Source organism: Dipodomys spectabilis, unplaced genomic scaffold (assembly GCF_019054845.1).
Source record: "Dipodomys spectabilis isolate Male_0828 unplaced genomic scaffold, ASM1905484v1 ptg000583l, whole genome shotgun sequence".
Taxonomy (NCBI): Eukaryota; Metazoa; Chordata; class Mammalia; order Rodentia; family Heteromyidae; genus Dipodomys; species Dipodomys spectabilis.
Window position 1 is genome coordinate 1,816 of NW_024871260.1, and position 72,089 is coordinate 73,904.

Here is a 72,089-nt window from a genome sequence, read left to right on the forward strand (position 1 = left end):
GGAACAGATTAGAAAGGAAATTCAAAATGTTCATGATATTCAACAAAAATGAGCACACAAATTACCAGCTCTTCTGGGACAGAGCAAAGGCAGTACTCAGAGGCGAGTTTATAGCTTTGAGTTCCTACATGAAACTAATTGGAGAGATCTAAAAACCAACAATTTAATGAGACATCTGAACCTCCAGGAAAAAGAGCAGCAAGATAAACCCTAGTCCAGGAGATGGAAAGAAATAATTAAAATTAACTCAGAATTAAACGAATTAGGATCCAAGAAAACCATAGAAATAATCAACAAAAGAAAGAGTTGGTTCTTCGAAAAAATTAACAAAATTGACAGACCCTTAGCAAATCTTATCTGAAAAAGAAGAAAACTCACCCAAATAAACTTAGAGATGAGAATGGAAACATCACCACAGAAACAACTAAGATTCAGAACATTATAAGGAATACTTCTCAAAACTATGCTAATAAGTTTGAGAACTTGGCAGAAATGGACCTTTTCATAGCAAATATTGACATGCTGAAACTAAACCAAGATGAATTAAAACATTTCAGCATGCCCATATCAAACATTGAGATAGAAACAGTAATAAGAGAAGTCCCATCTAAGAAAATCCCAGGACCAGAAAGATGTGCAGCAGAAATCTAGAAGGCCTTCAAAGCAGAACTCACACCAATAGCCCCTCAATGAAATTAACAGAGAAAGTGCACTACAGAAACTCACTCTATGAAGACATCATAACCCTCATCCCAAAACCAGTCAGGGCTCATCAAAAAAAAGAGACGTTATAGACCCATTTCTTTGATGAACATTGATGCAAAAATTTTTGAACAAAATTTTTGGCCAATCGACTTCAACAATTCATCCAAAAAATCATTAATCACGATCAAAACAGGATTCATTTCAGGAATGCAAAGCTGGGTCAATATATGCAAATTGTTTAATATAATTCATCACATCAACAAGAGCAAGGCTAAGAACCACATGGTTATCTCAATAGATGCAGAAAAGGCATTTGAAAAGATTCAACACCCATTGATAATGAAAACTCTAGAAAAACTAGGAATCCACCGAACATTCCTCAATACAATAAAGGCTGTATATGACAAACCTATAGCCAGCATTATACTTAATAGTGAAAAACTAAAGCCATATCCTCTTAAATCAGGAACGAGACAAGGATGTCCATTCTGGACACTCATCGTCAATCAAGTAAGAATGCATAGCTACAGCAATAAGACAAGATGCAAACATGAAATGTATCTAAATAGGGAAAGATGATGTAAAGCACTCCCTCTTTTCAGATGCTATGATCTTGCATTTAAAGAATTCCATTGATTCCACTCCCAAATTATTCAAGCTTATTCAAAACATGGGCAAAGTAACAGGGTATAAATTTAACCCTCAAAAATTAATGGCTTTTCTGTATGCAAAGAATGAGAAAAGTGTGGCTCAAATCAGGATAGCAACTCCATTCTTAATAGCGCCAGAAAAAAATAAGATACCTAAGAATTAACCAAGAAGTGAAAGACCTCTATGATGAAAAGTTTAAAAGCCTGAAAAAGGAAATCAAAACAGAACATAGTGGCAAAAACTCCCATGCTCCTGGATTGGAAGGATCAATATCATGAAAAGGGCAATATTTCCCAAGCTATGTACAAATTTAATGCAATATCTAACAATATCCCAAATTCATTGTTCAAGGAATAGAAGAGACAATCCAAAAATTCATATAGAACAATAAAAGTCCCTGTATAGCATAAAAGATCATTAACAGAAAGAAAAGTGCTGGAGGAATAGCAATACTAAATTTCGAACTCTACTACAACACTATAGCGATGACAGCGCCCAGGCCCAGAGTTCAGGCCACATGACCGGGCCCAAAAAAAAAAAAAAACAAAAAACAAAAAAACAAAAAACACTTGGTAATGGCACAAGAACAGAACTCAGGACCAATGGAATAGAATTGAACCTACAGATATATAGCCATCTAATCTTCGATAAGGAAGCTAAATAATTAGAATGGAAAAAAGACAGCCTCTTCAGTAAATGGTGCTGGCAAAATTGGTTAATCACTTGTAGAAAACTGAAGCTAGATCCTTATATATCACCCTGCAAAAGAATCAACTCCAAATTGATCAAAGACCTCCGAGTCAAAGCAGACACTTTGAAAACATTACAAGATGGAATAGGAGAAAGCCTAGGTCTCCTTGATGCAGGCCGAAATTTTCTTAATAGAGACCCGGAAACACAAGAAATCACAGAAAGGTTGGACAAATGGGATTGCATGAAGTTGCAGAGCTTCTGTATGGCAAAGGACATAGTTTGCAAGATCAATAGAAAACCCACGGATTGGGAGAAGATCTTCACTAGCCATACAACGGACAAAGGTCTCATATCTGAAATATACTTGGAACTCAAAAAATTAAATCCCCCAACAACAAATCCTCAAACAACTGCCCAATAAATAAGTGGGTTAAAGACTTAAAGAGAAACTTCTCTGAAGAAGAAAGAAGGAAGGCCAATAGACACATGAAGAAATGCTCTCTAGCCATAAAAGAAATGCAAATCAAAACAACATTGAGATACCAGCTAACCCCAATTAGAATGGCAAAAATCAAGAAGTCTAATAACAACAGGTGCTGGAGGGGATGTGGACAGAAGTGAACCTTACTTCATTGTTGGTGGGAGTGTAAACTTGTTCAACCACGTTGGACAGCAGTATGGAGGTTCCTCAAAAGACTTCACATAGAGCTCCCCTATGACCCAGCAATCCCACTTTTGGGCATTTACCCAAATGTTTACAAAGAAGACCACACTAAAGCTACCAGCACAACTATGTTTATTGCAGTATTATTTACCATAGCTAACATATGGAACCAACCCAGATGCCCCTCAGTAGATGAATGGATCAAGAAAATGTGATATATATACACAATGGAATTCTATGCCTCCATCAGAAAGAATGACATTGCCCCATTTGTTAGGAAATGGAAAGGCTTGAAAAAAATTATATTAAGTGAAGTTAGCCAAGCCCAAAGAACCATAGGTCCCATGGTTTCCCTTATTTGCAATATCTAGTATATGTATGAGTCAAGCAGAAATGGTCAGACAATGTGATGTTAGGAAAATGAACCCTTAGATATGTATTTTAATGTTTTTTCTTTCATGCATTTGTTTCTAATGCATTTATAAGATTAGTTCTTTGTTGCTTTGTATGTCCCTCCCCCACAATATAACCCCTGCTTTCACTATATTTGATGTCGGTACAATTTGTGGAGGAGAAGGGGAAAAACAAGTCGTTTAAGGATAACTGTGGACCCGTTACAACAATGAGAAGTATAAGTTGTCATGTCGAAAACGAACTTTACAACTTTGGGGAGGATGGGATGGGGGGGGTGGGGAGAGGCTGGGAAGGGATGTGAAGGGTAAACAAAGGAAGATGCCCCAATGCTTGATAAGAAATGTACTCATTACCTTGCCCATGTAATTGTAACCCCTCTGTACAGTATGTTCACAATAAAAAATAAAAATTAAAAAAAAATACACAATACATCAATGAATAAGACACAAAATAAAGAGAATGACTACACCAAACGCAAGATGTCGCCCACCCATGTTTGGAAATATAGATACTTTGTTTAATTTTGAATTTGTGACTCTTTTGACCCCACCAGGACTCCATCTCAGGTCCCAGACATGACCTACCTCTTTGGTCTCTCATAGGCTGGTGTGCTCACCATGACCCATTAACCAAATGGGCCTGCTAGGCCTTGGGTCTCATTGAGGATGGAAAATGCTATATAAGCAACTCAATAGCCATGGGAATAGGTTGTCATCCATGTAAGCACAGTTATATCTGTCAACATATTCAATAAAATGCACAATACATCCATGAATAAGATAAATAAAAATTAATAAAAAGTATAACTACACTGAAAGAAAGATGCATACCACACCTGTAGGTAGAGGGAGATCCTATGTTTAAAAAATGTGGGCTTACTATTTTGTTCAGTGTTGGGGCTTCAAATCAGGCCCTGGACCAGGCCTGACATTCTAGTCTTCAAGGATGGTGAGCTTCCCCTTCCCCTTCAGTGCAACAGAGCTATCCAAACCTGAGTTCAAATCCCAGCACTCACAAAAGATTCATCCTGATGTCAGAAGCCAGTTGTTGTAAATGTTTTCCTCTCCTGTGTAAGTCCTGAGTCTCAACTAGGAAGGGGAATTCATAGGCAACCCTATAACCATGGGAACAGGTTGTTATCCATGTCAACACAGTTAAACCTGTCACCTTACTTAGTCAAATACACAATACCCCCATGAAGTAGAGACAAAATAAGGAGAAGTTCACCGAACACAAGATGCTATACACACATGTATGTCAATATAGATCCTATGTTTAAATTATGAATTCATGACTATAGTGGACCACCCTGGCGATCAATGTCAGGTCTTGGGAATGGCCTAGCTCTTTAGTTGCTCACAGGTTAGTGTGTTCACCTTGACTTATTGGCCAATTGGTCCTACTAGGCCCTGAGTTAAGATCCCAGCACTACCAACAAGTGAATTGTGGAGTAAGAAGCCAAGTGTGAAATTTGTTTTCCTTTTCTCTGAATATCCTTGGTGATCCTGAGAATCCTGGCAAGATGGAGAACATTTCTATAAATCTAGATGCTCTGTGAAAGGATGTCATCAATGTAATACATGGAAGGGGTTTCATCATAGTACAATCAATGGTAAATAAATGAATAAAACAAAAAATACAAGAACAACCACACCAAACATGTATGGACTGAATATCTATAGGTAAGTATAAATCCTATCTTTACAATGTTTATAAATATTATGTTTCCAGGGCTGGGGCTTGAATTCAGGACTAGTGAACAGGCCTGACTTTCTTATCTTCATCCCCATTGCTGCAGGTTTACCCAGATCCTGAGTTCAAATCCAAAGCCTGGAAGAATAAACAGCGTGAATTGCAAGCCAGGGAGCTAAATTTTTTTATTTTACTTTTCTCAATACGGCGCTTGAACTCAGGTCGTGGAAACTCTGCCTCAGCTTTGATCACCGTAGGCTGGGGTACAGCCACTAGATCTACAGCTCCTCCTGGGATCCTAGACCCCCAGGCCTTGCAGGGAAAGCAATGCACAGAAAAAATACGGTCTTTTTATATTTTCTTCCTTTTCATGGTGACCCTCATGGGTCTGAATGACACTGTTGCAAAGGGTACTTCACCTTGCATTGCTGAAGGCTGCCAGACTATCAGGATTAACAATGGAATGTTGTCAAGGTCATGGTTGAATGAATTGATCATGGATGATGCTCTATAAAATTAGACAGCATCATTTCAGGAGGCTGATTGATTTGATTCAATATTTATGAAGCATTGAAAGAATATTATTACTTAAAGGAACACAATAATTTCAGGACACTGATTTCATTAATAGTTTAAAGATGAAAACAATTAATTAATTACATTACATTAATTACATTGAGGCATATTTAATACCCAAGAATTGGTAAGAATGTAGTCTATATAACTGAATAATGTATAGACATCTTTGACACTCTATAAAGATATATATTTATTAGCATACTGCCATCTGTATGTCAATTTTTTCTTATTTTGGTAACCCCTGGGGCTTGATCTGAGGTCCTGGGAACACTCTGTCAGCTCAATTTGCCCCAGGATGGCATGCTAACACTCACCCATTCATGAATTGGGTCTTGTAGGCTTGTAGGCCTTGAGTTCAGATGCCAGCACTACCAACAATGAATCGTGGAATAAGAAGATGATGGTGAAACATGTTTTCCTTTTCTGTGAAAGTCGTGGGTGTCAGGAATGAAGTGGAATACATATGCAGACCTATATCCTGTGTAATCAATGTAATCAATGTTTTATGTTCCATAATAGTCAATAAAATAAATGGTCAACACATGAATAAAACAAAAAAAATAAAATAACTATACTGAATGCCATATGGAGTCAACCTATGTATATAAATATAAATCATATATGTAAATTGTACATGAATAGGATGTTTTCTAGTGGTGGGGATCTATTTTAGGCATAAGGAACAGACCTGAATTTCTTGACTTCAAGGAGGCCAGCTTCCCATTCCTACACAGTGCAACAGAGTTACCAAGACCATGAGTTTCAATCCCAGTCCTGGCAGAAAAATGGCACCTTTGCAGTATGTGAGGACCAATTCTTATGTATTTTATTATGCCTAAATTTTATGAATGTGATTGTCTAATTGTTTAATAATTAACTAAAATTTATCAGTGTCCTATAATTGTGTATAATTTTATCCTAGAATCATTCAAGAACTGCCATTCAGTCATAACATACATCACATTCCATTGGTATTCATATAGATAAGAATGAGTTCCTTAGGATCTCCTGCCATTTGGAGGTGGCAGGACCAGGATTCCAACTGTGGGCTCCAGCTCCCACCACTTCAACCTGGGGATAGGGTACTCACCGGTCTGTCCAAGAATATCAGCAAGACCAATGATAAGCCAGGCACCAGTGGCTCTCAGCAGTCCTCCTTGATACTTACAAGGCTGTGATGGGAGGATCATGGTCAAAGTCATCCTAGGCAGGAAAATCCTTGAGACCTCTGTCCAAATTCATTTCCAACAAAGCCAGAAGCCCTGGGCTCCAGTGTGGAAGGCGAGCCTTGAGCAAAAGCAGCTCACAGACTGTTCCCAGATCCTGAGGTCAAGGTCCAGGTCTGGTAAAAAACAGACATACACAACAATCTTTGCAGCCATCCAGCTAAAGCAGGTCACCCTCTTGTCTCCAACTGAATTGGTCCCTGGGAAAAGGGCTGGGGGAGCTGCTGTCTTCTAGACTCCACCCATGCTGCTTGCATCACAGAATTCCAGCCACACCCCCATTATTTCATGGTTCTTTCTGACCAATGGGATACAAGAATGGTGGCCACGCCGACATTCCATGCTGCCCAGTAGCACCTGGATTCCCTAGGTTAGGTTAGTTTACAACACTACCAGCACTTGAGGAAGGTAGAGGTGGCTGAGTGGTGAGGAAGAGACTCAAGCCACTTTGGATTATAGTAGGAAATTGAGATGCCTGCCCACACCACGGCTCCCTCCCACCTTCCCAAGGTGCAGGATTTCAAACCTCAGGTAATGGTGCTTTGCCAGCCCGCCTAAAGGCCTGACCTGGTCCCTGGCCCTTGTTCTCTGCTCTTGGCCCATCTGTTTTCAATGCCGCTGCCATTGATGCTTGCCCCACCTGGAGCAGCCTTTCCCAGCAGCACAGGTGAGTGGCTGCCCCCAAATCACCACTACCTGTGGTCAGACACCCCTCTGGGGGGCACCATGACCCCCTGCTTATTTCCTCACCCTGGCTCTGAGGAGTCACCTTTCTGTCTTGGGCATTTCTGAAACAGAGACTCAATATATGCTCTGGTTGGACTGGATTGAGGTCCTCCTATCTGGGACAGGTATGTTCCACCAGACCTGGTCCTCTGTAGTTGGGATGGTTGACATGTGGTGCCATGCTCAGTCATGGATTTAGATGGATTATCCCAAACTTTTAGTCCACAGCAGCCAATTCTTGACCACAGGTGAAGCTCTAGGTAGGGCCACAACCATCAGACCTCATTCTCCTCACAGGACAGTTTTGAGGAAACAAGGGATTTATACAGAGGAAATCTCTGGAGCATGGCTTGGCATGGAGGGAGTGGCCTTTAGAGAAGGTTCTCGGCAGTTCTGTGAGCAAATGACAGGAAGATACCTGCAAAGGGCTCAGGTGGGGTCAGTTATTAATCATGCAACAGGTGGGGATTTTGAAACAAAACATGACTCTCTTTCATCATTACCCTCTCCCCATGAGGAAGGGGATCCTTCACTGTGTTGAGTTTTGCATCTGGGGAAACTGAGGCACAGAGAAGTCAGGTGATCTCCTTATGACTTCAACTTCACAGGAAGCTCGGCCTGACTTCACTACCATGCTCCCAAGGACAATGGGTGCTATTCAATCCACTTCTTGTGGTAGGAAGTCCACTTCTTGTCAGTTGTGGGGCTTGAACCCTAGGCATGGGCGCTGTTCCTGAGCTCCTCAGCAACAGACTAGTGCTCTACCACTTGTGCCCACAGCACCACTTCTGGTTTTCTGGTAGTTCTTTGGAAATAAGAGTCTCAGAGTCATTCCTGCTGGGGATGGCTATGAACCATGATCCTCATATCTCAGCCTCTTGTGTACTTAGGATTAGAGTTCTGAGCTACTGGCACCTGAGTTAATTGTAATTCTGACTTTTCTCTCTCTCTTTCACAAAAACTGGTTGAATGGGTGCTGGAGGAGGGGGCCAGCATCCCCATGTGGCTGGAATCCAAGGTGACCCTCTCATTCTGGAGATGGGCTATGGGTCAGGAGCTGTCTCGCTTAGCCTGTTGAAACAGCTCCCAGAGGTAAGACCCACTGTGCCCTGACTAGACTGTGAAATTCATTGTCCATCCAGCCTTACTGGACTTATTGTATTGTATTGCTTTCTACATCATTTTCTAGCACCTGGACAAACTTATGATACAGTTACTGAATGAAAATGTAATGCCTTCTTAGAAAGTCATTTAGGGCTCTGGGAATGTGGCTTCATGGTATGGTGATTGCCTAGCATGGATGAAACCCTGGGTTCAATTCCTCAGTAACACATAAAAAAGAAAAACACTGGAACAAATGCTGTGCCTCAAGTGGTAGAGTGCCAGCCTCGAGCAAAAAAAAAAAAAAGCTCAGGAATAATTCCCTACCCCTGAGTTTAAGCCCCTCGACTGGCAAAAAAATAGTAAATGGAAAATAAAGAACCCATACTTGAAATATATAATTGTTCCTTCCATACTGACACCTGACAATGGCCCTTAATTCATGTACTTTACTTATGTTAGGGTATTATGTTGAAAAGTTTTGTTCATTAAGGCACAGCAATTAATGCCATGAATGTGCTTAGATGTTAGGTGAAGATTTATTCTGGAAATTCAACGATTACAGGATTTTGTGTCATCACTGCTAATCACAAAGTGAAAATAGTCTGTGTGATTTTGAAATCTTTTTGGTCAGTTTTGGCACCAAAAAGGCAGAGGCTAATTAATAGTTGTGACAGAAAATAAGGAATAACTCCAGATGGAAGAAAAAATGATAGTAACTAAGTTTACCAGAAACTTGTCTAGAGAATCATTTCTGTTTATTGAAGAACTAGTTGTCAAGTAGGCTTTTCCTCATTGCCTTTAGCATTCTAAATCTCTAGTTCTTAATCTCTGGGTGATAAATGTATCTCCTTCTATGCTGTTCTTTCATACCTTATCTCCTTTGTTTTCTAAAAATCTCATTCTTTCTATATTTCTTTATGAATATTTCCTGATACTAAATACACCTATTCAGATGTCAAAGGATGCTAATGTAAGGGTCCCATAGCTCATAAGTCATTAATGTAACAAAATGGAAAAGGAGGACATATTTACTGCTACTTCAATTTTTCTGAAAAGCTGCTATGTTATCATTTGGTTAAAAATTCCATTCTTTGTCTATAAGTGTCATTCAGTGTACATATGTGCAAATATGAGCTGGGTGTTGGTGGTTTACACCTGTAATCCTAGCTACTCAGGAGGTTTAGACTAGAGGATTGTGGTTCAAAGCCAGCCTTGTCAGGAAAGTCCATGAGACCCTAATCTTCAATTAACCACCAGAAACCCGGAAGTGGTGCTGTAGCTAAAGTGGAAGTGCACTCAACTTGAACTGAAGAGCTGAGGGACAGTGCCCAGGATCAGAATTCAAGCCGCACAACCAACAAAAAAGTGAAATATGACTTTAAGTTTCCCCAAAAGGAATGACAAGATCAATAATCTTCCCAAGCAAAAAAATCAATTCCAAAATTATTCAGTGCACCTACTTTTGCTGAGTTATGTTATGGATTCTTTGCTGGACATATCTAAAAACAAATTGTTTAGGGATCCAGGTGGACCCATTGCAACAATGAGATGTACAAGTCGTTATGTCAAAAAACGAACTTTACAACTTTGGTGTGGGGAGGATGGGGTAGAGGGAGAGGGGGAGTGTGGGAAGGGATGGGAAGGAGAAACAAAGAAGAGGCAACAATGCTTGATAAGAAATGTGCTCGTTATAATGCCCGTGTAATTGTAACTCCTCTGTATGGTATTCTCACAATAAAAAAAAAAAGAAAAAAATATCAAATATTAGCTTTACAATAAACATCTAATATTTCTTCTTTGAAAAGAGACATCTATACTGTTGATGTCATTTAGCTTTACTCCTACGTGGAACACGAAGTATGAGGCCACTCCCTTTCTAAATCATGCTTGCAACTTTGTAGACAGTACAATGGAAGCATAATACTGTTTCCAATGCAAATCAGATAAAAGAGCATGGACTTAATTGGAAAAAAGTCCATCCTGAGAGAGCAGGGATTATACTAGCCATGAACTGGTGGATAAGATCACATTTATTTTCTTTCCTTTACTTATATATTTTTTGTTGGTGGTGGTCTTGGCACTTGAACACTGGGCCTGGGAGCTGTCCCTCTGCTATTCAGCTCAAGGCTAATGCTCTATACTTGAGCCACAGTGCCACTTTCAGTTTTCTTGTAGTTAATTGGAAAAAGAATCTCTGGGACTTTCCTGCCTGGGCTGGATTTGAACCCTATCCGAAGATCTCACCACCACCCAGCTTAGGATCACATATCTTTTTTTTATTTTAATTTTTATTTTTTTTGAACATACTGTACAGAGGGGTTACAATTACATGGGCAAGATAATGCTTACATGTCTTATCAAGCATTACAGCCTCCTCCTTGTTTACCCTTCACATCCCTTCCCAGCCTGCCCCCCATCACCTCCCCACCCAATCCTCCCCCCCCCCCCCCCCGCACCAACGTTGTAAAGTTCGTTTTCGACATGAAAACTTGTACTTCTCATTGTTGCAACCTTTATCCTTAAAAGACCAGATTTTCCCCATCTCCTCCACAAATTATACCGGCATGAAATAGAGTGAAAGCAGGGGTTATATTGTGGGGGAGGGACATACAAAGCAACAAAGAAATAATCTTATAAATGCATTAGAAACAAATGCATGAAAGAAAAAAACGTTAAAATATATATCTAAGGGTGCATTTTCATAACATCACATTATCTGACCATTTCTGCTTGACTCATACATATACTAGATGTTGCAAAAAAGGGAAACCATGGGACCTATGTTTCATTGGGCTTGGCTTACTTCACTTAATATAAATTTTTCCAAGTCTTTCCATTTCCTGACAAATGGGGCAATGTCATTCTTTCTGATGGAGGCATAGAATTCCATTGTGTATATATACAACTTTTTCTTGATACATTCATCTACTGAGGGGCATCTGGGTTGGTTCCATATCTTAGCTATGGTAAATATTGCTGCAATAAACATAGTTGTGCTGGTAGCTTTAGTGTGGTCTTCTTTGTAAACATTTGGGTAAATGCCCAAAAGTGGAATTGCTGGGTCATAGGGGAGCTCTATGTGAAGTCTTTTGAGGAACTTCCATACTGCTTTCTAAAATGGTTGAACAAGTTTACACTCCCACCAACAATGAAGTAAGGTTCCCTTCTGTCCACATCCCCTCCAGCATTTGTTGTTGTTAGAGTTCTTGATTTTTCCCATTCTAACTGGATTGAGGTGGTATCTCAATGTTGTTTTGATTTGCATTTCTTATATGGCTAGAGAGGTTGAGCATTTCTTCATGTGTCTATTGGCCATCCTTCTTTCTTCTTCAGAGATGTTTTGCTTTAAGTCTTTCACCCACTTATTTATTGGGCAGTTGTTTCTTTGAGGATTTGTTGTTGGGGGATTTAATTTTTTGAGTTCCAAGTATATTTTAGATATGAGACCCTTGTCCGTTGTATGGCTAGTGAAGATCTTCTCCCAATCCGTGGGCTTTCTATTAATCTTGCCAGCTATGTCCTTTGCCATGCAGAAGCTCTGAAACTACATGCAATCCCATTTGTCCAACCTTTCTTTGATTTGTTGTGTTTCCGGGTCTCTATTAAGAAAATTTCGCCCTGTGCCAAGGAGACCTAGGGTTTCTCCTATTCCATCCTGTAATGTTTTCAGAGTGTCAGCTTTGACTCCGAGGTCTTTGATCCATTTGGAGTTGCTTCTTGTGCAGGTTGATCTATAAGGATCTAGCTTTACTTTTCTACAAGTAGTTAACCAATTTTGCCAGCACCATTTACTGGAGAGGCTGTCTATCTTCCATTCTATTTTTTTAGTTCCCTTACCGAAGATTAGATGGCTATATGTCTGTAGGTTCATTTCTGTGTTTTCAATTCTATTCCATTAGTCCTGAGGTCTGTTCTTATTCCAGTACCAAGCTGTTTTGATTACTATGGCTTTATAGTAGAGTTTGAAATTTGGTATTGATATTCCTCCCGCAGTGTTTTTTCCATTGAGGAGCCTTTTTGTTATTTGGGGTCTTTTATTGTTCCATATGAATTTTTGGATTGCCTCTTCTATTTCCTTGAAGAATGAGGTTGGAATTTTGATAGGTATCGTGTTGAATTTGTAGATAGCCTTTGGAAGTATTGCCATTTTCACGATGTTAATCTTTCCAATCCAGGAGCATGGGAAGTTTTGCTATTTTCCAAGTTCTGTTTTGATTTCCTTTTTCAAGATTTTAAAGTTTTCATCATAGAGGTCCTTCACTTCTTTGGTTAAGTTAATTCCTAAGTATTTTATTATTTGTGGGGCTATTACAAATGGCGTTGCTTTAGGACCACATTTCTAACAGTGTACACTCAACATATGTAATGTGCATGTTCATCTATCTTTATATGAATTCTTGAGTTAAAAATCTAGGCTACAGCTTAGCCTTTACACTCACAAAATGTTTGTAATTTAAAAGTTGATACTACTGGAGAAATAAAACCTAAGGATGTAAAGGAGTCTGGGAAGTTCAGTTTGCATCCAACCTGGGCAGAACAGTCTTTGAGAAACTATATATAATTAACCAGCCAAAAGCTGGATTGGAAGAATGGCTCAAGTATTGGAATACCAGTCATGAGCAAGATTGCTGAATAAGATGTTGAGGCTTTTGCATACATACATGCAATCATACAAATATATACAGAAGCACTTATATGTGCACAAATACACATATGAAGCAACTCTCAGAATATGTGGAAAAGTTAGAAAACAGTAGAAAATATGTCCTGAGTAAGACTAGAATCAAGTGATAATTTTTAATTTTAGAAAGTCCTCAAGTGAACTTTCTTCAAAAAAGTTTGACTATTACATAAATAGGGACCAGAGATAATAAGAGAGTCAAATAATCATTATTAAAGGGATCAGATCCATGGAGGAATGAATCAGAGACTCCTGCAGGTGCATCTGATAATGTTCATATCCTGTGTCAAATGTTAGAACATCTTTGAAAAGAGTATATGAACACTCTGAGCACTGCAGTGGATAATATTACTGAGAAGTTCAGAATTGCTAGTCTGTATCTAGATTAAATTAATAAGAAACTATGGAGGGGCAATGTGAAACAAGGCTAGAATTCTAGAACTCAGACTAAGATAGGAGATCAGATAGTGGAATTACACAGTGATACCTTCGCTGGACCAGGTAGTATAATTTTGTCTTAATAAAACAAACCAAACAAGAAAGGAATACAAAGTTGGACATTTGGGCTAATTTTGTCATTATGTTTTGAGAAGTCAAGTTTCCTATTGAAATGCAACTCATATATAATTCTCAGTTGCGTTTTAAATGCTCTCTTCATTACAGAACATTCTTAGATGCAAAATGGTTCGTGATTCCCATCCAAAATTTGAAAAAGTAAGTAATCATCACTCTGTTAGATTCCAAGGAAAGGATGAAGGATTACAAAATCTTAAGCCTGGAGAAATAGCAAAGTTAATCTAATGAAGGACTATGTAGATCTTGCTAAATTAGAGTTTAAGTTTAAAATAAATATTTCGGTTTTGATTGTAATTTCATATTCTATAGGATACTTACAAAATTCTTTTTAAGTACAGTGTTTAATTGACAAATTTACAAATGTTTCTTGCATTCTATTTGCCTAGAATATTCTTTCATGAGAGTTATAGTTAGAACTCAGTTAATAGATAATTCCAACACTTCATGTATAAAATGATAATGTGAATAATGTAGACAGAGTTGCCAACAAATGGATGATATTAATTTATAAATTTAGAAAAAGGGCAATTTTTTAAGCTTTGGTATAACATGGTATGAAGAGAATAATTGTGTGACATCTTTCTTCTACCTGTATGTAAGACAGGAAGCAAATTCCTTAATTGCGTGCCTCTGTATACAGTGAGAAAAATGCTAGGTTTGGGTTTTGTTTTTATTTTTGTTTTTGTTTTATTGATTTGTCCTATGGCTTGAACTCTGGGACTGGACACTGTCTCTGAGCCTGTTTATGCTCAATGCTCGTGCCCTACCACTTCAACCTCAGCTCACTTGTGTCTGTCTTTTGCTGAGAAGTTTATTGGAGATAAGAATCTAGGGATCCTTCCTGCCTGGGTGGGCTTTTGTCAACATCTACTGCATTGGGGTCCCTGGATAATGGTAACGAAATCACCAGGACATAGGGGATGCAGAGTGCAAACAGCAATTGCCACTGCATGCTGTGCTTTATTTAAGTGGTATTTAAAGACAAGCAAGCATGATCTTTGCCAAGATTTGGTCAGAAGACATTCACACAAAAATTTCAACAGATACATTTTTACTTGACCTATGAGACAATGTCTTGGTATATTATTATCTAAACTATTTTAGAGCAAGCTCAAACCACTTCTTCAATATCAGGAAAATGCTTGACCAGCTGCTCATCTATGCTTAAGCAAGTAGAAGAGCTACTTCCTCAGCTCCGAGGAGTCTGTGACATGTGTTTTGAGACAGGGAGAAAGAACATTTTCCCTCTCCAGCCCGGCATGCCAAGAGCTTTCCTAATACTCAAACACAGTCCTCAGATAATCCTGAGGCCGGAGCCTGCATCATTCTGCCCCTTTAACATAGACCCTGAGTCTTCACAATTTCCTTCTTTTTTCTTTTGTTTTAAAAGTAAAGCTTTCCACAGGGTTATCATAGACGCTTGCATTGTTTTCATAAAAATGAAATATAACAGTACAAGTGCAAACAAAATAATAACAATCATATAGTGGCCATAGTTTCAGCAAACACCTGCATACGCCTGGATTCAGATGTAAAGTCTTTGCAGGACCTTAAATATGCATTCACATATCCAGATTCTTTAATAGGCAATAGGGCTCGTCTACAGTCCTCATTAGCATTCTCATGAGCCAACATGTGCAGCAGTTGTTGCCGTGAAGCCTCTCCCACAACACTACGTTCCAAGGTCACTTTCAATCGTGATAAAAATTCAACATAGGGTTTATCAGGTTTTTGAATTACTTTAGTCCAAGAGCCATAATGCTCTCCTACCGGTGGAATCATTTCTCATGCTTCAATACCTATGTCTCTTAACTGCTCATGGATCTCTTCAGGAGAGTTTACTTTTATATGAGCATCCGCATATTGTTCTGTTCCACTTAACATGGGAAACGTTATGATCTGCAGGTGTGGATTACTGCTCTGTGCATTTTGTCTAGCCCTTTTTGTACATAACTCAGTAAACCACATTTGCCATTGTAGGTATTTAGGTGTCTTAAGCAAGGCTCTACATAGGATCTTCCAATCCATGGGAGCAAAATTATTGTAATGTCGGGCAAGCCCATTAAGCAATTCCTTAACCTAATGAGACTGAGGACCATACAACTGCCTTCTTAAGTTTACCAATATCATCAAAAACAACACCTTCATATCTGGCTGGTTGAGCTATACCATTCATAAGGGGTGGTCGAATTACAGGATAAGAAAAAATAGGCATTTCATCATCAAACTCACTGTATTTCTTTCGGATCCAACCCTTCCAATTGTTTAATAAATGCATCATCAATATTAGAAGCACCATCATTTGTAAATTGTTTACCAAAAATATCATGTACATTAAATTGTAACTGAGCAATCAATTGAGGAGCTGTAGAATTTCCAGATAAATACTGCTGTATTAAATTCTAATCATGTATTTATTACATTTTACATTAGTAATGCAAAAGGTAGTAAAATTCCAATCACTTTTTAACAATAACTGTTTTTCCACAACCAATAACTTTTTTCCTAACCATCCCACTGTCTAAGAATAATAATCTGTGTTTATAATAGAGCATAAATTTCTACCTGTGAGACCCACAATTAATGTGAATCCTGGTGCTATTCTTCCACAAAGTGCTTAGTTTGTAAGGCAGTGTGTAGGGCAATTCCAGACACCGCAGCAACAATGGTAATAGAAATTAAGTTTAAGATCACAGATACAATGGCCAATCATACGCTTTGTACGTTTTAGTAGTTTGGTAAAAAAAAATTCAATAACAGTATCCAAAGGATTTTGGGACCATTTTCTTCCTAATTTAACAGGTAGCCAAATATGAGTTCTTTGTTGTAATATCATAGTACTATCACTGTCATTAAAATTAAGAGAGGAATTAACACAAGAATAAGGAGACAATTAAAACAAGAAATGGTAGGAGAAAATGTAAAATTTCCCACTAAAAATACATAAGACAGAGGTACACAAGCAGTTACATCATAAGATTTGTACAAAGTAAAATTATAAGTGGACGCAGAGTTCGACGTCCCTGAAAATGATTCATTTGATAGCATCACGGGTTTCAGCACCGCTCTGACCTTCCAAAGATGAGTCTGAACAGCAGTGGGTGCAGCCATGAAAGCCCATCGAGCATCTGCAATGCCTCCATCTCCCCAGGCCATCAGTTGATCTCCAGTAAGTGATTCATTAATGGTTTCCAGCATCCTAGTAACATTTGATAAATCACATCTGGTAATATTCCATTCTGAACATGTATTAATAAACTGTCCAAAAGGTCCTCAATTAATAAAATTATTGAACACTTTTCCAAATTTTCCTCTACACTCTTGCCACACAAAAGGCTGATATTTTAAATCAATATAAGTAAAATCGGGACACATAGGTAAGGATAACTTGCCATCAAAGGTGACACTTTCCCAGCTACTATTAATGGACCAAGTAGTTAATCGCTGCAGCTGTGTTCTAGAATTGGAAGTGCATTTCCCAGGTAAAACCCAATGTTGCCAATTCATAACTAAACATGGAGGAGGCCCCAGACAAACAGGCAAGGGATGAGTATAGTAAGTAAAATTTAAAAAGCTACCATCATCTTTATTGTAAAATGTCAAATTATTCCAAGGAGGAGACAAAACAGCAGGAACATTATAGACGGTTATATCCATGTCTCCCCAAACAACAGGTTCCAATAAAGGAGGGTTAGGAACAAAGGCCCAATAAGTTAAATTAGCATTAGCATGGACAGAGTTTACAGTAAGCAGGGCACACATGGCCAAGAACAAGTTCTCAGTCGTGACAGGTTTACCATTGCCTTGTAACATCTTTTGTCCTTCTCCAGTCAACTTTTTAACCTGCCCCCAGATGGGCAGTGGGGATTTCTTTTTCCTCAACTGGTGGCCGATTCCTTGCAGGATACGGGGCTGTCCTCACTGGGCCTCATCTGTATCCATCAGGCAGGAAGCTAGTATTGTTTCCATCCTGTGTAGACACAAAACCCTATCCTCGCCCCTTATGAAATAATGTTCCTAGTTGCTATTCTGCATCCAATGCAATCTTAATCCATATGGGAGCATTTAAATAAGGTTTTTCTGATACTTGTTCAAAATGGCACTCAGCTCTAGTTAAAATATCTCCTTGTGGTAAGTTTAAAATATTAAGAACAAAAAGAGCTTGATGTAAAATTATTTTAGGATTTTGCATGGAAAACCACAAAATATTCATACCTTCATCCAAACTTTTTCTCCTTTTAAATTTTTTGATTTGTTGTTTTAGTGTTCAACTATGCTTCAGCAAGCAGAAGAGATACTTCCTCAGCTCCCAGGAGTCTGTGACATTTGTTTTCAGATAGGGAGAGAGAACATTTTCCCTCTCTAGCCTGACATGCCAAGAGCTTTCCTAATACTCAAACACAGTCCTCAGATAATCCTGAGGCCAGAGCCTGCATCATTCTGCCCCTTCAACATAGACCCTTAGTCTTCACAATCTTTGAACTGTAATCTTCCAATTTTCACCTCCTGATTATCTATGATAGTTAAAACAGTATAAACATAAATAATATTTTCAAGAATACCAGTGGAGGAAAAATGATGCAACCCTGTTTATAGTGGTGTTCTTTCCAGAATATGGAGGGCATCACATTAGCAGAGGTGCAGTGTATTTTCACAATGGACATAAGCTATTCTTGATATGAATTAAGGGAATTTTGAGGTGCACCCTACAAGTTGGAAACTGGTGGGCTAGGATGACTTTATGGCATGAACCCTGTGATTGATGGTCATAGAAATAATAGCTTAATCTGATAAACAACTGCTTACTCTTGAAGAATTAATTATCACATGCTTCATAGTTTTATCCCATATCAGAATGTGGCTCTTTTTCTGTTCACTTCTCAGTCTGTAACACCCCATTGGAAAATGCATCTACTACAGAATTACATAACATACAAACAGGTATATTTTGAATCTCTCAGGTATGGAATGTTCAGAATTTGAAAATGAGTAGTTATTAGTCATAGGAATTTTGAAGAACATATACATTCTGTCCTATTAACAACTTATTTACTTTTAAAAGTTATGGGTTTCCATAGAATGAAACTGTTTTCTGTTTTAGTATAACAAAGTATTAATTTATTCTATTTTCAAAATATTGGCAAGTATATTGTGAAAAAATTGTCTAGCTGGATATCATTCAAGTTGATGACCCTCTGATAAAGAAGAGGTAATTAATTCAAATTAGATGCCATATAATACTGATTTTTTAAAAAGTTACTACATAAAGAATAATATTTACTCTACCAAAACAGTGAAATTTTAATTCATCAGCTTATTTTTTAAATTTAATTTTAATGTGAAAGTGATGTGCACTGTGGTTACAGCCATTGTAAGGTAGTGAATACATAACTTTTCAAACTTGTTATCCCCTCTCTCATTTTTCTCAGTTTTTCCTTCACCCTAATACCCCTCCCAAGTTGTAATGTACATTTCCAAATTATTGTGTTGTGAGAATTGCTATTGCATTGGTTTGCTGTTTGTCCTTTGTCTCACCATTTTTTTTTGTTCCTGTTCCCTTCCCTAATTAAGGTAAATGTATACACAATACACAGGGTACCAAAAATCAAACACAGCAGGGGATAAACCATAGGGGAAAATCTCAAAGAAAATAGAGATCACATAGTACATCAAAAAAAGCAACCGCAAATAAATATCTGTTTCCATATCTTGGAGTTCATTTTGCTCAGCATCAGCTTATATGGTCAAATATATACATAACAAAGCCCTTGGAAAATAGTAGTTTCATGGACACTATATCATGAAAACAACATGTCAACTGTTTTTGATGGTAAAGGTGGGATTAAGATTGGTGAATTCACGATTTTGATAAAGGAATTTCAAAATATTTAAAAATTTATGACAGGTAAATTTTAATTGTTCAAACTTTTTAACAACTTAGCTTATTAAGAAAATTTAACATTTTCTGGGAAAATAAGCTTTCATGCAAAGAAATCCAAGGAGACTTAGCTGAGAGGGAGCAATGTGGGTGAATATGGCTCATTTTCACACTAAACAAACAAACCTCACAAACCTTGCTGTGAATCCTGTAGGTTCCTTTGAGAATTGTCCTTACACAGGAAATATACTCTCACTGTGTAAAACAAAGTTGTAGTGGAATTTAAATTCAAAATTCTTTTTTAAAAAGACATCAAAATTTGTGAATTGACATTTAATTACCAAACAGTAATTCTCTGAAAAAGAAGGAAATATAATTCAAAATCACTTGACTTTATTAAAAGTAAGAGAAAAGAGTAATGAAGAGAGATGAGAGAAACCATAGAGGACTGTTTTCTCTCCGGTGGTATAATGGGTTCTTGATCTTGATTCTTCCATTCTATCTTCATAAGCTATGAAGCCACGGCTCAGGACTGGAGTAACCAGTTCAGACAAAGAAATACTCACAGAATGGGGGCTGGGAAAGTGGCTCAGTGGTAGAATGCTTGCCTTGCATGCCTGAGGCCCTAGGTTCAATTCCTCAGCACCACATAAGCAAAAAGAAAAAAGCCGGAAGTGGAGCTGTGGCTCAAGTGGTAGAGCGCTAGCCTTAACCAGAAGAGCTAAGGGACAATGCCCAGGCCCAGAGTTCAGGCCCCACGACCGGACCAAAAAAAAAAAAAAAAAAACACACACACACACACACAGAGAAGAAAATATTTGCAGTAGATGTAGGTGATTTATAACCTTAGACAATCTATTTAAATCTCTTCAAAATTCTCCCCTAAACTGCCCTCTTTGAACAGCTTTGTTTACTTTTCCCAAGACTACCCTTCATTAACTGCTTAAAATTTTGTGAGGTCATATACATACTTTCTAGAGATTGCAGTTTGTTTGTGATTTTTGTGTGTTTTTGTTTGTAGATGTGTTTTTAACTGAATTTCAAAAGGTTGTGCAAGTGTGTTACAATTAAATATGTCCATCTAATTGTCCAATGCTCTTGGATCAGAGTCACTCTTATCATTCTCAACCAACCCTTTCTCCAAGATTTATTTCAGATTTACCACTTCCTTTATTACATGTGTAATTGAGTATTCTAGCTGTACTTGCCCCTTGTTCCATTTTTCATTCATTCTATGTCTTTACTATTATTCCTTTCTGGTTTCAACTTCCTGATATTCATTCTATTAAACTGTCTGTTAATACTTTGAAAGGTTTATATACATTTCATGGAGTTTCAATCCTACATATACTTAAACTGATGTCAGCATATACTTCCATAATTCATTCATCTGTAATAACAATTTGCAAGACTGGAGACGTGAAGCACCTAAACATGATTTTATTCTCATCTTTTTGGAAGATTAATCTTTAGTCAACAAGAAAGTTTAAAAATCGCTTAGAATTTATAGCTAACTACCAGTTTTTATAAATGGCTTTGTGCAATGGTGTGTGATTATTTTATTTTATATAGGATATTTTCTACTACCTATAAGTTTTGGAAAAAGAAGAAAACTAAAATTTACTACTATAGAGGAATATGATAGAAATAGAAGATTGATTTTAGGTTTGTCACATCTCTGATCAGTACCCACATTCAAGACTTAAAGTCATATTTCTTACTATGTTAGACAGATAGGGAAAATATATGATAAGGCAACACATGCTAAGGCAACTATTAATGACTTTTTAAAATGTACCTTCTTATGTGATGAAATTTACTTTATTAGCTAATATTTGGGTTTGAATTATAGGAGGCTGATCTTTTTAACACATTTCTGGAAGGCACCTACTGAACAACGCAAATGGTGGGAGATACTATTTCTACACTTTAATGAATGGTTGAACTTATTTTGCATTAGTGCTGGGTAAATAAATGAACTCTATTGTAACTTGATTCCTACACTTGAAAAACTTTTAATGTCACTATCATCTACTTGTCAAGTGTTATTTTGTTGAATATGATTCTAGAAAGTTTATTTGAAAAGATATATACTTGAAGGAGATTAAATGTAGGTTATCATTGGTTTGAGAATTAAAACATTTTTATACTACAGAACCAAGTTTTACTGAAGTACCAGTGTTTTGAAGCACTAGGGTCTTCTCAATTTGTTTTTTTAAATTATATTTGATATCTAAGTCTAGTTTTCCTAGCCTTGGTAGAACAATTATGGATCTATCATTCCAGGAAATTTTTTGGCCTACTTATGCTGGACTGAAATCTTTCATTCATCATTAGGAGAGCGGTATTAAAAATAATCTTGTGACATTTGTGATTTTGTTTACTCGTATGGGCTTGTCATCTGTAAATTGAAAGTTTGAACTACAGTACTTTCACTCATATTTTGTGGTCTGCTCTTTCATTTGAAGTTGCCTTAAATTTCACAATTGCTTACTGCTAATTACTGCAAGGAATTGGGGCCCTGAAATATTATAGGAAATGAAAAATTGAGATGGGTCTTCAATTACTTTCTGTTAGCATGTTGGATGGGCCAAGGTGAGAAGACTTGCCATTGTTATCGGATGATGCAGATAACCTGGGACCTGGTATCCTCGGACCCGTGGGTACTGCAGAAGAATAATAGCTTTTAGGCATAATATGGAGAAAAACAATTTGGGACCAGCGAGTTAATACAATAAACACAGCAGCAGTGTAAAATCTCTTCTAGATTAGAGGAAAACAATACTGTTTTTTTTTTTTTTTTTTTTTTTTTTACTATGTGAATTCAGAAGACCAAGAACACTTAGAAGGTATCACAAGTTTATACCAAAGACATTGCATTGATACTTTTTATATTCGAATATATATTCTAAACCTAATTATTTATGTTCCAATCTATTTATGGGAATAAATTTCAATTTATTTGTCAAGTTATAAATTAATTCTAGTAAGATTCACTGTGTGAAACTTAAGATCAGCACATATAAATATAAAATATATAAGTATATATAATATAAGAAATTGTTATGCATTGTTCTGTTGTGGTTAGGGTATCAAAGGCAAATCTGTTTTAAAGTATTATTCCATTATCTCTACCTCAGTTTTTGGTAGAGTTAGACCTAAAGCTTTACCATTTGTAAATATAAAGCCTGGAGGCAAGAGGAAACACTTTGATTAAAACATTACCAATTTAAGGCCTAATATCGAGGAGAAATATATAGACTTCTCCAGGAGCTATGGAAATATTTGGTGATAGAAAGTAGTGTAAGTTCCTGCCTGGTTGTATGGTAGACAGGCCCAGGATATTAAGTAAACATGCATATGAACAACTTTTTCACCTTCTTGGCTTTAGCTACTTTTGAAATAATAGGTATAATAAACAATTATATATATATAGTTGTTGTTGTTTGGGTCTGGTTGTGGGGCCTGAACTCTGGGCCTGGGCCCTGTCCCTCAGCGCTTCAGCTCAAGGCTAGTGCTCTACCACTTGAGCCACAGCACCACTTCCGGCTTTTTTCTTTTTCCTTATGTGGTGCTGAGGAATCAATCCTAGGGCTTCAGGTATGCAAGGCATGCACTCTACCACTGAGCCAGCTTCCCAGCCCAAACAATTATATTTTGATAAAATACCTTCTATTCTGAACAGTTCGGTCTGAAGTGTTCATCTCTCTATGATCCCTTGTAACTAAGATTAGTTTTGTTCCAGTAAGACAATCTATGCTGTCAGTGTAAGATATTCTGGTTGGTCTGTTCCTACATGGAAGAAGGGTAAGGGTCAGGAAGATATTTGTGCCACTGAGACCTCATTTAGGAAATTTTAAGCTGCAGAAGTTTAGAAGTAGATCTTAACCAAGGCTTACTTTGAATCCATTAGCTCCACAAAGATAACTCAGTTGATAAATAAGTACTTGAAAAGCCATCACCTTTGGACTTAGCTGTAAACGCTTCAAAATATGATCAAATTTAAAATGAAAATGACAAAATAGTCATTGACAAAAAATTGCAAATGTGAATAATCGACCAAACAATATAATTTTTCCACTATAGACAGAAATTTAGAGAGATATGATCAATAGCATTTTTAGGAACAATAAGGGTTCCTTGTTACAAATAGGCAACCATGGATATGTGCCTGTATAAACATTGCATCAATAACTACTTAAATTTAGAGGATACTACATGCTTAGCAGCAGGTCTACCCAAATTACAACAATACAGAGATTAAAATGGTACTTGCCCAAGGATGGTATGAAAATTTGTGAAGTATTCCATATTTTTCATTCTTCAAATGCAAGAAATGAAAAACAGTTGTTAAAAAGTTGATTACAAAAATACAAGTGTAACAATACATGTAATTCATAGAATTAAAGGTTAGTTTGACATCAGTGTATTAAATCTTCACCTTAGAAAGGCCCTTACATAGCATAACCTTTATAAAACTTGAAATTAGATAACATTGTCATTTTATCCCAAAGAAATAAAATTTAAACCATGCTCATAGAGGGTTCCGGGAAGATGGTGGAGGAGAAGCTGAAGGTTAAACAAGTTCTTGCATAGAAAGCAGTTTTAGAGTTCCAGTGAACAGTCCTAAGCCAGAGAATCACACCAAGTGTGTCATCACAGTACACAGAGTTAGGCCAGAGAGGGAAAATCCAGGCAAGGAGACAGATCTGAGCATTTGCCAGCAGCTTAGGCAGCAGCGGCGGCCATAGTCACCATCCTGTAACACAGAGAGTCCAGGACAAAGGAGCCAGATGCGGTGGGTGAGCAGATTCTACTCAACACCAGCAAGAACTGACAAGGAGCAGACATCTTCATCCTGCAGTTCACAGACCAGAGACGACCCAGGAACCAAGACTCGGTGAAAGTAGAAGCCTAACGTCCTCACTCCTTCTCAGGGAGCAGAGGAGAGAAGGCCACCCCTCCCCCCAGATCCGGACATCTCCATCTTGGATACTGACAAAGCTCGGTGGAGCTGCTAGCTCCAACTAAGGCCTTGGAAGAAAACTCGAGTCATTTAGCAGGTCACAAGAACCTAAATTGACCTCCCAGACTCAGCTTCACCCAGAGAAATGTCACCCAGCTCAGGCGCAAGCCCTAGGAATGGCTTTCTTCACTGGGTAATCAGAGCCAGAGGCTGCCCCTCCCTTAAGCAGCCTTGCCAATCAATTGAAATTCAGTAAATATAAACCCAGAGAGTGGCTCCAGCCTGGGCTCGTGATTTTCTAACAAGCTAGCCCCCAGGAAAAGCTAATGTTTGCTGAAAAGTCTCAACTCTACCCAGAACCTAGCCTCATCAGAGCTTCTCCAAACGAGGAAAAAGCCATCTCCCTCTTTTGTGATAATCAAAGCAGATCCCCCTCCCATTGAACTAACCTGAGAGGAGGATCACAAAATCCTGGGTAAAGCAGCATTTTTTGGCCTGTTCAAACAAACTGACTTAAGAAACCAACCAAGCCACAGGAAAATCAAACACCACAAGCAGATCAGAGACTCCAACAAGAGGCTGGTTACAGACACAAGGGAGATACAGGATTTTTCCCACCACTCCCCAAACAATCAAAATATTTTTTCTTTTTTTTTGTACATTTTATAAAAAAATTTCTAAAACTTTTTAATTTTTACCATTTTTGAAAAAAAATGTTTCCTAGTAACTTTTTTTTCCCTCTTATACTTTTTATTTTAGGGGTATATTTGTGTGTGCGTTTTTCTTTCTTTTTTCTTCTTTAAAATTTTTTTGTGTGTTTTGTTTTGCTCTATTGAACTTCTGATCTTTTATTCTTTCTTTCTTATCCTTTTCACCTTTTTTTCTCTTTCGTTCTTTTTTATGTGACTTGTTTTTCTATACATCCTCAGATATACCCATAGTCGATTATTAGACCTTATCCTCCATTGTGTACACACTTAATCCACAAATTTATTACTCAGTTCAAAACCTCTTAGACTTAAATTCCTTGATAGCAGTACTACCTCTTTATACCTATATAATATTTTAAGTATTTTTGTTTTTAAATTTTTCACATCTCTTTATATCCCTCCCCTTCTGCATTATATGCATGTTCTTCTCTCAATATTTCGTTTTCGAGTCTACATAATATTTTTAATTTTTACTTTTCTATTTTTTCTGGTCTCTTTTTTCCCCCTTTCTCTTTCTTCTTTTTTTTCTCTCTCTACTTTCATCCTATTCAACCTATTTCCGGTTTTGAGATTAGGACTTAGTTAACTCTCCCTGTGCCTTCCCACATCTCTCTATTCCTATTTTTTACCCACATTTCTCCCTAAACCTAATAATTTCTGGTTTGCCAAATTCGCATTTGCGGTTTGTAGCCCATTAATATATAGTTGTTTGACATTGAATAGATGTATCCATTGAACGAGATTGTATCTGCAAACTATTGACTGTGCAAATACAGCCTTTGGTTGATGCTTGCCTTAAGTTAGTGTTCTAGCACAAAACTGGTGTTTCATTCATCCCAAATGGGCAGAACAAACCTGAAAAACACAAGAAAAATGGCAAGTCCGGGTATCTCAACTTCCACTCATGGTAATCGGGACAGAACAGATAATGAATAATCCAGAGGAGAGAAAAGATTAATCACCTATAAAGGGAAACCAATTAGAATCACCTCAGATTTCTCAGCAGAGACAATCAAAGCAAGAAGAGCCTGGAATGATGTATGCCATGCCCTAAAGACAAACAACTATCAACCAAGAATACTGTGCCCAGCTAAACTCTCCTTTATAACTGAAGGCCAAATAAAAACCTTCCATAGCCAAGAAAAATTGAAACAATACATCTCCATCAAACCAGCCCTACAAAAGATTCTTAAAGATGTCCTAAACATAGAAAACTAACAAGACCACAATAAATGCCAAGAAAATGCACCCAAACTGAGAATCCAAGAAGATAGGAAGAACCCAGTTTTCATAGACCCCAAGAAGGTAGATAACATGGCCAGAACTCCCAAATACCTCTCAGTCCTATCTCTCAACATTAACGGACTTAATTCTCCAATTAAGTGACATAGACTGTCTTGTAGGACTAAAAAGCAAGACCCTTCTATCTGTTGCCTTCAGGAGTCACATCTTGCTGTTAAACACAAAAACATTTTCAATGTTAAAAGCTGGAACAAAATCTACCAAGCAAATGGCCCCCATAAACAGGCAGGAGTTGCAATCCTAATATCAGATAAAATAAACTTCCAATTAAAATTAGTGAGAAGAGATAAAGAAGAGGTAAAGAATGTCGCTACATATTATTTTGAAATATCTATTCGAAAAACAATGGAGCACCCAAATTTAACCAAGAAACACTACTTTCACTCAAATCCCACAGAGATCCAAAGACAATAATTGTTGGGGATTTTAACACACCACTCTCCCCACTAGATAGATCAACTCTGAAAAACTCAACAGAGAAACCGCAGATATAAACAACTGCATAGATCAAGTATATTTAACAGACATCTATCGAATATTTCTCCCAGCAGCATCAGAATACAAGTTTTTCTCAGCAGCACATGGAACATTTTCTAAAATAGACCACATTTTAGGCCACAATGCAAAATTGTCCAAATTCAGAAACATTGAAATTATACCTTGCATTCTCTCTGACTACAAGGGAATAAAATTAGAATGCAACACCAAAAGCCACCAAAGAAAGGCTTGTAACACATGGAGGCTGAAGAACACACTGCTGAATCATGAGTGGGTCATGGAAGATATTAGAAAGGAAATCCAAATGTTCATGCTATTCAACAAAAATGAGCACACAAATTACCATCTCATCTGGGACACAGCAAAGGCAGTACTCTGAGGCAAATTTATACCTCTGAGCTCCTACATCAACAAATAGGAGAGATCTGAAAGCAACAATTTAATGAGATATCTGAACCACCTTGAAAAAGAGCACCAAGATATACACCAATATAATAGATGGAAAGAAATAATTATTTTAATTAATTAATTAATTTTAATTAAAATTAAATCAATATTAAATGAATTAGAATCCAATAAAACTATTTGAAAAAACCAAAAAAACAAAGAGTTCGTTGCTCGAAAATATTAACAAAATTGACAGGCCCTTCACAAATCTTATCAGAAAAAGAAGCGAACACACCCAAATAAATAAGCTCAGAAATGAGAATGGAAACATCACCACAGAAACAACCAAGATTCAGAACATTATAAGGGAATACTTCTCAAAACTTTATGCTAATAAGTTTGAGAATTTGGTAGAAATGGACCTTTTCCTAGCAAATATTGACATGCCAATACTAAAGCAAGATGAGTTAAACCATCTTAACAGGCTCATATCAAGCATTGAAATAGAAACAGCAATAAGAGACCTCCCATATAAGAAAAGTCCAGGTCCAGATGGTTTACAGCAGAATTCTACAAGACCATTAAAAGCAGAGCTCACAGCAATACTACTCCAACTCTTCAATGAAATAGAACGAGAAAGTTCACTACCATACACATTCTATTAAGTCATCAGAACTCTCATCCCAAAATCAGGCAGGGAATAATGAAAGAAAGAGAACTATAGACCCATTTCATTGAGGAACATTGATGCAAAACTTCTCAACAAAATTTTGGCCAATCGACTTCAATAATGTATCCAGAAAATCATACATCACAATCAAACAGGATTCATTTCAGGGATGCAAAGCTGGGTCAATATTCCCAAATCAATTAATGTAATTCATCACATCAACAGGAGCAAGGATAAGAACCACAAGGTTATCTCAATATATGCAGAAAAAGCATTTGACAAGATCCAACACCCCTTTATGTTGAAGGTTCTGGAAAAATTAGGAATTATGGAACATTCCTCAATAGAATAAGGGCTATATATGACAAACCTACAGCCAGCATTATACTTAATGGTGAAAAACTAAAGCCATTTCCTCTTAACTCAGGAACAAGACAAGGATGTCCACTATCACCACTTCTCTTCAATCTAGTATTAGAATTCCTATCTACAGCAATAAGACAAGATGCAAACATAAAGGTGATACAAATAGGGAAAAAAGAAATAAAACTCCCCCTCTTTGCAGATGACATGATCCTGTATTTAAAGAATCCCATAGACTCCACTCCCAAATACTCAAGTTGATTCAAAACTTTGGCAAAGTAGCGGGGTATAAAATTAACCCCCCAAAATCAATAGCTTTTCTGTATGCCAACAATGAGAAAAGTGTGGCTGAAATTAGGAAAACAACGCCATTTGTAATAGCCCCACAAAAAATAAAATACCTAGGAATTAACTTAACCAAAGAAGTGAAAGAACTTTATGATCAAAACTGTAAAAACTTGAAAAAGGAAATCAAAACAGAACTTAGAAAATGGGGAAAACTCCCATGCTCCTGAATTTGGAAAGATCAACATTGTTAAAATGGCAATACTTCCCAAGGCTATCTACAAATTCAATGCGATACCTATCAAAATTCCAACCTCATTCTTCAAGGAAATAGAAGAGGCAATCCAAAAATTCATATGGAACAATAAAAGACCCCAAATAACAAAAACGCTCCTGAACAGAAAGAACACTGCTGGAGGAATATCAATACTAAATTTCAAACTATACTATAAATCCATAGTAATCAAAACAGCATGGTAGTGGCACAAGAACAGACTTCAGGACCAATGGAATAGAATTGAACACCCAGAAATGAACCTACAGACCTGTAACCATCTAATCTTCGATAAGGGAACTAAAAAAATAAAATGGAAGAAAGACAGCCTTTTCAGTAAATAGTGCTAGCAAAATTGGTTAACTACTTGTAAAAAATTAAAGCTAGATCCTTATATATCACCGTGCACCAGAAGCAACTCCAAATGGATCAAAGATCTCGGAGACAAAGCAGACACTCTGAAAACATTACAGGATGGAATAGGAGAAACCCTAGGTCTCCTTGGCGCAGGCCGAAATTTTCTTAATAGAGACCCAGAAAGACCAAAGAAAGTTTGGACAAATGTGATTGCATGAAGTTGCAGAGCTTCTGCATCGCAAAGGACATAGCTAGCAAGATCAAAAGAAATCCCACAGATTGGGAGAAAATATTCACTAGCCAAACAATGGACAAAGGTCTCATATCTAACATATACTTGGAATTCAAAAAATCAAACCACCCAACAACAAATCGTCAAAGAAACAACTGCCCAATTAATAAGTAGGCTAAAGACTTAAAGAGAAACTTCTCTGAAGAAGAAAGAAAGATGCCCAATAGACACATGAAGAAATGCTAATCCTCCCTAGCCATAAAAGAAATGCAAATCAAAACAGCATTAAGATACCTCCTCACCCCAGTTAGAATGACAAAAATCAAGAACTCTAAAAACAACAGATGCTGGAGGGTATGTTGGTGGGAGTCTAAACTTGTTCAACCACTTTGGAAAGTAGTATGGAAGTTCCTCAAAAGACTCTTCATTGAGCTCCCCTATGACCCAGCAATCCCACTTTTGGGCGTTTACCCAAATGTTTACAAACAAGACCACACTAAAGCTACCAGCACAACCATGTTTATTGCAGCATTATTTACTATAACTAACTTATGGAACCAACCCAGATGCCCCTCAGTAAATGAATGGATCAAGAAAATGTGGTATATATACAAAATGAAATTCTATGCCACCATCAGAAAAAATGATATTGCCCCATTTGTTAGGAAATGGAAAGACTTGGAAAAAATTATATTAAGTGAAGTAAGCCAAGCCCAAAGAAACATAGGTCCCATGCTTTTCCTTATTTGCAATATCTAGTACATGTCTAAGTCAAGCAGAAAAGGACAGATAAAGTGATATTAGGGAAATGAACCCTAAGGTATGTATTCGATTGTTTTTTTTTTCTTTCATGAGATTGTTTCTAATGCATTTATAAGATTATTACTTTGTTGCTTTGTATGTCCCTCCCCCACAGTATAACCCCTGCTTTCACTGTATTTGATGTCGGTGTAATTTGTGGAGGGGAAGGTGAAAAACAAATCGTTTAAATAAGGATACAGGTAGACCCGTTGCAACAATGAGAAGTACAAGTTGTTATGTTGAAAACGAACTTTACAACTTTGGTGGCCGGGGTGGGCGGGGAGGGGAGGTTAGGAAGGGAAGGAGTGGGGAGGATGGGAAGGGATGGGATGGGGAATAAAAAAATGTTTTTTTTTCTTTCATGTGGTTGTTTCTATCACATTTATAAGATGATTTGTTTGTTGCTTTATATGTCCCTACCCCACGGTCTAACCCCTGCTTTCACTGTATTTGATGTTGGGATAATTTGTGGAAGGGAAGGGAAAAAATCAAATCATTTAAACAGGGATATAGGTGGACCCTTGCAACAACGATATGTACAAGTCATTATGTTGAAAAATGAACTTTACAACTTTGGCCTGGTAGAGGGTAGGCAAGGGTAGGTGGTAGGGGAAGAGTAGGTGGAGGTGAAGGGTTGGGGGTGCGATATAGAAAGGGATGGGAAGGAGAAACAAAGGAGGAGGCAACAATTCTTGACAAGAAATGTACTCAATATCTTGCCCAAGTAATTGTAACCCCTTTGTATGGTATTTTCACAATAAAAAAAATCGTAATTTTTTAAAAAATAAAAAAATAAAAATAAAAAAATTAAAAAAGAAATAAAAGAATATAAGGACCTTAGGAAAAGGAATCTTAAACTTTTTCTATATGGCTTGTAATCTGAAAGGACACATTTATTAATGAACCTATATATTATAAAACAATGTAGACTTCAAAGTACTATATCTAGAAGACAATGAAATTGATTATGGACTTTATACAAACATAGATACTTTTTGTAGACAAGCACCAGGAATATCTTTAGTTTCTATACTATTCATTTCAACCGATAAGTTAAAATTAAAAAAAACCACAAACTCTGCAGAAATCATTATAGATGCATACAAACAACTCTTGAATATATTTTGACATCAAAGTCAGGCAATTCACGTGGAAGAATACTATGCAATCCATCAATTTTTAAATTAAGATATTGCTGTTGCTTTGTATATGAAAATATTTTGTAGGGACACAAAGGATGGACTGGCACTTTTGAAATTTAAGAAACGTAACCAAACTATTTCTACGTAGGAGAACAATTTGTACAGCCATCCACAACTTCAAGGAGGTAGTGATACATACTTATCCTTTTGGTAATATCAAATGCAGTTTCTTCCAAGTTGTTCTTCAGGCCCCGTTTGATATTTTGGTTCAACAGAAGGAGATACAGAGTATCTTTGCTATTTCTATTTCCAGCAGCAAGATGCAAGGGTGTCAAGAGGCCTTTAGTTTGGGGATTGGTATCTGCATCATGATGGAGTAAGAAAGAATCCGTTCTGGTGTTATTCCACATATAAGCACTGTTCAGGGGTGCCAAGCCATTCAGAGTTATTGTATGAATATCTGCCTTGAGCTACCAACTCATGGACAATGTCTAAATGTCCACTCTAGGCTTCCCAATGAAGAGGGGTATACTTACCTCATCCCTAGTATACATATGAGTGGCCTTTTTGAAAAGTAGTCTCGGCACTGTAGTAAGCCAATTAATTTCGACATACCAAAGAAAAAATTTGCATGGATTCTTCTCCATTATTTTCTTGCAATTGATACCATTCCTCACGTTTTTATATTATTCCTTGTCTTCATCAGAATTGCCTAACCAGAGGCTTTGAGTACCAGTGGGAATGAGGTGTCCATGTATTTCCCCAGTAGTTCACATTGGTTGAACTGGTCAGAAAAATCCGGTGAATTTTCTGCATATGTTTTTTCACCATGATTTATTTTCTCTTTTTCCATTTTTATTATTCTAAATTATTCTAACTGGAGATTAGTGAATTGATAGAGAGCAGAAGAAAGATTTTCCTCCGTATTCAAATGCACAGACTGAAAATATGGACCAGTGGTGTCTTCATGTGCAGCTTATTCTAGGAAGGAGAAAATAGGAAACAATGCCTTCTACGTAAATGATTTGGGAAATACCATGATATAGTTTAAGAGATTTTACTATTCAATATATGAGCTTTAAGAGCTTTCTAATAGTTCCATTATTTATTGGTACCCAACATTAGAAAAAAAATGTATAATACAGTAGTAAAATAGAAGTCATTTGCATGACTATTTAAATTCCTTTTTTTTAAAGACACTTGGTTTCATCTAAAAAAGTAGGCCTATCTATTGTCCTCAAGTGTTTTTGGTGATTGAAGATGCTTAATAAGTCAAAATGTATTAGTAGTCCTTTGATATCAATTAAATTTCATTTTTCTTCTTGGAGAATATAATGATCAAAGCAATAGTTCAGAATCAGCAAGCAATAGTTCAGCATCATGCTGCCAGTGCAAGTGAATCACCAGTAAGTAATCTTCGATACCATTTTCCACAAAGGTTTTTCACAAATATAATCTGCCTGCTTTCTCTAGCTGCTTTCCTAGCCTGGACCTGTTCTTTCATTGTGCAGGAAAAGTGTGATTCAACTGATTTCAGTCATTTTTATTCTTATAATTATCAAGGATTTAGATTATTTTTAAAAAAATTAGTTGTGGAGCCTGAACTATGGGCTTCGGCACTGTTCTTGAGCTCTTCAAATCAAGGCAAGCGCTCTACGACTTGAGCCACAGAATCACTTCTGTGGTTCTGTTTATGTGTGCTGATTTGGGAAATGGTAGAGCAGAAAGTGAAATGATGCAACCAAAAATATAAAAGCAAAATAAATTAGGACAATTATGGAGCAACCATATTGTCTATGAGAATCATGAAAGAGAGAGAGGAAGAGAGATACAGATGTGCAATGACCTATCTAGACACAAAATCAATGCTTCTGATCTATTTACAAAGCAAACAATTTTATTTTTTATTTGTTAAAAGAGATGGAAATAGAATTTATGTATTTACTTGAAATTAGTACAAACATTTTTAGTCGCCTACATAAAGAGACATAGCTCTGACCAAATTACAGACAAAATCTTAATCCTTGGTCTGAGAAGTTGGCTAAGTGGTAGAGTGCTTTTCTTGTAGCTTAATACAGTGCGGATACTACTTGCCAAAAAGGCCACTCATATGAATACTAAGGATGAGGATGAGTATACCCCTCTTCATCGGGAAGCCTAGAGTGGACACTTAGACATTGTCCATGAGTTAGTATCTCAAGGCAGATATTCATGCAGTAAATCTGAATGGCTGGACACCCCTGCACAGTGCTTATATGTGAAACATACTGCAGCACAAACACACACACACACACACACACACACACACACAAATCATCAGATTTCTTCTTAAGGATTTTTTGTGTATGGTCTTAAGAAGAAATTTACATTACTAACTTGAATTTCTGACAGAACAATATAATCACTGTACATCTTGCTTCTATACTCTCAATATTAAATTGCTATCTAAGTATGTGCAATAGATAAGTATAGGAAAAAGTAGGAGCCACACTGGTGGCTCATGTCTTTATTCCTAGCTAATCAGAAAGACAAAATCTGATGATTGTGGTTTGAAACCAGACCAAGAAAAATAGTCCATTAGATTCTGGTTTGAAAGTAACCAGCAAAAGCTAGAAATGGAGCTGTCTTACAAGCAGTAAAATGCTAGCCTTGAGAAAACTAAAACAAAAAAAATAACAAATTCTGGGACAGAGTTAGGCCCTGAGTTCAAGCTCTAGTAGTAGTATTTAACTAATGAAGGAATGAATTAATTAATTACCTAAAATAAAATAAGTGGTCACATGTGGTGGGGCAGGTAAAATGTAACAACCCTGGTGACTGGAATATGTATTATTTTGTAATATGGCAAATTATCATTTGTCCTAATCACTACTACTTTATTTGAACTTTTTTGTACAATAAACCCTGAATTTGGCATGCGTGTATATGTGTACATGTGCACACATGTGTGTTTAAGTGTATGTGTGTGTGTGTGTGTGTGTGTGTGTGTGTGTGCTGTTGCAATGTTGCTTTCCAATATGAACAGGGTGAGACTGAAAAGAGCTGTGTTGAAATGTTTTTATTTATCAGTGTTCTGTCCTGTCATTTCAGTTGAACCATCCTTCTGTATATTTTATTTGTTAATAACATCATCATAAGCAAAGCATTTACAACATTAAGTTAGATAAAAGAGATCATATTCAGCGCTTAGTATATGTTAGGTAAAAAGATACAGATATAATTGGGTAGTAAGTTATTGGTGTAAGATGACTGTCAGTTCAAAATATGTATTTGACCTCTTAAATTGGTTATATTTTTAAGAAATACTCATGGAGTGATTTTGACCGACTTGAACAAATAGGTATTACTCTCTGGTTATTTCTGTGAAACTCAAGGTGGATAAACTCTTTCTGGATTTCTGTTGAAAATAACTTTATTTGTAAGATTGTATCTATTCACACTAAGATAATAAACCCCGTATTTTTTTAGGTTTGAATATCCCATCATATTGACTGAAAATCTGTATTGTGGCTATGCTTGTTAGATATATATTTCAAAAAAACAAACAAAAACATGTGTCACCTTCAGATTGTGGATGCATTTGAAGTTTGTACATACAAAGGTTTCTTCATTAATAGTTCTTTTGTGGGAGTAATAGCACAACTTTAACAAATAAGGCTTTTCGAATATGTTTTCCAATATAAATAACATCCCAGACCGAGTCTTGCAATTTCTGAAAACCGTTTAAATATTTTAGTATTATTTTAGTTCATTGACTATACAGCTAAAGACATTTCTGAAATAAATATTGTTAAGATCTGAAAATGTAAGTGGGTATGCAGGCTTTTTATACATCATTTTATGCAAAGCCAGTTTTTATGAAACTAAAAGAAATAGAATAAAGAATGTAAGTGAATTGGGTAACCCAATTATTAGTATAATTTTGTTTTCTATTAGCACAGTCCTTTGAATGTAGATGATGCAGTTAAATTATTTTTTGTCTCACTGTGCTTCAGTTATTTTTAGATTATTTGTAGTTATAAAAATGAATTTGTAGTATAAATAAAGGTCTTTTAAAATGATTAGAATTAATCTTGTGCTTTGTATTCTACTCCCATGAAAATGAGTTATTTTCAAGTGTTAATAGTTTATAATTGAATCTTCAGTATCATAAGAAATTTTGAAAAAAATTGGTAGTATTGATGTCTTTTTTGGGGGGGAGGGGTCCGGTAGTGGGGCCTGAATTCTGGGCACTGTCCCTCAGCACTTCAGCTCAATTCTAGCGCTCTACCACTTGAGCCACAGCATCACTTCCAGCTTTTTTTCTTTTTGCTTTTGTGGTGCTGAGGAGTCGAACCCAGGGCCTCATGCATGAAAGGCAAGCGCTCTATCACTAAGCCACCTTCCCAGCCCTTCATGTCTTTTTATACCAATAGTATTCACAAAATGGAGAGTCTTTAATTCATACGTAGTGTCTATGATTTTTAACCTCTCATTTCTAACATTAATGATAGGTCAGAGTGCATTTTTGGTTATAGGACAAATAAAATATTTATCCAGGGTCAAAGGTGATTTTTATATCAGTCTTATATCAACATTTAAAATAGCATTTTAAATGTTGGGTATAAAAATCAATCAAAATACTTCTAATGGTAAACAACTAAGTTGAGCTACAATTTGAAAATGATTGGTCCATAAGACCTGTAGTCTGTTTCCATCAGGAATTAGGGAGGTCATTCTTTCAGTAAGACAGTGTTAAACAGAGATAATGTCCCTATGCAGTTCAGTGTTTAGTGAAGGGTTAAAATATGATTTCTACTATTTTGAGCTAGAAATCAAGAATGGTATACATTAGCAGTTCTTTTCACCAGGGAGTTATGCATTGATTATGAACTTTGAGTATTCATATTACAGTTCCCTATTTTCTAACAAAGATAAAGTAAAATATTATGAGTATACACAATAATTCTGGGAAATTTTCCTAGAATTTGTAGACTAAGTGCTGGTATTTTAGTCATAAAATAGAATGAGGTTAATTGATACAGTGGGAGATGAACCTCAGGCTAAAACTTACCATGTGTGCAATGTTGTACTAGTAATTCTAATTCTGAAGACTTCACTATCATCATCTGAGAATTAAAAATGTAAGGAGCTCCACTTTATGCAATTATTGTGAGGATTAAATTATATAACATAGGTAAAGTACTTGGAAAAACAATCAATTAGCATTTGGCACATTCTACCTGTTATTTTATCATGTGATGAAATCTAGCATTTTTACTGTGATTTTATATGTGCAATGTGATGTATTGATATTCATTGCATTGATCACTTTTCTGTCACTATGAGGAAAATACCTGCAAAGAAAATTTGAGGAGGAAACTATTATATTGACTCATGGTTTAAGAGAACGCAGTTTAAGATCAAATGTCTCCATTGTTTTTAATCATGTTTTTATTATCTTAACTAGTTGTACACGGGAATTTCCATTCAATAAATAAGTTTTTAAAGTATAATGGATCTTTATATAACTTTTTCTACCCTTCCTAACATCACCCCACTTTAATTTTTTCTAGTTTCATATTATTTCCATTGAATATAATGTCTTCACTGTTACTCCATAACTCTCTTTATTCTTTCCATTTGAATTCCCCTCACATCTTCCAAGTGATAGTTTCCTGGTATTCATTTTTTTGGGATTAAAATTCAATTTTATAAGAAATTACACCTTTTAAATATTGCTCTGAAAAATGAAAGCTTTGGTTAATACTGTTGTTTAACTTGCATAAAATTCTGGCTTCCAAATACGCGACAGAACATGGGTACTTTGTGTGTCTGGCTCTGACTTTGCTTACTTAACATATTTTTAGATCTATCCATTTCTTTGCAAATAATGTAACAGTCCTCATAATGGATAGGTGCAATACAATTGTGTATATATGAAACACTTTCTCCAATCATCCTTCTGCCAAAGGGCATCCTGGCTGTTTCCATAACTTGGCTATGGTGAATAGTGCAGTAATGAAGATGGTTGTGAAAGTGATTTTACTGTAACCTTTTGGAAGAATTCATCACTATCTTTCTGGGAGCAATCCTCTAGCCAGTTTTCCAGAATAAGCACATCCTTCCCTTCATCTCCATCACAACGTATTGCAAGTTCTCAAAAACAAACTACCCCATACAGGTCTCAATAAGCTGAAACCACACTGTGCCCATATTCTTTCAATACATTTTTAATAATTACATAAATTTAGTGATAACCTTCTATGTACTTTCCTAATGTGGGAATGAGACATAAAAACAGAGTAAAAGAAAGAAATATGCATTTTAATTAGCTATTATCATATTTAAAATCTTTTTCAGCTCTAACAGCCTCACTTACTATTATTTTAATCTTTATTTGATTACTTCATCTATCCCCTAAATTATAACAGGTGAGTTAAATACAGACAAAAAGTGTGGTTTGATTTTGACACTCATGTGCGAGAATGCACAATATGGGCAAATAGATGGATTGGAATTAATAGCAATTATCCATTTTGTTAAAGTAGAGATAGTTTTCCCAAACTGACTCATATTTCATTCAACAAAAAGAAGCATGTAACAATTCCCTTTGTTTTCCTCCTCATTAACTTTTGTTTCCATTTTATTTTATAATCAAGGATGATTTCATATATGTACTGTAGATACAAAAATATGTTAAACTATTTCTATCCGTATGTATTGATATATACACATATACATATATTACTCAGGTTACAATGATAATTTATAACTTCTGTAACTATACAATTTACTAAATCATTAAAAACATCGATGGCTCATGCCTGGAATCCTGGTTACTCGGGATGCTAAGATCTGATGAACATGGTTTAAAGCCATCCTGGGCAGGAAAGTCCATGAGCCTCTTATCTCCAAACAATCAACAGAAAATCAGAATTGGAACTGTGGCTCAAAGTAATAGACTGGTAGCCTTGAGAGAAAAAGCTGAGGGACATCACCCAGGCTCTTAGTTCAAGAACTATAATCTACCCAAAAAATCTATTTAATTTACACCTGTGTAAGTAGAGTATTTCCATCACCCAAATGTACATCCATGCTCATTTGCAAGGTAACTCTGTTTTGTCTGAAGTACCACTAAACATTATCACTTAATTAGAAAGCATTGGAACGTGGATTCATTCTATCTCTCTCATGGATTTTTCTCGATTCAAACACTCAAGTGTTACAATTATTCCAATTATTTAAAATCATAGCATTTTTTCTTTAATACCTCTAATATTACAGTTTGAATTCAGTGTCTTGTGCCCCCTAAATAGGTGTTCTTACCACTTGGTCATGTGCCCAGCCCTAAATTATCCTGATTATTTTTCAGATAGAAACTGGCTTCCTACTTGTGTATGATCTTGGCCTCAGTCCACTTTATATTATTCTTCTTTTAATTTAGAATAATAAGTGCATGGTATTATGTATAGATCTTTCTGTCTAGTCTGGGCTTTAGCCACTCTTCTCACAACAGTGCACTCCCATGTAGTCAGTATTTTCAAAAGCTTGTCATATCTGATTTTTTAAATCTTTGCATTTCCTGCAGGTACTTGAGTACTAAATTAATTTGTGTTTTCTTGTTTTGTTTTATTTGAATGTATGTGTTGAGTTGTTCCTTACTTTTCCTTTTGTTTCTTTCCCTCAAGTTCTTACCTAAAGTGCTGAGAAAACAATTCCTCTTTCTCAAGATAGGGTGAACATTATTTATTCCAAAGTAATTTCAGTAACATTTAAACACCTTCATGTCTATGAATGGTATACAAATGCTAAGCATTGAGAAGGGTGTTTTTACTTTCACGGTAGTTTTGTCATACACAGATCATGAAATATATGAAGATAATATAACTACAGATGCATGCCAAGAGGAGAAAACCCTATTATTAATTATTTGACAGAGGCTTCCCTTCTAGTGAAAGAAATATATTACTTGATACAGGATTTCACAAAATCATATTGCTAGGAGGAACCTAAACAATCATCTAATACTGTAGACTTGAGAGTGATGAATTGACTTCTTGAATAATTTACTTTTGGGTCAAATAAATGCAGGCTTCCAAAAAGAGAGTAGATTTTAGAGAAACATGATGAATTTTATGTAAATAGGTCCTTAGCTGATTTTGTTAATTTGTGAACTAATACAGGGAAATAAAGTATAGCAAGGAAAAAAGTAAAGAACTTCACATTGGAATACTCATTTGTGTATGTGTGTTCATGTGCATGCGAGTATGCAAACGCACATGTGCATGTGCTTATGCATGCATTCATCATTCTTGAGGCTTGATAGTGCCTGGGAACTATTACTCAGCTTCTGTGCCCAAGGATAGTGGTCTACCACTTCAGCCACTTCTGTTTTTATTTTTATATAATCGCTTGTATTTTCATGATTGGACTGGCTTTGAACAGACTCCGAGTAGCTAGCTAAGCTTATTCAGCCTCTGAGTACCTAGTTAAAATTCTGGCTGTCCTCTATGCTTCACTGCTCTTTTATTCATTTCCTGAGGTAATCACAAGCCTAAGTCATATATATGTCTAATTGCTTTAAAATAGTTACTGCTTGGTACCAGTGGTTCCCATGTATACTCTTACCTACTGAGGAGGCTTGAGAACAGAACCCAGGCCAAAAGTTTAGTGGAATTCCTTCTCAATCTAAGCTGGGTGCATTGGATCATTTCCACCATCCTTCACTATCTAGTTACTAAGATTGGAAGGACTGCGGATCCAGGCCAGTCAAGGTAGCAGGCTAGACAAGTTGGTGTGCAACTCTGATGCCATTGATGATGGGAATGCTAAAAGGACAAATCAGGTGCATGTTCTTGTGGAAAGAAAACCCCTATCCTAAAATTAACCACTGATATGACGCTGGCCTAGCAAGAAAAATATACCACAAGTTGAAATACCCACAATTTCCCACAACCAAAATAAGTATATACATGAACATTCAAAAACTTAGTACAATCTGTTCTTTGCTCTAATATCAGCTTTATCTGATTATCATATGATGTGACAGAATAGTTTTTTCATTAAACTTATGATAATTTAAAAAGACCTAGAAAATTCTTTATTTATTAAGTGCAAATGAATGGCAAATTGCCTCATTTCTTACATATTTGACTATCACTATAAATTCGTCTTATGACTATTATTAATAGTAATATATTCTGATTTATTACTTCAAACTTTTTACTTTTCTGCTGAAGTTGAAGTATTTAAATAGTATCATCAAAGTATATTCCTTGGGTATTTAAGGAAGTTTTTTAGAAAGTTTTTAACCAATGGCTTCTAAGAATTCTTAATTGGTATATATTTTGGTTTATTTTTAATTTCAATTTAATTTTACTGTAATGGTAATATACACAAGGGTTAAAGTTACATAAATGAGGTCGTGAATACATTTCTTAGGGAAGGAACATTGTTATATCTTCCACTGATATTTTTGTACACTCAAAACAAGAACTACTGATGCTTTTGCTGTTGCTATTGATCATTGGGTACTTTTGCTTTCTTTGTTCATACAATTTTATTATAAAATTGATATACAGAGGGTTTACACTTAATTAAGTCATCTAAAGAGTACACTTCATTTTATTTTCTAAATTTCAAATTTTGGGCTTAAATGTTTTCATTTGTTTCTTTAGGATAATTCATTTTTTTCAGAGTTGTAGAATTAGTTAATTTATTTTTACATGATTTTTATACATGTAAATTATTCAGACATATATATTTTGCTTTTATAATATTTAACGTGTGACTATTTAAAAATTGTTTTCTTATTTTTTATATGGTTAATGATGTTAAATAAATTTATTTTCTTATACTTATAAACATATTTGTCCAGGTAACAAATACTTACTGTATTTTTAAAAAGCGCATACTTTATTAAGAAAGGCTCCATTATTTGGTCACTTTTTGGAAATATTTTTACTTGAATTAAAAAAAAGTTTGAGCTCGGCATGGTGATTTGTGGCATCCATTTTCTAGCTCTGGTGGGAAGTGTAGATAGAGTTTGTAATTCGGGAGAGACTGGGAAACTCTGTGACCTTATTATAAAACTATTCAGGGTGAACTGATTAGAGGTATAGCCACCGCTACTGTTATATACAGCAGCTTGCTATCATATTCTAAATCTTGAGTTAACACACCAGTAACATCAATCTTTTTTCAAAATAGAAGGACACATGTTTCAAAATGTTTATTATTTAAATTATTTGCAAAGGTTCGCATTTCTTCTGTTAATTTTCAATTTACTTAAGCTATTAAAATCGAAGTATATTGTGACTATTTTATTTCTACTAAACTTTTAAATTGTACGAGCAATATTATGATTCAATAGAACATACTTCTACTATTTGTGATAATTTCCTCCGTTTAATACGATAAAATCTGTATTCCAAATATGTGTATGTGGTGTGTATATGTGTGTTTATGTGGTTTTTGTGTGTGTGTACTTTGTGTGTACTTTGTAATGTTTGGGAGGTCACACCACTGCTTCACACATGCAAGGCCAATGTTTTACAGCTGAGCTATACTGCCTAGTTATAATCCAAATAGTGTTATAATCCAAATCATGACTTTGAAACTTTCATTCCTAGTATGTTTTTTCAAAATTATATATGATAAAATGTGATCCATATTCTATCCACTCTAGCAATTTTTATTGTTACTTAGAATATTTCCACTGCCTTTCCACTTCCAAACTCTTGTGATTGTTATTGATAAAGGTTTTACTTTGCTTCTTTTCTCTCTTCATTTTTTTTCCTTTATAGTTTAGCTATTCTTTCTCTTATTTCTTTGGGAATTAATTATCATATTCCTATTATAATATCCTTACATTGTAACAGGTATATACAATGGTTTAATTTCTATTTTGTTTTGTCCCATTTTCACTGACTTTTGGTCCAAACTATTAGATGGATTAAAAAGAAACTTGACTTAGGACACTTTATTTTCTCCTTCTCTTCTCTGAAGTCTTTCTGTTTTTTGAAACACAAAAGCAATGATATATAGCTCTTACATGGTCCATCATTCTTTCCCCTCTCTCTCTCCTCTGTTGTACAGCTCAAGTTGTTGTCATTCAGATTTATTATACTACAGCATTATCTAAATCTTAACTCATTTCTAAATTAATTTTAGTTGTATCAAATATTCTCTAAAGACATTTCTCTCTATATATATCTGGGGTCTTGTGTTTTTACAAGGTACAAAATATGAGTGACTATCAAACATCTAGATATCTCTGTAGAATATTGGTCCACCTGCTCAATAAACTCTTATGTAAATTCAAGGAATACAGGTCAGTCAGAACAATCTTGTAAAATGTTGTTGCTTCAGCCTTCATACTAGCTTTGAATCTTTTTACCATGTTTAGTAGTGAAGACAAAATAGTTCTACTATAAGAGCAGATACATAGAAGAATGTAACAGATTTGTCAAAAATAAATTCTTAGTTTTATGGTCAGTAAATTTTGAAAACTATCCTATGACTTTATGAAATAAAAATAAAATCTTAAATGTTGTATTGGCACTATTGTCTCTCGAGATTTAAAGAATGATCTTAGACTACTACCTCAATACTTTTTTGTTTTGTTTTGTTTTTTGTCATTCATGGGGCTTGAACTCGGCTTAGGCGCTGTCTGTGTGCTCTTCCGCTCAATGCGAGTGCTCTACCGCTTGAGTCACAACACCAGATCTGGTTTTCTAGTGGTTTATTGGATTTAAGGGTCTCATGGACGTTCCTGCCCGGGCTGGCTTTAAAGTGTGATCCTCAGATCTCAGACTCCTCAGTAGCTAGGGTTATAGATATGAGCCTCAGGCACCATCCTACCTCCATCTTTATACAAAAATTTAAAATAAAATATTGATTATCAAACTAAATGTGAGATGTTAAAATCTATAAAACATAAATGTAAAAATTCATGACATTGCATCAGTAAAGTTTTCTAAAACTTTGATATGGAAAGCATTAATGGCTAAAGAAAAGCAAGAATAAACTGAATTATATCAAGTGATAGCATTTCATAATTCAAAGGACACTATAACAGAAGTGATAACATATCCAACAGATACAGGGAACATATTTGTTAACAGAAGTGAAAACATATCCAACAGATACAGGGAACATATTTGTTAATGCTACAATGTTAATGCTACAGTGATTATGAATCTTAAGTATTTTTATATCTTCTAATTCTATATAAATTTTTTCCTGAATAAGATATTTCTTTGAAGAACATATGTAAATTAATAGTCAATAGAAGGAGCATATGAAATAAGTTCCTCCTTAGTATCTAAGAAAAAAGACAAAGAAAACTCACTAGTCTGACCCTAATATATAAAGATGACACAAAATATAATAATGCATTTGTGGACAAAATGATAAGCTCTACATAGGAGAATGATTAGTATAATACTGGGATCATTTTAGCAAGCAAGATTTCAAGTCTTCAAAAGTTCAAAGAGAATTGTATATGATCCAGCCAGTACACTTCTATGTATGTATTAAAGAGAAGTAAAAATCTTGTTTGGACAGGGAATGTAGTTCATTGACAGTGCACTTGAGTAGTATGTGTGAGACCCTGGAAATAATCCCCAAAAACAAATTTGAAAAATCTGGACAAATTTCTGTAAGTGAATTTTATATCTATTTTAATGTCTGTTCTAAAATTTACAGCATTTCTATTTGAAGAAATGCAAGTTTGTGAAAATTAGGCTTGGAAAACCTATTATTGTACAATTTATTTCCAAAGCACTAAAATGTATACAATAAAAGGAGATTATATATTGCATGTGAATTTCATGGCAGCAAAAAAAGAAAACTATTGTTAAAATTCTTCACACCAGGAGTTCCGGGAAGATGGCGGAGGAGAAGCTGGAATCTGAACAAGCTCTTGCATAGAAAACAGTTTCAGAGTTCCAGTGAACAGTCCCAAGCCAGAGAATCACACCAAGTGTGCCATCACAGGACAGAGAGTTAGTCAAGAGAAGGGAAGCCAAGCAGACACATCTGAGTGCCTGCCAGCAGCTGCTGCTGCGGCGGCAGGGTCGCAGCAGCGACCACCGCCGCGGAGGCACACCTGAGACACAGTCCAGGACGAAGGAGCCAGACGCAGCAGACGAGCGGATGCTACTCAACACCAGCAAGAACCGACAAGGAGCAGACAACTTCATCCTGCACTTTGCAGACCAGAGACGACCCGGGATCCAAGACTCAGCGTGAGTAGAAGCCCGACTTCCTCACTCCTTCTCAGGGAGCAGAGGAGGGAAGGCCACCCCTCCCCCCCCAGCACCGGTGATCTCCATCTTGGATACCTACAAAGCTCGGAGGAGCGGCTAGCTCCAGCTCAGGCCTTGGAATAAAACTAGTCATTTAGCAGGTCACAAGAACTTAACGGCGAAGTGACCTCACAGACTCAGTTCCATCCAGGGAAAAGTCACCCAGCTCAGGCGCCAGCCATTAGAGTGGCTCTCCTCACCGGGTAACCAGAGCCAGAGGCTGCCCCGCCCTCTAGCAGCCACCACAATCAATTGAAAAACAGAAACCCTGAGAATGGCTCCAGGCTGGGTGCTGTGAGTTTTTTTTCACAAAATAGCCCCAGGGAAAAGCTACTGTTCCTTGAAAGGCCTCAACTCTACCCAGAACCTAGCCTCATCACTGCATCCCCCTCTTTTGTGATTCTCAAAGCAGATCACCCTCCCAGTAAACTAACCTGGGAGGGGGATCTCAAAATCTTGGGTAAAGCAGAGCATTTTTCTGCCTGTTCCAACAAACTGACTTAAGAAACCAATCAAGCCACAGGACCTCAAGCTGACCAGAGACTCCAACCAGACTCTGATTACAGACAAAAGGGAGATACAGGACTCTCCCCACCCCTCCCAAAAAAAAAAAAAAAATCAAAGAACTTTTTTTTTCTTCTTCTTCTTTTCTTTTTTTTCTTTTTCTTGTTTTGTTTTTTTTTTCATTTTTTGTTACCTTATATATATATAAAATTTTTTTTGCTTTTCTAAAACTTTTATTAATCTTTAATTTTTGCCTCTTCTGAAAAAATAATTGTTTTCCATTAACTTTTTTTTTTCTCCTCTTATAATTTTTATTTTAGGAATACGTGAATGTGTGTTTTCTTTTCTTTTCTTGTCTTCTTTCTCTTTTTCTTTCATTCTTAATTATCTTTTTGTTTTTTTTTCTAGCTCTACTGAACTTCTGATCTTTTCTTCTCACTTTCCTATCCTTTCCATCTTTTCCTCTTTGTTCATCTTTATGTGACTTAACTCTTGTCCTGCACATCCTCAGATAAACCCGTAGTTAACCAGTAGACCCTATCCCCCATTGTGTACACACTTAATCCACAAATTTATTACTCAATTCAAAAGCTCTGAGACTTAAATTCATTAATAGCAGTACTACCTCTTTATACCTATATAATATTTTAAGCATTTTTTTAAAGTTTTTCTCATCTCCTCTATGTCCCTCCCTTTCTCTCAACATATTCATATTCCTCTATAAATAGATGGTCTTTTAATCTCTAAAATAACATTAATTTTTACGTTTCTATTTTATTTTCTGGTCTCTTTTCATTCCCCTTTCCCTTTCTTCTTTTTCTCTCTCTCTCTACTTACATCCTACCCAACCTATTTCCTGCATTGTGATTAGGACATAGTTAACTCTCCCTGTGCCTCCCCACACCAATCTATTCCTATTTTTTACCCACATCTCTCCCTAACCCTAATAATTTCTGGTTTTCCAAATTCTTCTCTGCGGTTCGAAGTCCTTTAACATATAGTTGTTTGATGTCGAATAGATGTATCTGTTGAACTAGATTGTATCTATTGACTATTGACTGTACAAATGCAAACTTTGGTTGATGGTTGCCTTAAGATAGTGTTCTAGCACAAGACTGGTGCTATCTTCATCTCAAATGGGCAGAGTAAGCCGGAAAAACACAAGAAAAATGGCAAATTCGGGTATCTCAATTCCCAATCCTGATAATCAGGGGTTAGAACAGATAATGAATAATCCAGAGGAGAGTTCCCAAACAGCTCTACAAACACTGCTGGCAAACATGATAAATGAAAAGTTTGACAACGTACAAAGGACTCTGTATGAGTGTGATAGGGAGAGAGAGGAGGCATCCCAGAAGTTTATACAGGAATATCATAAGCGAGAGGAAGCTACTCAAAAACTGATACAGGATTTGCGTGAACAACTTGAGAATACTCAAAGAGAAAGAGAGGAATGGCGTGAGCAGGCTGAGAACACTCAAAGAGATCTGCAGGAATCCCACGAACGGGAGGAAGCTAATCAAAGAGTAATACAGGAATTGAGAGACCAGGTAGAGAACACACAAAGATCACTAAAGGCATTCATGGAATCCATTAACAAAGAGCTGAAGGAAGTCAGGGAGACCACAAAGGGAATGCTGAATGGAACCCAACAGAAGGAATGGGAGCCCAAAGAAACCATAACCAATCAACTAAGTGATTTGAGGACAAACACTGAACACCAAATTAATGAAGTAAAGAAATTCATACAAGACCTAAAACAGAGCTTCAACAAAGAACTTGAAGCCATCAAAGCTGACCAACTAGAAGGAAAAGAGATAAAAAACAAAGTAGAGAGTCTTGACAGCAGGTTAGACCATGCAGAAGATCGAATCTCAGGGATTGAAGACAGCCTAGATATTATAGAGAAAGAACATACAACCATCCAAGACAAGTCCAAGAAATATGATAGATCTATCCAACACCTGGAAGACACCATCAGAAGGCCTAATCTAAGGATAATGGGTGTAGAGGAGCACCTAGAAACAGAAGTTAATGGTCTAGGAAATCTGTTTAACAGGATCCTAGCAGAGAACTTCCCAAACATGCAAAAAGATAGGCCTGTCCAGATTCAAGAAGCCTTTAGAACCCCAAATAGACCAGACCAGAATAGGACATCCCACCGTCACATTATAATCCACACAGGATCAACTCAGAACAAGGAAAAGATCCTTAAAGCTGTCAGAGAGGAAAGGGTAATCACTTATAAAGGGAAACCAATTAGAATCACCTCAGATTTCTCAGCAGAGACAATCAAAGCAAGAAGAGCCTGGAATGATGTATGCCATGCCCTAAAAACAAACAACTATCAACCAAGAATACTGTACCCAGCTAAACTCTCCTTCATAACTGAAGGCCAAATAAAAACCTTCCATAGCAAAGAAAAATTGAAACAATACATCTCCACCAAACCAGCCCTACAAAAGATTCTTAAAGATGTCCTACACATAGAAAACCAACAAGACCGCAATAAAGGCCAAGAAACTGCACCCAAACTGAGAATCCAAGAACCATAGGAGGAACCCAATTTTCGCAGCCCCCAAGAAGGTAGATAACATGGCAGGAACTCCCAAATACCTCTCAGTCCTATCTCTTAATGTTAACGGACTGAACTCTCCAATTAAGCGACATAGACTGTCTAGGTGGATTAAAAAACAAGACCCTTCTATGTGCTGCCTGCAGGAGTCACATCTTGCCCGTAAAAACAAACACATTTTCAATGTTAAAGGCTGGAACAAAATCTACCAAGCAAACGGACCGCATAAACAGGCGGGAGTTGCAATCCTAATATCAGATAAAATAGACTTCAAATTAAAATTTGTGAAAAGAGATAAAGAAGGTCGCTACATACAAATTAAAGGATTTCTCCTTCAGGAGGATATTACAATTCTAAATATCTATTCGCCAAACAACGGAGCACCCAAATTTATCAAAGAAACACTACTTTCCCTCAAATCCCATATAGATCCAAAGACATTAATTGTTGGGGATTTTAACACACCACTCTCCCCACTAGATAGATCAACTCGGCAAAAACTCAACAGAGAAACGGCAGATCTAAACAGCTGCATAGATCAACTAGAATTAACAGACATCTACCGAACATTTCACCCAGCAGCATCAGAATACACGTTTTTCTCAGCAGCACATGGAACGTTTTCTAAAATAGACCACATTTTAGGCCACAAAGCAAACTTGTCTAAATTCAGAAACATTGAAGTTATACCTTGCATTCTCTCAGACCACAAGGGAATAAAATTAGAACTCAACACCAAAAGCCACCAAAGAAAGTCCAGTATCACATGGAGGCTGAACAACACACTGCTGAATCAAGAGTGGGTCATGGAAGAGATTAGAAAGGAAATTCAAATGTTCATGCTATTCAACAAAAATGAACACACAAATTACCAGCTCCTCTGGGACACAGCAAAGGCAGTACTCAGAGGCAAGTTTATAGCTCTGAGCTCCTACATCAACAAATTGGAGAAATCTGAAACTAGCAATTTAATGACACATCTAAACCTCCTTGAAAAAGAGCAGCAAGATAAACCCAAATCCAGTAGACTGAAAGAAATAATCAAAATTAAATCAGAATTAAATGAATTAGAATCCAAAAAAACTATAGAAAGAATCAACAAAATAAAGAGTTGGTTCTTCGAAAAACTTAACAAAATTGACAGACCCTTAGCAAATCTTATCAGAAAAAGAAGAGAACACACCCAAATTAATAAACTCAGAGATGAGAATGGAAACATCACCACGGAAACAAGCAAGATTCAGAACATTATAAGGGAATACTTCTCAAAACTTTATGCTAATAAGTTTGAGAACTTGACAGAAATGGACCTCTTCCTAGCAAATATTGACATGCCAAAACTAAACCAAGATGAGGCAAACTATCTTAACAGGCCCATATCAAGCATTGAAATAGAAACAGCAATAAGAGACCTCCCAGCTAAGAAAAGTCCAGGACCAGATGGTTTCACAGCGGAATTTTACAAGGCCTTCAAAGCAGAGCTCACACCAATTCTCCTCCAACTCTTCAATGAAATTGAAAGAGAAAGCTCACTACCGAACACATTCTATGAAGCCATCATAACCCTCATCCCAAAACCAGGCAGGGACTCATCAAAGAAAGAGAACTATAGACCATTTCTTTGATGAACATTGATGCAAAACTTCTCAACAAAATTTTGGCCAACCGACTTCAACAATTCAACCAAAAAATCATACACCACGATCAAACAGGATTCATTTCAGGGATGCAAAGCTGGTTCAATATACGCAAATCAATTAATATTATTCATCACATCAACAGGAGCAAGAATAAGAACCATATGGTTATCTCAATAGATGCAGAAAAAGCATTCGACAAGATCCAACACCCCTTTACGATGAAGGTTTTGGAAAAATTAGGAATCCATGGAACATTCCTCAATACAATAAAGGCTGTATATGACAAACCTACAGCCAGCATTATACTCAATGGTGAAAAACTAAAGCCATTTCCTCTTAACTCAGGAACAAGACAAGGATGCCCACTCTCTCCACTTCTCTTCAATCTAGTATTAGAATGCCTAGCTACAGCAATAAGACAAGATGCAGACATAAAGGGGATCCAAATAGGGAAAGAAGAAATAAAACTCTCCCTCTTTGCAGATGACATGATCTTGTATTTAAAGAATCCCATAGACTCCACTCCCAAATTATTCAAGCTGATTCAAAACTTTGGCAAAGTAGCAGGTTATTAAATTAACCCCCAAAAATCAATGGCTTTTCTGTATGCCAACAATGAGAAAAGTGTGGCTGAAAGTAGGAAAGCAACTCCATTTGTAATAGCCCCACAAAAAATAAAATACCTAGGAATTAACTTAACTAAAGAAGTGAAGGACCTCTATGATGAAAACTTTAATATCTTGAAAAAGGAAATCAACACAGAACTAAAAAAATGGCAAAGCCTCCCATGCTCCTGGATTGGAAAGATTAACATCGTGAAAATGGCAATACTTCCCAAGGCTATCTACAAATTCAACGCAATACCTATCAAAATTCCACCCTCATTCTTCAAGGAAATAGAAGAGGCAATCCAAAAATTCATATGGAACAATAAAAGACCCCGAATAGCAAAAACGCTCCTCAACGGAAAGAACACTGCTGGAGGTATATCAATACCAAATTTCGAACTCTACTATAAAGCCATACTAATCAAAACAGCTTTGTATTGGCATAAGAACAGACCTCAGGAACAATGGAATAGAATTGAAAACCCAGAAATGAACCTACAGACCTATAGCCATCTAATCTTCGATAAGGGAGCTAAAACAATAGAATGGAAGACAGACAGCCTCTTCAGTAAATGGTGCTGGCAAAACTGGTTAACTACATGTAGAAAACTAAAGCTAGATCCTTATATATCACCCTGTGCCAGAATCAACTCCAAATGGATCAAAGACCTTGAACTCAAAGCAGACACTCTGAAAACATTACAGGATGGAATAGGAGAAACCCTGGGTCTCCTTGGCACAGGCCGAAATTTTCTGAATAGAGACCCGGAAACACAACAAATCAAAGAAAGGCTGGACAAATGGGATTGTATAAGGTTGCAGAGCTTCTGCAGGGCAAATGACATAGCTAGCAAGATCAATAGAAAGCCCACGGACTGGGAGAAGATCTTCACTAGCCATACAACGGACAAGGGTCTCATATCTAAAATATACTTGGAACTCAAAAAATTAAACCACCCAACAACAAATCCTCAAAGAAACAACTGCCCAATAATTAAGTGGGCGAAAGACTTAAAGAGAAGGTTCTCTGAAGAAGAAAGGATGGCCAATAGACACATGAAGAAATGTTCAACATCCCTAGCCATAAAAGAAATGCAAATCAAAACAACATTGAGATATCACCTCACTCCAGTTAGAACGGCAAAAATCAAGAACTCTAACAACAACAGATGCTGGAGGGGATGTGGACAGAAAGGAACCTTACTTCATTGTTGGTGGGAATGTAAACTTGTTCAACCACTTTGGAAATCAGTATGGAGGTTCCTCAAAAGACTCCACATAGAGCTCCCTAATGACCCAGCAATCCCACTTTTGGGCATTTACCCAAATGATCACAAACAAGGCCACACTAAAGCTACCAGCACAACTATGTTTATTGCAGCATTATTTACCATAGCTAAGACATGGAACCAACCCAGATGCCCCTCAGTAGATGAATGGATCAAGAAGATGTGGTATATATACACAATGGAATTCTATGCCTCCCTCAGAAAGAATGACATTTCCCCATTTGTTAGGAAATGGAAAGGCTTGGAAAAAATTATATTAAGTGAAGTAAGCCAGGCCCAAAGAAACATAGGTCCCATGGTTTCCCTTATTTGCAATATCTAGTATAGGTATGAGTCAAGCGGAAAAAGTCAGATAATGTGATGTTAGGAAATCGAAACCTCAAATATGTATTTTAATGTTTTTGTTTCTTTCATGCATGTGTTTCTAACGCATTTATAAGATTATTTCTTTGTTGCTTTGTATGTCCCTCCCCCACAGTGTAACCCCCGCTTTCACTATATTTGATGTCAGTATAACATGTGGAGGAGATGGGGACAAACAAGTCGTTTAAGGATTCAGGTGGACCTGTTGCAACAATGAGAAGTACAAAATGTCATGTCAAAACCAGCTTTACAATGTCGGTGGGGGGGGTGGGGGGTATGATTGGGTGGGAGGGAGGGGGGAGGCTGGGAAGGGAGGTTAAGGGTAAACAAAGGAGGAGGCTGCAATGCTTGGTAAGAAATGTATGCATTATCCTGCCCATGTAATTGTAACCCCTCTGTACAGTATGTTCTCAAATAAAATAAAATAAAATAAAATAAAAAAAGAAAAGTAAGGGGGGAAGGGGACTTAGTGGTAGAGCGCTTGCCTTGCATGCATGAGGCCCTGGGTTTGATTCCCCAGCACCACATAAGCAAAACGAAAAATAGCCAGAAGTGGCGCTGTGGCTCAAGTGGTACAGCACTAGCCTTGAGCTGAAGAGCTGAGGGACAGTGCCCAGGCCCAGAGTTCAGGCCCCACGACTGGATCCCCTCCCCTCAAAAAAAGAAAAAGAAAATCTCCTTTGAAAATTATTTCTAAAACCTCCAGTGTTCTATTTGCTATTATCTGGAGAGCTTTAAACCACCTCATTATACTTACCTTTTATAAAATTTAAGAGACTTAAATACTTTATGTATTTAGGACTTAGGGACTTAGTTGTCAATAAGAAGTAGACAAGAGTTCATATGTTTTTACTGTTTTCTCAATGATGACTGATTTGGGGTGTAGTTATGTTACATTTGAAATAAACTTTACATTTATTGAAATCTAGCTAACTATATTATTGGGAGATTTCTATTATAATCAACAAAGAGCTTTATAGAATAAATTGAATTCCTTCAGAAAACAAATAGATTATATGAGTCAGGCAAGAAAATAAATATTATTTCAATATACTTACCTAAAGAGACACTGTTAAAAATTCTGAAGAATTTTATCTGAAGGAAAGCAGATGTAACTAAATAGCTAATTTTAACCATGTCATCTATCCATAGAAGTGGATAATTTTTCACTGTTTAATTTCATTATATTTTATTTTATTATTTTTTTTTTTTATTTTTTTTTTTTAATTTAATTTAATTTTATTCGTGAACATACTGTACAGAGGAGTTACAGTTACATGGGCAGGATAATGTGTACATTTCTTACCAAGCATTGCAGCCTCCTCCTTTGTTTAATTTCATTATATTTTAGAACACGTTAAAATACTAACATTGTAAAATTCTTATGCTCTAAATGATGAAATGATGCTTCATAATAGTTCTTCTCTAAATGAATTTTTAATAAATGTTCAGTACTTAATAAAGAGTAAAGTAAAGATAAAAGAAATATGTGAGGGAAATGATCATTAGAATGGCTGTCCTGTTGAGAATTATACATAATTTAATTTGGATAATACAATGACTTAGTCATATTGTTCCAACATTCACTTGTATATTAGAATGAGCAGCTGGTTAATTTAATCATTTAATTCACTTTTTCTTGGCTATAATTTTCATCTGCCTGTTTTTGTCATTTAATACTTTGGAAAAGTTTATTTAAATATAATGTAAGGTTACCCAAATATTTTCCCATTTAAGGAAAAAAATTCCTTGTATGTGAACTATTGTCATTTGATTTCTACTCTCAATAAATTATATTTGCAAAAAAAAAAAAATTCTTCACACCAATTGCAGAATACCTAAAAAGTTGTTTTCAGTGTTGGCTAAAAATTCTTTGTAAACTACAGCATTTAAAACAAAGATGTGATTTCTGTGTATTTTGAGTGTTTTTGGTCCGTTTTTTTTTGAGTTCATACAGAGATAACTCAATCAAAAAGTGTATGTGATACCTGTAATATCTAGGAGTTATGCATATCTTATAAGTAATTGATAAACTTTTCCGGAAGAAACTTTTAGCAAATGACAGAAGACACAAATCTATGCATCTGCATTCTATGAAAGTCATATGTCACTTCCTCAATCCAATTGCTTTTTTCTACTTTGCTAGGAAAAAAATTATTCTGAAGGTAAGATCCAATAGCAATGAAGAGAAACAAAATATATAATCAACTTGATTTATTTGTGAAAATATCAAATGTAATAAAACAATTCCACTTAAGCGACTCCAATATTAGTCCCTATGAAGATGTTCTTGAATACCAATATCCAATAAATTTTTGGAATTTTAATTTCTACCAACATATAAAAACTAGAACAAGAAAACAAACATAGCCTTGGAGCAAACCCTTGGACTAATTTTTTTAATTGTTTTGAAATTACAAAAGAATTGATACCATTAAGAAAATGATTTGTTTTGGAAATCAATTAAAAATGTTTAGTACTTATTATAACTCAAATACTAAACAAGAGTATTTTTATACAATCATTACAAATATCACTTTATTACTATAGTAATATAGAATAAAAGACCAGTCCCAATATATTATCATTATTCTTAATTCCTAATTATTACCTAAATATCTGAAACAAACTAAATAGTCATGTCTTTAACATAAATGTAAATATTCTTTACTTTTTACTTAACATTTTCCAGGGGTATGTATTCATGTTTCTAAGAAATGTTCACAGCAGTTAAAAGGTGCTTTTGTGAAATTAATGTGATATATTTTGTTGTTGTTGTTTGCAAGGCCTGGGCATTATCCCTAAGCCTTTTTATGCTCAAAGCCAGCATTCTACAACTTGAAGCATAGAGGGAATTCCTGTTTTTAGTGGTTAATTGGAGATAAGAATCTAACAAGTACTTTTTTAGTGTGTGGGGGTGTTCCAGTCGTGGGGCCTGGGCGCTGTCCCTCAGCTCTTCAGCTCAAGGCTAGCTCGACCACTTGAGCCACAGAGCCACTTCCAGCTTTTTTCTTTTTGCTTATGTGGTGCTGAGGAATCGCACCCAGGGCCTCATGCATGCAAGGCAAGTGCTCTAACACCGAGCCACCTTCCCAGCCCCCTAACAAGTACTTTCCTGTCTGGGCAAGTTTCGAACACAATTCTAAGATCTCATTACCCAGAACAGCTTAAATTATAGGTGTGAGTCACTGGCGCTTGGTTGGATGTAGTTTTTAAATTTTAATTATGTTTTAAGATTTTTGTTTCACTATAATATACATCGTTCTACACATAAATTCAGATTTATGTATATATTTCTGATGACAACTAATCTCTAAAAATGTATGTCTTTCTACATATTATATATATATATATATATATATATATATATATATATATTGCTGAAGACAGACTTACTCTAAAACTTTTATGCTATTTTTTGACCTTTTTCATTTCAAAGATATACAGTTTATTGTTCCAAAAGTTTCCTAGAATAGAATAAGTAATATTTCAATAGAATGTAGAATCTATTATTTCAAGGGAATTTTAGATATACACATGATATTGCAGTAACATTTACAGTATATTACTTGACATAATTCTGTTCACACTCAAATATTTGCGTGTAGTTATGGGGAGAGAGGAAGTTAATTCACACTGGTTGGGAATTTGCAATACTTCCAAAATCTATTCCAAAATTTGATATAAGCATCTAGTCATCTACCGGTTATGGTTTAGTTTTTTTTTCTTTATTTGTGCAAATTTTTAATATGGATGCCTGCACAGTGGTAACATTAAAAATATTAATCCAGATTTTGTGGATATTTATATTTCTCTTGGGAAAACTAATGAGCTCCAAGAAAATGTCCATAAGGAGCCTTTCAATTCCAATATCACAGTTTGTCTTAAAATGCTTTAAATTCTACACACTCTAATGTGGACATAGGGTCATATTGTGGAACTTTTCTCCTTAGAGAGTGAGTACTACCCTATTGCTTAACATGGACAATGTACCTTCATACATAGACTGGGCATGGGCAAAGAAGAAGTGGTAGTTGAACAATTTTCTTAGCAGTTTATACAGATGAAATGGAAATAGAGCAACTATGAGCTCAAAAGGAATGCGCAAAGAAGACAAGGGCACAAAGCAGAATATGCCAAGAAATACTGAAGTATAATTTCAAATAATGTGCTCAGGTGTGAGGGTGTGTTCAAAGTACAGATACAGACAATGTACTTGGATATCTTGGGGGGAAAACTGCTTTAACCTATTCTGGGATAATTGTACAAGTACAAGCCCCTAACTCTGACTCTAATCAGCCACAACATCATCATCTAGGGACTATTTTCCAACTGCAAAGTGAGAAAAAGGGGCTCATCACAGTTAGTGTTCAGGTTGAAGCAGTGGCAATCACATAACTTTTCTATAATTCTTCAATTGTTTTGGAACATTAAAATAGGAAAAAGCCAAGTAATTATTTTGCATGTACCTAAATTAAGAGGGATGTATTCTATTGGTGTCTCTTTAACTTGAAAGTTATAGATTATGTCTTTTTATACTCTATCTTGGGACAATGATCTGCTGTAGGTCATTTTCTTCTCTTCCCCTTCTTTTGCCCTTCCACTTACATAATTGTTATTTAAAGAGACATACATAAGCTTGCATTTCTAAATTCTTCAAAATTATATGAACTACTTTATACTTCTGGCAGCCTCCTATATCTTTCTCAAAGGAAATATTTTTGACACTACCATTTTTATCCTCTATGATATTGGATATCTTCCTACCTAAATCAGTGCAAGATATACATGAGACTCATCCAGATATCTCAAAACTCGTACCACCATAAAATCCTATCTTACTTAGAAATCATGCTTTTAGAATGTCTGGGGAAGTGGCATCTCTCATTTTTGAATGACACTAAGTGATACTTATATGCAGTCATGTTTTAAACCAATATGCCACTCAGTAGATGAATGAATTGACAATATGTGTTTTATGTATGCACAGTGGAATTCTATACTTCAAATTCATATGGAACTGGAAAGACTTGGAAAAATCCTACGAAGTAAAATAAACAAGACACAAAGAAACAGATTCCGTGGTTTCCTCATTTGTAATAAGTTGGAAATGTCTAGGATAGTCCTAGCAGTTGAGCAGAATTGCTCAATAACTATGTTTGTATGACCATATAAGATGATGATGAGCAAAATGAGCTCCTGGATATGGGAACAGAATTTTCTGTTTCTGGTTGTTCTTTTTAATGTACTATGTGATTTCTTTTTTCTTTTGTGTTTTCTCTTTGGTTTATCCCCTGTTATATTTGATTTCAGTATCCTGTGTATTGTATATACATTTATCTTAATTTGGCAAGGGAAGAGGAACAATGAAATGGCAAGACAAATAACAAAGGGCAAACCAATGTAATAGCAATACTCAAAAACAACATGTTGGAATTTTACATTACAACTTATGAGAGGTATAGGGGTGAAGGAAAACTGTGAGAAAAATGAGGGAGCGGGTAAAAAGTTCAACATGTTATGTATTCACTACCTTACAATTACTGCAACCCCTTATATATATCACCTTGATAATAAAATTAAATTAAAAATGAGCTGCATAAAATATAATTTCACTGTATTGGTATAGTAAATATATTCTATGTGTATTACCTTTTTAAAAAATTAACATTTTGGCTGCTAATTTGAATTAATTACCCCTTTATCAGAGGGTCATCATCTTGAATATTATGAAAATATACAATATTTTCAGAATATACTTGCCATTATTTGGAAAAAAAACATTATTTTAGTATTGTCTCATACTAAAACAGAAATAGTTCAATTGTATGGAAACTCCTAACTTTTCAAACTGAATAATTGTTTAAGAGGGCAGAGTATATGTGTTCTTCAACATTCCTATTATTACTAACTACTCATTTTCAAATTCTGAACATGCCATACTAGAGACATTCAAAAGAGTACCTGTTTGCATTTATTTAATTTTGCAATAGGTCCAGTTTTCAATGTGGCATTACATATTTAAATTCAAGAGAAAAACTAGCCACAGTATGGTAGAAGGTAAAACTATGAAGTATCTATATTAATTCCTCTAGAGTAAACATTTGTTCATCAAAGTAAGCCATTATTTCTATGGCCATCAATCCCAAGTTTTATGCCATAAAGTCATCCTAGCTCAACAATTTCCAACTTGTAATGTGCACCTTAAAATTCCTTAAATTCACAACATGACAAGCATATAACTATTGTGAAAAAATACTAAACTTCTTCTAATATGATGCCCTTCGTATTGTGGAAAGAACCCTACACTAAACTTTGCTGCATCATTTTTCACCTAGTGTTATTCTTAAGATCAGAGCACTTGCAAATATTATTTATAGTTATATAACTTATCTATCATAGATATTCAGGAGATCTGAATGTCTGAATATTAAGATCTGAAACTCTGGTTCAAATCCCACCCAGGAAGGTAGTTTCATCAGATACTTACCTCCAATAAACTGCCCACGAAAAGCCTGACACAAGTGGCACTGAGGTTCAAGTGGTAGAGCAGTAGCCTTGAGCAAAAACAGGCTCAGGGACAGTGCCCAGGCCTAGAAGTTAAGTCCTAAGACAAACCAAACAACAAAAACAAAATAAAAACAGACTCTAAGCCTATCATTTTTCTCATTGTATACAGAGGTACATAATTAAAGAAATTTCTTCCTGTGTTATGTATTGTAGAAAAAAAGGTGTCACACAATTACTCTCTTCATAACATGTAACACCAAAGTCTCAAAAAATTGCTCTTTTGCTAAATTCATAAATTAATAGCATCAATTTGTTGACAACTTTATCTAGATTATTCACATTATCATGTTACTTATGAACTGTTGAAATTAACTATTAACTAAGTTCTAATTATACCTCACTTGAAAGAATATTTTAGGCAAATAGAATGCCAGAATCATTTGTGAATTTGTAAATTAAATCTTCTACTTAAAAACAATTTTATAGTATCCTATAGTATATTAAATTACAAACAAAAATATTAATTTTAACTCTAAATTCTTATTTAGCCAGGTCTACAAAGTCCTACATTAAATGAACTTTCCTATTTCTCTAGGCTTAAGCTTTTGTAATCCTTCATCATTTCTTTGGAATCTAACAGAATGATTATTGCTTTTTCAAATTCTTGGTTGGGAATCATGAGCTCTTTTGCATCTAGTAATGTTCTGTAATGAAGACGATATTTAAACACAAATGAGGATTATATATGAGTTGCAGTTCAATAGGAAACTTGACTTCTCAAAACATAATGACAAAATTAGCCCAAACTTCCAACTGTGTGTTCCTTTCTGACTTATTTTTTATTCCTTTCTTGGTTTGTTTTATTGAGACAAAATTTTACTACCTAGTCCAGTGAAAGTATAACTATGTCATTCCACTCTCTATTTACCTGTTTAAGTCTGAGTAATAGAATTCCTGGCTTGTATCACATTGTCCTACCATAGTTTGTCAGTTTATTTAATCTACATACAGACTAGCAATTCTGAACTTCTGGAATAATATTTTACACTAGACTGATGGCTCAGACTGTTCATGTACTATTTTCAAAGATGTTCTAATATATGAAAAAGAATATGAACATTTTCAGATGGACGTGAAGGGGTCTCTGATTCATTCCTTCCTGGATCCGATCCCTTTATCCCTTTATTAATGATGACTTGACTTTCTTACTATTTTTGTTCCCACCTACGTAATATTCTCAAGCTTTTCGGGAAATTTCACTTGAAGACTTTCTAATATTAAAAGTTATCACTTGATTTTAGTCTTACTCAGGGCATATTTTCTAACTTTTGTACAGAATCTGAGAGTTGTTCCATATGTGTGTTTGATCATATAAGTGCCTCTGTGTGTATGTGCGTATTTGTATGTATATATGTATGCAAAAAGCTCAAGCTCTTCTTCAGAAATCTTGCTCATAACTAGTATTCCATCACTTGAGCCATTCTTCTTTTTTATTTTTTTTTGGTCTGGTCGTTGGGCCTGAACTCTGGGCTTGGGCGCTATCCCTCAGCTCTTCAGCTCAAGGCTAGCGCCCTACCACTTGAGCCACAGCGCCACTTCCAGCCTTTTTCTTTTTGCTTATGTGGTGCTGAGGATTGAACCCAGGGCCTTATGCATGCAAGGCAAGCGCTTTACCACTGAGCCACCTTCCCAGCCCCTTGAGCCATTCTTCTAATGCATCTTTTGGCTGGTTAATTATAGTGTTTCAAAGACTGTTTGCCCAAGCTGGATGCAAACTGAACTTCCCAGACTCCTTTGCATTCTTAAGTTTCATTTCTCCAGGGGTATCAACTTTTGAACTACAACCATTTTTGTGAGTGTAAAATTTAAGCTGTAGCCCAGATTTTTAACTCGTGTTCATATAAAGATAAATGAAAATACACATTACATATACTGAGTGTACACTGTTAGAAATGTGATCCTAAGCAGGGTTCAAGTGGCTCACACCTGTAATTCTTGCTAATTAGGCTGAGATCTGAGGATTGCAGTTCAAATCCAGAATCAGTAGGAAAGTTTCTGAGGCATTTATCTCTAATTAACCACAAGAAAACTGGAAGTGGTGTGGGGCTCAAAGGTAGAGAAAAAGTTTTGAGCTGAAGAATAGAGGGACAGTGCCCAGACCCGGAGTTCAGGCCTGACTACCATCAAAAAAAAAAAAAGAAAGAAAAGAAAAAAAAAGAAATGTGATCTTAGCCACCACTTTATTTCTAGTATAATTCCTGCTCTCTCGACATGGACTTTTTTCCAGTTAAGTCCATGATCTTATATCTGACTTGCTTGGAACCAGAATTATTCTTCCATTCTACTTTTAACAAATTTGCATGATTACCTATCATGATTTAGAGCTAGTAGAAGAAAGAGAGTGGTCTCATCCTTCATGTTCCACTTAGTAGTAATGCTTTCTCTATGTCACTCCCATAGATCTACATACTGGCCTTGGCTTTATTATTTCAATGTTGTCTTATTTGCAGTCTTCTATAGAGTATTGAACCATTATACTTAAATACAGAACTTCTCTTTCTCCTATACCTATTGTTTCTCCTTCTGTTAAGTTATGTATACTTGGGTAATAATGCACAACACAAACACTGACCAAAAAATGTTTCTGAGAACCTTCTTCCCACTTAAAATTGGTCTTAATTTACAGAGCACTTAGGAAATTTGAATTTAATGTACTCCAGAGTAATGTTTTCTTTCATATTTTTTGTGAAAATGGTGGACAGAGGAGTTAGAGTTACATAAGTAAGTTAATGACTACATTATCTAAGGAGCATTGTTACCTCCTCTTTTTTCTTTCCCCTGCCATCCCTTTTCTCCCCACCATCCCAACTCTCCCCTCCTATCCCCAAGTTGTAAAGTTCGTTTTCAACATAGTGTCTTGTTCATCTCATTGTTACAACAGGTCATACTGTATCCTTGTTTTACCATTTTATTTCCCTTCCCCTCCCCACATTAGAAAAATGTATATGCATGATGCAGTTCACCGATATCAAACAGTCATTATACCATGGAGGAAGAAAATAGAAGAGAAACAAAAAACATCACGTAATTCATGTTAGATACATTAAAAACAATAGTAAAAAAGAAAAAAAAACAAGTTGTGTCCTTATTTTGGGGCTCATTTCACTTAACATATTCTTATATGGCCATATGTACATGGATAATGTTTTATAAGCCATGTAAATTCCATATTTTCTCGTTACTAAGTTGTCTCTGAAACACATGTTACCTCATGCCCAAAAATGTCTTTGTGTTATTTCAATGAAACCAGAAAACATTCATTTTGCCTGGAACAGCACCGTAGATTGTTACTGGAAGTAATTGGAAGGAACTTTTACAGGAAGTAGAAACTGAATCCAGGAGAGAAATTGAACATAGAGAAATGACAAAGTTCAGGTTAATTTGTGCTCTCATTTTTACTGTACAAGAAAATAATCCAAGGCTTGAAGGAAGCCCTGTCCCTGACTTTTTCCAGTATGCTCTTTACTCATAAAACTTTCTGTAAACTTCTAATTGAGAGTATTACAAAAGGAAACTATGAAATTTGAAGGCCAGCATAGAAAAAAATGGAAATAACATTGTTGTACAATGTTCTACTACAAAGAAACAAAGACACGGAGGTTTTAAAATGTCTTATACATGGATATTTTACGCCTCAGATGATTCTCTTGTTGTAAAAGTCAGATATCCATCCTTTATTCTGGTCCTGAGTTCGCCATATCAATAAGGATTCCAAAAAGCAGGATCCAGTGAGTATGATCAGCAAAAGGAGCCTCTTTTCAAATCAGTGTTTAAGGATGGTCCAAAGAAATATGTGGGGTTTTTTTTGTTTCATGTTTGTTTGTTTAGTTTGTGCCACTACTGGGGCTTGAACTCAGAGGCTGGACCCTGTCCCTGAACATTTGTCTTTCCTGCCCACCTACTCCCAAAGCTAGTACACTACTGCTTGAGCCAAAAGTCCACTTCCGGATTTTTTGGTGTTTAGTTAGAGATAAAAATTTGACAGATTCTCCTGCCTGGGTTGGCTTTGAACTGAGATAGTAAGAAAGCTATGTGACATCAACTGTATGGACTTCTCTTTTGAACCAAGAAATATTAGATGAAGTTTATTATAAAGGTAATATTTGACAATTTTTAGAAGAAGAGAATACATCCAGCAAATAAGCCATAACTTAAATAATTCAGCAAAATAGGTGCACTGAATCATATTGGAATTTTTTTTTTTGCTTGGGAAGATTACTAGTGACTTCGTAGTTCCTTTTGGGGAAACTAAAATTATATTTGACTTTTTTGTTGGTCGTGGGGCTCGAACTCTGATCCTGGGCACTGTTCCTCAGCTCTTGAGCTCAAATTGAGAGCTCTAACACTTTAGATACAACACCACTTCCTGGTTTCTGGTGGCTGATTGAAGATAAGTGTCTCATGTACTTTCCTGACCAGGCTAGCTTTGAACCACAATCCTCTGGTCTCAACCTCTTGAGTAGCTAGGATGACAGGCGTGAGCCACCAGCACCCGGCTCATATTTGCATTTATGTGCACTTAATGACACTGTAGACAAATAATGAAAATTTGAATCAAATGACATTTCAGCTTTTCAGAAAATTTGAGGTAGCAATTAATATGTCTTCCTTTTCCATGCTGTTACATTAATGACTCATGAGTTATTGGACTCTTAATTTAGCATCCTCTAATGTCTGCGACGGTGGACTTAGTATAAATAATTGTTAGTATAGAAATATAGAAAGCCTGATATTTTTATAATGCAATGGAGATCAGATAGGAAAGAACAACATAGAATGACATACAATTTATCACACAGAGATTAAGAATTAGCCTACTAAATGAAATAGAATGCTAAAGGTAATGAAGAATAAGCTTGGATGATAAATAGTTCTTCAATAACCAAATATGGTTCCCTAGAACAGTTTCTGGTATAATTTTGTTATTATTATTGTAAGGTCCGCTCATGGATGGCTAACACACTCCACCCTCCTCTCAGCAAAGTCTCCACCCAGTACCTGCATTACCTAGGCAACTGGGACACCTGGAAGAAGTCACATCTGCATCCACTGAGGTCACATCTGAATTTGATGTGACCACACCTTTCTGGGCCCATACCCTAGATAAGGCCTAGCCCAAGCCCAGACGCCCTCTCTCTGCTCTTTTCTAGCTCTTTCTCAGCTCTTTCCTTCTCTTCTCTTTCCTAGTTCTCTCTTTCCTACCTCTTTCCCAGATGCTCTCTTTTTTAGCTCTTTTTTTCTCTTTTCTAGCTCTTTTCTCTTTCCCTGCTCTCTCCCTTTCCAGCTCTTTCTCTTTCCCACATCTCCCAGCTCTCTTTCCCAGGCCTTTCCCCAACACGTGGAGGACCAAGATGACCTGGTGCAATCCGGAACGAAGAATAAACTTATTCCTTTCCTGAATACCACGTGCATGGTGCTGTTCTTACTCAGCTACCTCTTTTTTAAAAAACGTAACAATTATCATTTATTTCTTCCATCTGGGTTTATTCCTTCACTTCTATCACAACTATTAATTAGCTGGTGCCTTTTTGGTGCCAAAACTGACCAAAAAGACTTATAATTCTCACTTAGACTACCCTACACATTGTGATTAGCAGTGACCACTCAAAAGCCTGGAATCTTTGAATTTCCAGGATTAATATTCACCTGATATCTAAGCACATTCCTGACATTAATTGCCATGACTTACTAACAAAACCTTTTTTTTTTTTATCAACACAGCCTTCTAATATAGGTAAAGTACATAAATTAAGAACGATTGTTAAGTCATAATTGGAAGGAGCAAATATATATTCATATATAGGTTCTTTATTTGGCATTTACTTGGTAAATGCATTTTTGCCAGTCCTGGGGCTTGAACTCAGGGCCAGGGAACTCTTCCTCAGATTTTTCTCTTTTTATTTTGCTTAATGCTTGCACTCTACCACTTGAGGAACAGCACCACTTCATTTTCTGTTTATGTGGTACTGAGGAATTGAACCCAGGGTTTCATGCATTCTAAGCAATCACTGTACCATGAAGCCACATTCCCAGAGCCCTAAATGACTTTCTTAAGATGAGATTACTTTTTCATTCCATTACTATGTATTATAATTTAGGCTAGGTGGTAGAAAAGGAAGTGGAAAACAATATTAAGTCCAGTAAGGCTGACATTCCTATCACACCCCTACAGAAGTACAGTGTTAAGACCTGCAGGACTCATAGGGATGTTGCATGTTATATTATTATATAAAAAAAAAAAACATAAAAAGTCTTCCCCGATATCCATAACTTTCTGCTTCCACTTTCAAGTTCAAGAGCCGAAAATCGAAGCCTTTTTAATTGATTGGGGATATTTCCTAGAAAGGAAGAAGGAGGATGTGGAAGGTGATGTTGGAAAAATATGTATATTGGCTCCCAGTCCACATTTTTTGCATTTTTAAAAAGTGCTACTGACGAACTCCCACATCTACTTGAATATGCTGTCTGCACAAGATGCAGATAAATGAAGACATTTATTCTGGTGGATAGTTACATGTATTAACAAAATCTAGTTCTGGAAAAAAAGTTACCAGTATAAAGTATTGTCTATAAAATGGTTTCATGTCCTAGCAGAACAAAATGTAGTGCTGAAATGATTAGTCCAGCTTTCTTTGAGATTTTATGCTGTCTCAGTATTAAGATGTTCTCTACTTCCAGTAACATGGAAGCATAAAAGACATGATTTGAAGATACCAGTAGTTTTAGGAACAAAGGTACATAATACTTTCCTTCCTGCAGAGACATGTGATGGCAAGTATGACTGATTGTATTATAGTTCTTTTCTTTTTCCTCTTTATCGCAAGTGTTGCATATCTTGGCATATTAGTCTGCCCTGCATCAGCTTCCTGTAGGTGAGATTTACCTCTACTCTGCAATGTCAAGATGGGTCATGTGACTTACTTTGGCTTACAAAAATGAACCAGAAGTTGTTAAAGGCTATTTCTAGGGGAAGATTTCTATCCCATTGTTTGTGTCTAAGAGCTAACTTCTTTTCCCTTAGCTATAAAAATAGCATATTTCCAGAGGGAATCTTTTTTCAACTTATATACTGGAAGAATATAGCATGTAAAATGAGGCAAAACTCAAACACAGCAAGAATTAAGCGAATATTAGAATGTGATATTAATGTTAGTTTCTTACCATTCTTGTATGACTACAGCACATCAGAATTTAAGAAATACTGAACAAGAACTAAACAAATATATAACACTTCCTGTTTGATGCTATTACCTTTTTTATATAAATAAGCATTCTCTATGTGATCACTTGAGGGGTTAACTTTTTCTTTTTTTTTTTTTTTTTTTTTGTCGGTCGTGGGGTTTGAACTCTGGCCCTGGGCGATGTCCTTCAGCTCATCAGCTCAAGGTGAGCGCTCTAGCACTTGAGCTACAGTGCCACTTCCGGTTTTCTGGTGGTTTATTGGAGATAGGAGTCTCACAGTCTCTCCTGCCCTGGCTGTCTTTGAACCGCGATCCTCAGATCTCAGCCTCCTAAGTAGCAAGGATTACAGGCGTGAGCCACCAGCGCCCGGCTGGGGTTAACTTTTTCTATAAATGTGTTTAATCAATCTAGAGCACTGTATCTAACTTCCACAATCATTATCAAGAACTTGTGATTGAGATGAAGAAGAACAAAATATCTAGATTTCTCGCTTCTCTTTTCCTCTTCTCCTTTTTTTAGTGAGAATTTTCATCCTTTCTCCAAATTCTCCTATTAATAAAGGAAGAATGACACATGTGGATATCAAGCAAAAGGCTTCAAAGCCAGAATTTTATTCTTTCAGAAATAGATGAAATAAATCAGAGTGGCTCAAGGAAGAAGAAAAACATGATTTTTCCCCTTTCTGGCTTCAAAAATAGAGTCTGAACACGACTCTAAAAATCTAATAAACAATTTGCCTTAGCTAATTTTTTTAAAATATTGCTTTTAATAAATAATAATTTTAACATTAAAAATTTAAAATATATAGTAATTTGTTGTTTGCTTTTGGTAGGCATAAAATAAGACTGCATTAACTTTGTGTGAGTTGAGAGGCTAAATTTTATCAGAATCCAAACAAAATGAAAAATATATGATGTTAAGATAAATAGCTTTTAGGTACATTTTCAACATGACATACACACAGGGACATCTTTTTCCTTCTTTTCCTCTCCACTCGTCAATAAGCAGTTCATGTAATTCAAATAGCTATGTTTCTTTCAGAAATAGATTACACATAAACAAGTTAAAAGACGAGAACCAGTATTGGTGCATTCTTTAAAAATAGCAGTCACATAACTATTAACCATAATTCCAAAATGATAACAATCAAATGCTCTTGAAAAGAGAAGATTGTAAGCAGAATATACAAAAAGTGATAATGTCAGAACTGATTCAGGAGCTGCTGTCTGACATTTAAGATTTCTAGTACATGACAATTTTTAATCAGGATTAAATGCTTTCAGGAACCCAATTTTTTCTAGTTATATTTTATTAAAGAAATATGTTGTTCAAAATTAATGAAAGCATAACAGGTTATAATCTGTAGAAAGAGTGCTTACACACTCATTGTGGTAGGCAGTAAAATACCTTTCCAAAATATCTATAGTCCCGAAATATCTAATCCATCAAATGTTGATTTACATTTTATATGTAAGGTTGTAAAATAATCACCTTTCATTACCCAAAGAACACAAATTTGAATAATTATCAGATGGGCAAAGTATACTCAAAAGTCCCAGCTGTAGTTCGGAAAGGACATCATTAGGTAAGAATCATCAGGAAGATGTAAAGATGCTACATTACAAGATAAAGGAAAAGACAAGAACAGAGATTCTGAAGTTTCTGGAAAGTGGACCTGGAAGTAAATGCTTTTTCCACTAGAATCACCTGAAAAGTATTTTAGCTCTGTAGGGGGCTCAATTTTAATCTAGTGAGACATATTTTAGATTTCTGTCCTTTAGAAATGTAAATGATAAATATGGATTATTCGAGCCAATTATCTTGTAGAAATATTTTACAGCAGATTTGGTTTGGTAAGCTAACTCAACTACAACCTTTTCCTGATGCAACTACAAGGATACCACATGTCCTAGTTTCTGAGAATAAAAAAGTTGCCACCAGCTTTGTACACATGTATGATGTACATACTACTAAGGGCCTTGCATTAATGAAGTCTTGAATTAGTAAATAATATTTAAACAAGAAGCTCCCTATATTCATTTTCACATTTGGGGATCACTAAGTTCAAAAGTTATGTAGAAGGCTAGGGTAAGAATATAGAAATGAAATCTGTCTCCTATTATTATAAAGATAATTTATGTCATTTTGATTTACTATTTCTAAAGTAATAAAAAAATAAGGTAAAACCGAAACAGTAACTCGATCTTCTCTCCTTCCTAACTTTCTAACAGAAATTAGAGAATCCAGTAAAGATAAGCAATCCCAGGATGGTATAGGATGTTATAGGATCACCAGATGGTGAAAAAGAAGTTAACAAAAATGGGTCCCATGGAACAATGGGAAACAAAATCAACACCTACAGATTGTGATATAGTTGTGATATAGAAAATAGTTTCCACTATGCTAAGTCTGTGACATTTTAGCTTTGTTTACACGGCTAATTTCACCTCTTAGGAAATTACTTTATTAATACTCAAGGGTTTGCAGCGTATAACCCAGCAACAAATAATGCTTCTAAATGTAAACAAGCATAATACTAAGAGTAACCAAGGCATTGCTATAGTTGATAAACAAGAATGATCTTGGGGAATAGTCAAACAGTTTTGAACTTTTTCATATCTTTCCTCTTCTCCAACATTAGAAGACCTAGTCTAGATATGTAAAACATTAATAAAGGATTTTTATATTTTTTATCGTTCACACTAATGCAAATACACTTTTCCTTTTTGCAAACCTGACTTTGAAAGAGTCAGACCCTCACCATTATTTTATAGACAAACGTTTACTGCTTTGACTTAGGTGTTTCTTGACCTTGGGTGTTGCTCTCTATTATTTTGGCAACTACATAGAAAAACAAGTTAAAAGCATTTTACTTATTTTGGATTGTTCAAAGTCAAGCTGCCTTCAGTTTTCTGTTCCCTTCTTCACTGCTAATTGAAGTTTAATTATTGCTCTTAAATGATAACAAAAACGTGATACTTTAACGTATATTCTCATTGAAACCAGTGAAAACAGGAGTGTCTGCGATTGTTATATCATTGTTTTCAAATATTTTTCTTCTATTTTCATTATTGCCTTTATTCCTGTCTTCTAATCAGGAAAACAAGGTTGCATAAAAGATCTTCCTAAGGAACAGGATGTTAGGCAGAAAAAAATAGATATATAATTAAAGGTTTTCATCTCTTAAGAGACTGAAAAGATCAGAAGACATTTTGTTATTACTTGTACAGTTAAGATGACTTGAAAGTTTTGGTTCTTAAACTAAGTGAAATGCATGCAAAATGTTACAGTTGTTCCAAAAAATGATTATGGTTTATACTTTTATGCTTCAATGAGATGAAACCTCTTACAAAGTTGGAGGGCATATTTATTTTAGGGTGGAAGAGTTAATATTAGAAAGCCAAGGGAGATTCCTAAAACAACACTGCCTATCACGTATCAGTTAATTATACTTATGGCATATAAGTATATAAACATACAAATATTAATTGAGTGAGAAATATGTGATTTACACAATTGATTCAATGACAACTAGTATATCTAGTGAGGATCTAAAAGTCTTATAATACATATTTTAACATTTATGCCAAAATATTTGTTTATTTGTAACTGTTTATTTTTAATTTTTGTCGGTCATGGAGCTTGCAATCTTGACCTGGACGATGTCCGTCAGGTCTTCAGCTCAAGACTAGTGCTCTACCACTTGAGTCACAGCCAGTTTTCTGGTGGGTCTTTGAAGGTAAGAGTCTCACGGTCTTTCCTGCCTAGGCTGGCTTTGAACAATGAATCTCACCTCTTAGCCTCCTCAGTAGCTAGGGTTATAAGCATGAGCCATTGGCGCCTAATAACATAATTATTTTTTACACATTTATGAAGTATGGAGTGATAATCCCATTCATTTATATATTGTTTAATGATCAAGCCACACCATATCCATTAATTTCTGCATGTAACATTTCTTTATAGGGAGAATGCTCAAAAACTTTTCTTCTGGCTGTGATGAAATATCTATTCTTAACTATAATCACTTTGCTTCTTGTAGTATAAAATTAATATATTTACTTTTAGTCATGGAAGTCTGCTAATTAAAGTTATATAAAACATGAATTGTAAAGTGAAAGAAGTTCATAGCTCCATTACTTGTTTAAAGAAAATAATTATGCATTTTTTTCAATTATATTTCTTTGAGAATGTGTAATATTCATTGATTTAACTGTTAAAATTGATAACAGTTACATTATATCAAGTAGATTCAAACTTGTATTTGAAAATTGCACACTTAACACCAATATTCTTCCACTTTCTTCTAAGACATAATTAAAATAATGCTATAGCAAAGCTTGGTGTTAGTTGTTCATGTGTAGAATCATAGAAACTCAGGAAGCTAACACCTGAAAATTTTAGCTCAATATCAGTCCAAACAGACAAAAATATGAAAACTTATCTCCAGTTATCCAGCAAGAGGAAGAAGGTGTGGATGTGGCTCAAGGAATAGCGTGTCATCAGCTATGAGCAAAAACACAAGGGAGACCATTAAACATTGAGTTCAAGCCCTAAAAATGGCATACGAACACAAGACAACAACAAAAAAGTAGTATGAGCATTAATAATGAAGACAAAATAGTAGAAAATATCATGAGAAATGTGAAAACATCTGGAAGACAGAAATTATTAGACAGAATTTTGATTCATGAGAGGTAAAAGTCACAGTATAATTTGGACAATCTCATTGTAGTCATTTGTGCTGAAACCTGGCTATTGGGTAACATGTGAAAGAGCAGACTGGATTACCTGACATATCAGACTTCGTCTGTAACTATGCATCATCCCACTCTGCAAAAATCTAAAATCGTGCTTGTTAATTTAAAAAGAACCTCATGTTAGAGACCGCTTGGTCCACACAGACTGTGGTCTTTATTTTGAGGTTTCAGACCAGTGCTTTTTTAATAACCACTCCTGTTTTACCCCCCTTCCCTGGTGCAGCTATACCTTACTAAACTGGCACCAAGCCAAGGATTTGAACTAGATCCCCCCCTTAGTCCCTCCCTTTCTCCAGCTACAACTCAGTTCACATACTATCTCTCTTTTAGCATTAGTTATTTTCTTACTCATCCCCACCAGAAAACTCTTACATTCATGTAAACCCACTATAAATAACCTAGTTAGAAAAGGGAGAAAGGCATTGGCTGAGACGCTCATCTGTAGCTTTGCTTCCTAATAAATCTGTGCTACACTATCTTTTTTCCATGGCTTTTGAGTCTGACAAATGATTGATTTGGTTTGATGTAATCCCATTTATCCAGACTTACTTTGGAAGTTTTGACCTGTGCCAAGGAGCCCGCATGTTTCCACCTAACTCCTCCTGTTAACGTTTTCAAGGTATCTGGACTTACATTGAGGTCTTTGATCCATTTGGAATTGATTCTGGTATAGGGGGATATATAAGGATATAACTTCAGTTGCCTGTGTACAGCCAATTCTACCAGCACATCTTTTTGAAGAGGGTGTTTTTCTTCTATCCTGTGTTTCTGGCTTCCTTATCAAAGATTATATACCTGTTGGTGTGGATTAATTTCTGGTGCTTCAATTCTCTTGTATTGATGGAATTCTGCGCTTCCATTGGAAAAAAATGGCATTACCCCAATCCTGAAGAAATGGAAAGACTGGGAAACAATGATATTAAATGAAATAAGCCACATCCAATTAAGTATATGCTGCATGGCTTTCCTCATTTCTAATAGCTAGATATATCCATAAATCTACTAGGTAATGCAACAGATAATAAATGACATATAAATGCACTTGGATATGATTAACAGCACTCTAAACATTCACATGGCAAGAACAATGGAAGCTTTTCTTAGGAGAGGATCACAATAGCTCAATAGCTATGTGCATATGACCAGATAAAGTGATGCTTATTGCAATGAACTCTAAGAATCAATCATACATATGAAATACATATATATGCATATAATTTTAAAATATGTCATATAACAACCAACTTCCCTGTAAACTGAAGAGCAACATTCTATGTTTAGAAGATAAAATTGAGGAAAGTTTTCAACACATAATCTAAAATGCATAGAGGAAAAGGGAGAAAAAGATAAGATGGAAAGTAGAATAGTTAACTACTGACGAATTCATAAACAATTTCCAAAACTATACAAAAGAGCTGGGGTACAGCTCAGTTGTAGAACTAGACTAATATATACAAAGCCATGGGTTCAATCTCCAAGAAGGCCTAATAATAAGTTAATAAACAATAGTAATACAATAATTACTTGAAATAAATGCTTTCATATTAGAGAGGCCTGAATCCTCAAACAGTAAATAAAATATTCTCAATTCTTGTACCCAATGACATGAAACTACAAGAATGAAGAGCAAATAGTTTCCTTTTCTGTCCTTTCCTTTCCTTTTTCTGTTTTCTTCTTTTTTTTCCTTTGATAATACTGGTGCTTGAAGTTGCTATGGCTCTAACCACTTT

The 72,089-nt window shown here is 35.8% G+C and overlaps 1 pseudogene; it reads left to right on the forward strand.

The window, feature by feature from the left end:
• Positions 1–23,807: 23,807 nt before the first annotated feature.
• On the forward strand, positions 23,808–23,906 carry LOC122100561 (annotated as a pseudogene).
• The last annotated feature ends 48,183 nt before the right edge of the window (positions 23,907–72,089 follow it).